Below are 72,089 nucleotides of genomic sequence, written 5' to 3'. Positions count from 1 at the left end.
TTCCATCTGCATCATCTTGACCCACAGCCCAACCTATGCCAATTGGACTAGTGTCAACTGTTAATACAATAGGCCTTCCGCAATTATAATCCACTTTCCTAAGAGTAGGAGCAATCTGCAATAACTTCTTCAATTTTCGCATGGCTGTAGTGTGGCTCTCATCCCAATAAAATTTCTACCCCTTTCAAAGCAGTTGATATAAACAATCTGCTATGTGTGCAAAATGGGGTATCCAAATCATATAAAACACAAAAGCTCCAATGAATCTCCGTACCTCTGAAGTGGTAGAACAATACTCCATAATCTTGCCTATAGCATCCACCTTCTCAGGTGAGGGTTTCCTGCCATAATACCCACACATATGTCCAACAATGACAACCTCATTTACTCCAAAAATAGATTTTTGCACTGATAGTGTCAAGTTCACTTCTTCTAACTTGGCCAAAATCTTCTCACAAGCTGAAATATGATCAGCCACAAAGTATCTGCATCCCTACTCATTTAGACTCTCATTCTTCTCTTCTTCTGCACACCCCTTAATGGACACATCATCCAAGAAAGGCATGGTAAGCTGAGGTATGTAATCACAAAGGACCTTATGCATGGCATTTATCATATGCGCAACAGAATTAGTGGCACCTTGAGGCAAGGTACACATCCTGACAAGCCCAATAGGAGTTCTCATAGTGGTTATGTCCCTGCTTTCCAAAGCCAGCTAAAACTGATCATATCCCAAATACAAATCACCTAAAGAATAGATGGCACGTCCAGCAAATGCTTCTGCAAACTCATCCACAACTGGGCCTATACCAACATTTCTGATAGTAACTCTGTTTACTGGCTGCATATCCTATATAAATCGGAGAGTACCATTCTTCTTTGGAACCGTAAACCACCTATTTGAGTATGGTGCTGATGATGGCTCTAGGATTCCCATCTTGATTTTCTCATTCAACAAGTCAATTAGCTTTGGCAGGTGTGACTTAGGCACTGGAATAGGTCGGAGGTTCCATGGAATATGAGGAATAGTAAAGATCACCATAGGAGCAACAATATCTGGATTCACACATCCAATCTCATGCGGGAAAAAAGCAAACCCCCTTCCATGTCACTCAAGCGTCTCCTGAAAGCATTGCTTCTCTGTGGGTAGCAAGAAATCACCATTTCCAATTTTTAATTCAGCAAGAGTCTCTGCTGAAACTTTATGGCCTATATACTCTGGATTCCTCAAAATTGGCTATTTGTTGGCAGCCCTCTCTATTTGCTGATCACTCTCAGGTGGAAGCGGCACAGCTACCAGCTTCACCTTCTTATCCACAGTTTTGTATTTCGTGTCAACCCTGGCTTTATTATGATCCTCTGCATTACTCAAATCTTGCTGTAAATCAGCAATTCTGCACTCTAGCGGCTGAATATCCTCACCCCTCTGCTCTATGGATTGCATAGGAACAGCCCTAAACTCTGGATGCTGAAATATTTCAGCAGTAAACTCTGTTGGCTAAAAGTTTTCAGCCCTCTGTGTCTCTGTAAGCTGATCATAATCAGCCAAAAACTCTGTTTGCTGAATTTCTTTAGCACTCAATACTTTTTGCTGAGTCACCTCAGCCTCTGACTCTATTTGTGACACAAAATCTGCAATTTCATGAAACATGTCCAGGGATTGCACTAATACATTACTGTGACAACTCTGCATATCAGTTTTAGCATATTTTTCATCTCTGTCATCGTATCTGCACAAATCATACTATCATACATCCCATCTATATGCTCATCATCCTCTAAAATACCTGTATTTTTCAAATTTTTCTCCTTCCTGCATATGTACTGCCTGGCAACTCTAGGCAACTTATAAGTCTTCTGATAACTCATCGAACTGTTTGGTGAAATTCCAACAAAACTGGAGGAGAAAACACTGTTGCCAAGAGGCGAGAACTCCAATCTCCTCTGCTCTGTACCACCATCGTCTCGCGAAATAGCAGTACCTAATGAAAACCCGAATCCCTCATAGTGGGCAAAGGTGCATCTCTAAGAGTATCCCTGTTTCTAACATGGTTCACACACACAGTCATAAACTGAACTGCTCTCATACCATCTTTACTGCGAATCCGTGCATAAGCAGATCCATCATCCATTACTTTTGTTTCCATGCGCATCTCTGTGATGAATGGCTATCCAAGAATTATAGGATAAGAGCATGAATCCTGCACAAAGAAATGGAAATCCTCCTCTACATCTCCAATAGAGACCTTGACACTAGGACAGGCAGCATACAAATCACCTGTAGTGTTGTTGGCGGCTCTCAAATGCCACCCATGCTCTACATCCATAGGCCATATGTTACTTTCATAAACTCCACGAACTATGAGATTAATCTCTGAACCAAGATCCACCAAAGCAACATAAGGCACCTGTTTCTCTCCAATTTTTACCATCGTTTCTGTAGTTGCCCTAGCCCAATGACTCCGCGAAAAGTGACTACGCGGTATTAACATAGGCTCATCAATTTCAGCATAATGCATAGGCTGAACCCTCTTCTCTATCTGTGGAAAAATAGAAGTATTCTCAACCATAACCTCATCCTCATCCAACTCCCCAATCAAAACTCCCTGTGTATCAGTAGTAGGCAATGCATGTCTTTTCCTCTTCAAGACTTCTTGGAACTGATCTTGAAACTCTCTTTTCGAGATGTCCAAAACCTCAGAAATAGTAAAAGTCACCTCACTGCCAAATATCTTGTCATTAAATATTTTCTTCATGTCCGTAGATGTCTCAATATCGGACATCAATCTAAACCCTAGCTGCTTTCTCTCTTTAGGCTCTTGCCTCTTTTCTTTCTTTTGAGCATCTTCCATCTGTCGTTCTGGCCCTGGTCTCAAAGACGGTCCTGCAGTAGGTGGAGTAACAAACTCACCCCCTCTAGTCTTTTTAGCTGCATTTGGATTTTCTTCATATGCTTCTCCTCAACAAGTACATCTGCTCCCTGAGACTTAACCAAGTAGGCATAAATAGTGTACCTGTCAACAGGCGAATCCCAACCTGTCTCAGATCTTATGCTAGAGCCTATACTAGTCAAAACAGTTTGTTGAATTTTTCCCTTGTTTGCCGTCTCCATAGCATAAGTCCATAATGCTGACTGATTCTCTGATCCTTTCTCAATCTGGACTCCATATGCAGAAGCATCTTCTCTAGTTGCCACATAAGAAGTACGCGCAGCCATGTCATCCACTAATTTCTTCATTCCGCCTTTCCCAAAGTTGGTAGCAAAGTGGAGCTCCTGTTTCAGTCAACCAGATCTTACCATCTTGTCCCCAAAATACCAAATTCTTCCTCCTTGCATCCTGAAAAGATTCACAATCCCTGCAATGTTGATGGTCCGTACTATCACACCAAATACATCTTCGATCTCTCCTAGGTGCACTAGGAGCACTCCTAGGTGCAGTAGGAGCACTAGAAGGAATAGTAGGCACGGTCGAAGCAAAGTGCTCTTTCAATTTTCCCACCAATTCTACTTTAACTGACTCTAGTGTCAAATCCGTTATGCCTTTGATTATATCATCAAGAGAGGAAGGAACCGACGGAGCGGATGGTTTTGGAGCAGAAGGAGCCGGCATCGGTCTTGGAATAGGAGGAACAGGAGGAGTAGAAACAGTAGGCACTGGCATAGGCCAAGAAACTGGCTGAGGAAGAGAAGAAATAACAGGGATAGAAGCAGGCATAGGAGCAGAAGACAACGTCGGTGTCATAGATCCATTCTGTAGGCGGGTTTTCCATATCCTCCTCTTGGTCAAAGTTGAGACTGCATCCTGGGCATCTTGTCAATCCGTTTTAAGACCCATAGGCTTCGTGCAATCCTCAAGAAGCTCTCCTAATTCTTCCTGAAGAGCAGGATCTGCAGCTTGCAAGAAAAGCTCAACTTTCTCAACATCGAATGCTCTTTGTTCAATGGCATCAAGCTGTCTATACCTCTCTTCAAATTCTCGTATCAACTCTAAAGCAGCTAGACCTTTGTTTGGCATGTAGACCCACTCTCGAAATGACCATCGTGTAGCCATCCCAAAGTCCTCAAGGAAATACTCTTCTTTTAGGGCCTTCTTAAAATCTTGCCAATGCAAATTTTGAATAAAAAGATCAATCACTTTTGCCCTCAAGGCGGGTGTGACAAGACAAAGGAAATACTTACTCATAAGTCCAGCTGGTACTCCAAAAAATCCCATCTTGATCTCATACGTCTTCAAGTAAGCTGAAACATTACGGCCATCAAATAGCTTCTTCTCATTCTCAACTGCTTCAATCGCCTTAGTCGCGCTGATTGCATTCTCTTGCTCCGAATATAGTTGCCTTTGCTGAGACAATTGTCATTGATGCAATTGCTACTGCTGCTGCATATACAATTGTGTCTGCTGATTTTGAAGCTACATATACATAGACATATTCTGTAAAATCTGCTTTAAATCATCTGTTGAAGTACTTGAAGCAGCAGTCAATGATGCAGCTGAAGTAGAGGACAAAGCAGGAATCGTAGAAGAGGCTCAAACTGATTCTGAAGTATCTCCCATCCTGAAATTTATACGATGCTTTCACGTCGGGTTCACCAAAGATGTCGAAGGGTTTTCGAAAGCAAAGTCGCGACCACAGAGGTCCTTGATTAATTTCAAGATAGAAGATCAAACATGTGAATAAGTGAAAGCGAGAAAATGATGCCAAATAACAATTATATTACTGCCAAGATGTTTACAAAATACAAGATGAATTCCAATCTGATCAGTCCACTGGTTCTAGACCACCCAATTTAATTCTGTAGCATTTGTAGATCCTTCAGCTATAATGATCATATGAATCTTTGAAACTCCTTCTTACATAATAGGCTTCTTGTGCAGGGAAGTGCATTTTACCAGGCTCGGTTTGACATGTTTTACATATTAAAAAATGCTGTTTAGGAAGACCTGAGTATGCTCCAGCATTGCATTCCTCTCCCATAGTTTGTCCACCTGAGCTAAAGCAGTTGCACAAAGCTCTAAGGTTCTGTGTATAGCATTGGCCACAGAAGAATCCACAGACTGTGTGCTTTTTGTTAACCTATGGCACTCCTCTCTTAGCATACTCTGCTCCTGCAAAGACTTTTCTCTTGCTAATCTTTCACAATCAGGCAATGTGATGCTCCTGTTCCTGGATCCTATTGTTCCACTGCTAACGCTTCTTTGCTGGCCCCCCCAGTCTGTGGCCACATTTCCAGCAAAGCGTTCCCTCAAACCAACCTTCTTTTCCCAAAGTTCTATTCTTTTATGGACACCCCAAAATCATAGAACTACTGAGAACAAACTTGCAGTCAATCTGTGATCTCTTAAATCATGCCATTCTTCTGACCGTTGTTGGACTATAGAACTGTTTTCATAGATGCCAGTAGGAGGAGGAGGGAGGGAACCATGTGCTAGCATAAGAGTCGACAAGCGTGCTTTTCCAGCAGGGTAAATATTGATGCGGAGTGTGAAGGCACAGCAGCGGGTGCTACACTGGAGCATAATGGAATTACCTGGGCTTAAGCCCCCTCTGATATCTATGTCTCTTCTTCTGCCACAAGATTGCTTTAATGGATGAGACTCGTCGTACATGAGATGTGTCAGAAGTGCTCCTCCGGTTCACAAAAAAAAATGTGCGAATGAACTGTGTCATCAAAGAAAATCCCCAATTGGTTACAGAAGTTGCAAAATGCTCTGTCTAAGACAATCGACAACCATTGTCAGAAGCTTCTTTGTAAGGAAGTTGTTGATCATTTTGAGATTCATTATGGTTATCTTTTAGTGAGATAACAGACTAGAGCAGGATCAAAGAATCTAGTCTTGGTCGGTTGCTTCGGATAGGCTCCACCAACGATAACATCATCTAATCATCCATCTAATCTTGGCTACTTCTCTCTGGTAACAGGGCAAAGAATTCCATGTATGAAGCATCGTTGTCCGCAAGTTTCGTCGGTGCTGCAGGGCTTTGGTGGTGATGGCCAGTAGGCGGGGGGGAACTGGTTTGTTGCAGTCACCTTCAGCTCTGCGTTTGAACACTGTTGAGCATTGTTTTGGCTCCTGAGATTCCCTTTCTAAATGTTCCTTCTTTTCTGTTCCATCTTTGACTTCTTCAGCACCCTCATCGACTTCGGCTTTTTTATCAAAACTGGATTGTTCTTAGTCCTCCTAGAAAGGATTTGAATGCAACGCCTAATCTCATCATCTCTGACAATTACAGGATCTAGCTTCCCTTGTCTGGCCATCTCTTTTAAGTCCTTCCCATATGCTTGTGGTACATCTCCTTGAACTATTCCTTGAGCTAGCCCTTCAGAGATTGTTGTCTTTCCTACTCCAGGCTCCCCTCTTCGATCCTCATCTTTTTCCCCATCCTTATTCATCTTCTTCTCCGCCTTCTGTAGCCGCTTTTTCTTTCCCCCCAAAAAGCCTCTTTTTGAAAATAGCCATCCGTGGCTTTTTTTTTCCTTTCCCCAGGCTAAATTTGCCATAGTCATAGCGCAACCCAAGTCCAAGGTCTTGAGTTGAATCATCAAGAGTAAACGTGTGATTGTCATGATTGTAAGTCCCAATCACATAGAAATCCAACTTGGTATTATCCATGCTGTCCTTAAGGACATGTTTCACAGTGTCCCCATAAATGGAGGTATCAACACCTGTAGAATCACCCGAAACTAGGATAGGATAAAAATCCAAGCATTCCCACATGCCAATGCCTTCTACTTGATGCAGATAATGGTCTTGTAATGACCAATTTATGAAATCAGAGCTGTGATAGATGATGGCAATGCCAGTTTGGTCAACTTTAGATCCAATACCCAGCCTCCATAACCCATCAGCTCCGACCCAAGTAGTTGTAGGGTCACGGAAATCTGTTGGAAGGATACATGTGGGAGGCACAAGAACAGGATTCCCAGCATATTTGGTCCAATTTCGGAGAAGGAAATCTGAAGAATCCTCAGGAAGTGCTACAGCCTGCACTTGTATGGATTCATTAGTAGATCTTGTATAGATGATCACAGGAGTACCATTTTCTAGGAAAGTTGCAGAGCCTGTCCAAACACCCCAAATGTCGTACCACTGGTCAGGATCCATGGCATAATCAAGGTATAGCCAGTGGATGAGATCAACCAAGATTCCATGCCCCAAAATACTGTCATATCCCCCATGTCAACATACTCAAGGATAAGGGAACTCCAAGAATACTCATTGCGTTGTGGCAAGCAGTCAAACGTGTGTTGAACATCAAGAAAGCTCCCACATTTGGCATACATATCCACCAGTGTACTTTGATCTGCATCTCTTTGAAACAGTTTAGTACTTCCTCACAAAGCCCATAATTGGCATATCCTAAAATAAGTGTAGCTCATGAGACTGCATCTCGAGTTACCAATCTATCAAAAACTCTATGTTCTTCTAGAAGCATGTCACATTTAGCGTACATGTCAACCAGCACATTACAGATAAGTTCCTCTTGCACCAAACCCCTCTTCACTATATTACCCACGTAGAATAAAAGAGCAAACATAACAACTAAGTATGCACAAAGTATCAAATCCCACACACACAACTTTTTGGTGGATTCCACACCTTGGATGCGCAGCAGTACGACAACATACTCATGTCTTGGTATTCAAATTCAATGCTATCGAGAAGAGTGTTTTATTATTGTGTTAAATAAATTTTATTGAAGATATTATTTAGAAGTTTGGTTTTGGTTCTACACATCCTACTAGTACGACTTGTCTTGTGAGCTCTACCAAAAACTTTCACTTTCTGCAGAATGATGGACAATTAGCATTACATCAACCTTACGCTAATCTTGTTGAATGTCTTCAATTTTTTTGCTTAAAGTCTTGCCCTAATATTCTTTTTGCTATAATTTTTCTTGGACAACATCTTAATTCTCCATGCCTTAAACGTTGGACTATGGCTAAACAAATTTTTAAAGTATTTGAAAGGAAGTAAAGAATTGGGTTGACTTATTGGTACTAACAACATTAGGAGAAATATGGACTCTCTTTTTTGCCCCTCAAGGGATTTCCCTCACCTCTCTCTCTCTAAAAAGAGATTTCAAAATAATAGTATAACAAGAGATCTTATACAATCAAGCAAATCTTGTATTTGTATTTTCAATAGATTTCACCTATTATTTTATTCCCAAACTATAGGATAAGGTTACTTTTTCTCAAAACCCTTATAACTAAAAAATTACAATTCTATTTTCTCTAAAAATAGAGCCAATCCTTCATATACGACTCTTTATTGCCCTCGTGACTTTTCAACATGAAAATATATTAGAATCATTCTCATTCTTGCTTCTTAAAAGGATGGAATTTAAAAAATAATATAAAATTATATACACATCATATTTTAAGATTATTTTTTACCCAGAGACACCTTTTTAGCTCAAGAGTTTCCTTGTAAATTTTTATCTTTTTGGGACAAGTATATGCCTATTTTTGGGCATTTTTTCATTCTCTTTCAAAGCTCTAGTTTTCTCTGAAATTTTGTGTACTCTTCTCCTTCCCTCTAGAATATGATTTCTTGCATACGAATTTTTCGAAAGCAACACTCGGTACTATCTATAACACTCTCTATCCTACTACAAGAAATCTCCCTCTTCAGTACTATGCTATAAGATATCTTCGTCTTCAACACTCTATACTACAAGCAATCAAGTGATAATGGAGGTATCTTTATTTTTTTAATCTATGTGATATTATTATTCTTCATAGTTGTTGTTTAATCCTTAAGTGTCAACTCATATATATATATACATATATATATACATATACATATATATATATATATATATATATATATATATATATATATATATATATATATGTGTGTGTGTGTGTATAGAGAGAGAGAGAGAGGAAAGAGAGAGGACTGTATGAGATTAACAAAGAAAATAAGTGATAGAGTGATAGAGAGTAAATTAGGGTAGAAGGTAAGATGATGTTATTGTTCTCCACTAGTCAAGCTTTTGTATAAATGTGTTTTAATATCTTTGGTCAATTCTTATTGAGAGAGAGAGAGAGAGAGAGAGAGAGAGAGAGAGAGAGAGAGAGATTATTTTGGATAGAATAGAAGATAAGATTGGGTGCTAATTAGAGGTAGATTAAAAGCTAAAATTATAGGTAGATTAGGGATTGATTAGGGTCTATCATGACTGAAATCAAGAGAAAGAGACAAGATCCAACTAGGTAAAAAAGAACACATATATAGTGAATCAAGGATGTGTAATTCTGTGATTTAAATGTTAATCCAAGTTAAAATTGGCATATATTTTTCTTTACAGGATATAGGTGCAAGACGTATCAAGATAAAGAAAGATATTCACTTTAAATTGGAGGATGAATATTCATCAATGTTTAAAAGAACTATGGAAAGGGATGATTCAATAAGATACATGATGCAACAAGAAAGAAATGCATGGAAAAAAAATGTGGACCTTTGGGTTGATGGGTGCATTTATCCACCCAATCTAGTCACTCAAAGGCCACCACAATTTGAAGGGCTCACATCATTTGTAAAGTTTTTTGGCGAAGGCAATGAAGGATCGTATAGATACACATACAGACTTGTCACACAAGGATTACCAGGGGTTAATCAAGCCTTGACAAATATACAGACAAGATTATAAGGGAATATACATTCTTTGATGGAAAATGATAGATTATAGGCTGAGAAGGATAGGGAGAACCAAAGCCTACAACAAGCAATGTCTAACATTGAAGATGCTATGTATGCTACACGCGTGAAGAATATGGAGTTAGAGTCTCAAGTCATGGACTTCGAGAAAGAGAGTCAAAACATAAAGAGGAAGCTCACAAAAACTTTGGAGATTGGGCCCACTTTAAAAACCAAAGAATCACATTGGCGCATTCGATTAGTTAAACCAATTTAACAATTAACCAAAGGAAGTGGACAACATAGACAGATATCAATCTACTACAATGAGAAATATGTTCCCTCATGCAACGAATGATACTATTGCCAAAGTCCTAAGTAATGATATGGTAAAAAATGCATTGGAAAATTGTAAATTCAGGGACATTGTAGATGGTGTTGCAAGTGAACATCTTAGGGATGTGAGCAACTTGTTTACTACTACAGATGCTCAAGGATTATGTGACAACGTGGGAATGAGTTTTGAGTCATATAGTATGCTCTATCAACAATTGGATATAGGTTTTAAGAAAGTCTTCAAAACTAAGCAAGTAATGCCTCTGCCAAAACCATTTCACATGAAGAAGGCTTGAAAACAACTAAACGAGAAGGTTTTAGAACTAATTGGTGAGCCAACACATTTAGAAAGTACACACATATATGAAGCATGGTTCCAAAGAAGTTGCATTTGTATTGAATGCATCCAATAACTTTGTATTGGATGTATGTAGGGTTCAAATTGCTATGGTCAAGTTCTACAATATGTCTATGGAAGACTGTAAAGACAAGCTCAAGTTTGTCCTCAAACTTGATGAGAGTGAGATTATTAAGGGGCAAAAACTTGAACATTTGAGTATAACACTTATGAATCGAGCATTGGATCCCAACATTAATGAAAACCATCCTTTATACTTTGGTGTACAATCAGAGAATGAAATATGGTGGCTTGTAGCATTTGAAGTACCAAAGGAGGACCATGAAGTATTTAAAGTTTTTTTAAACCTCACTAACATACCCAATGTTATTCAACAGCAAAATAACAGAGCAATTTTACACATCGAGGGGTTTGGGGACTATCGAGCTGAATGGCATCTTGCAGGTGATTTAAAAACATTTAAGTATATGTTTGGTTTATCAAATGCAACGAATGCAAAATTTTCGTGCATATACTGTATACAAACTAGGAAGAAAGGGAAAGATGGAAAGAAAGAATGGCTTGCCAAGGCATGACAACAAGGTGCTCCAACACGTGATCAAAAAGACATGAGAAGTGAAATGCAAGTTCCATTGGATCCAAACTAGCACCCTATTTTGGAAATACCACTAACAAGGATGCATTTTTGCACATTGCATTGTTTGGTTAGAATAATTGAGAAGCTAGTATATGAATATATATAATTTTCATACAAGATGCAGCCTATGTCAGTAGTTGATGCTACATGCAAGAAGGTAGAACAAGTCCTCTCTAAAGTTGGATTGCACGGGGGACCAAGTAGAAATAAAAAAGGACGAGAAAAAATCGAGAAAAAGTGGAAATATTCCTTGTAAACCATGCTTTGGCGGCTAGGAAGTTTATATCTCCACCTCTAGATGAGGAAGGCAATACACTTGTAAAACAACCAACATTGTTAAGAGAGGATTAGAAGGAAGCTTCAATACTAAAGAAGCGTGCCTTCAAAACCACCAAAGCATGAGAACAACTGCATTTTGGAGTGAGTAAATTTATTTGGTTTATTCTCAATAAATATTCTCATTCAATACATCATTTACATTCGGAGCAACTAAGTGTCGCACTAAGATATTCCCTCAATGTGAAGATTTCAGTAGACTGGCTTGAGCTGACCTACGTTCATATTTTAAACACAGTAGTAGCAAGATTTCAGTACACTGCTATCAAAGCCTTGACAAAAGGCCCATAACCATTTCCTGTACTGCCATGTTGCATCACAAGAATGGTAGTGGAAAAACAATGAGGTTGAAGCATGATGTACATCATCAATCTATTTACATTTACAAACACTCGAATTTGTCACTGCAAGAGTGCCAATAATGGGAAACATACATAGTAGATGCTCTCAAGATCCTGTTGGTAGCAGATGCCTTGACACTCCAGAGAATTTGATTTAGGCTCATCCTCTTGAATCAGTCACAACAAATAATAAAAGCCAAACCGTATAGCTTCACACTACCACACCCACTTAAGTCTTCATTAAAATGAAATGCCATCAATATTGAAGGAAGAGGCCTATAAAACTTGAAACAGTACTATAGGCTAAACAGGGATGCGAGAATCCGCCTGTACTTCACATTGTATACATTATGAGAAACAATTGGTTTTTGTTCTCATTCTCTTTTTCTTTTTTAATATGTTTGAGAAATGATTTATTCTCTTATAACTCAATAAAATTAATATCAACTGAAACATCTTAGTTTACAACACATAATAACTTTACATACTTGGAAATTAGACACATTAATAATATGGTTAACCATAGATTCCTTCAAAATAAACATTAAACAACTTTTGGATTTTCTATCCACTATATCTACTTAATGTTAGTTCTAATATAGGAAAGATGATTGGCATTGATAAAGCATATATGCCATTCGATATCCTGTCAAGAGTCATGTGGTGGGGGGACTTGCTTAAGCTACTGGGCCAAACACACACTATATACACAAGAGGAAGCTCACTCAAGAACACAAGAAGAGAGATGGAGGCTAAAATGTTTTCTTGTTGATTTCTTCTTCTTCTTACACACACTATACAATGTACACAAAGTATAGATAAGATACAACATAAAGAAAAGTGGCCTACTAAGTCAAACACTGCATGCCAGACTACAGTAATCGACTGGCGCTATATTTTTGCCAGTTGTAGGTAGGTGTAACAAACTAAATATAATAAGTGACAAGTTATTGGCCATGTGAGTATCATAATGACCGCCAATATACTAAGTGTAGACGTGCAGACCCATCTAGCCAGGCAGTCCATCATCAATGTCTGCACATGTTGAGCTTGCCATCTCAACACTCCCCCTCAAGCTGAACTCTATCTCTACAACTCCAAGTAAGCTTCGGAACTTTCAAAGCTTCTCTGCACCCAATGCCTTTGTGAAAATATAAGTTATTTGATCATGTGTATTGACATATACCAAGTCAATCTCTCGTGCAAGTACCTTCTCTCTCACATAGTGGTAGTGCACCTCAATGTGTTTTGTCCTAGCATGGAACACTGGATTCCTAGCTAGCTGTATGTTGCTCACTTGTCACAATGAATGACAACTAGACCATCTCCTTGCACATCCAAATCACCTAATAACGTTTGTAGCCATACCACCTCACATGTTACCATAGCAACACCTCTATACTCAGCCTTCGTACTCGATAAAGCAATTGTAGGTTGCTTTTTGCTGCTCCATGTAACTACTGCACTACCAAGGGAAAACATGAGCCCACTAATAGATCTTCTATCTAACATGCTACTAGCCCAACCTACATCTATGTATCCAAAGACCTATATATCCTTACCTGCCTCATAAAAAAGTCCATAATGTAATGTGGACTTTGCTCCAATGGTACTGAAAGAGGCTTACATGGGGTCATACCATACTTGGATAACATATCCGCTATATTACCTTTGGGATAGCCATATACCATCATCACATCTAATGACCTCAATACCAAGAAAGTATCTCAGCTCACCCAAATCCTTCATCTCAAACTTCTTCTTCAAAAAGTCCTTAACTTCAACAATCCCATTGTCACTGTCACCTATAATAATCAAGTCATCCACATAAATGACTATGATGACCAAACCTGCATTGCTCCTTCTCACATAAAGTGAGTGATCAGCATCGGAAATACAAAATCCAATATTGACATTATATTCTCCAATCTTGTCAGACCATGCTCTAGGTGCTTGCTTCAGCCCATAGAGCACCTTCTTTAACCTGCACACATATGTGGGATGCTCTAAATCCTCATAACTTGTTGGCTGCACCATATACACTTCTTCTTACAATTCACCATGCAAGAAGGCATTCTTAACATCCATTTACTGCAAACTCCAACCTTTGGCTGCTACCAAGGCAATCACACATCTAACAGTTATCATCCTAGCAACTGGATTGAATATCTCATCATAATCTATGCCATATATTTGAGCATAGCCTTTTGCAACCTGCCTAACCTTATACTTGCTAAGTGAACCATCTGCATTATGCTTGACTTTATAAACCCACTTATAGCCAATATCTTTCTTACCCTTAGGCAAGGGTACCAAATCCCAAGTCTTATTGGCTTCTAATGCAGGCATCTCCACATCCATTGCTGCATCCCAATGAGCATGACCAACAACATCCTCAAAACAAGGGGGCTCAATATCCTCAACTAGTTTCACCATATAAGCATAATGGTGAGCTGCATAACCTTCAAAGCCAAATATTTTAACAGGGTATCTGACCCTGCTAGACATGCATACCACTGGATCACTCAATGGAGCCTTTACATTACTATGAGCTCTCTGTACACCTGGTGTCCTGACTGAAGGAATACCAAGCTCATCATACAAACTCTCTGAACCACTAGAATCTCCATTAAATCCCAAATGACTAGTAGATGCATCATTATCATATGTATAGATACACCTGAAGATGTGAGGCTGCTCCTTAGTCTCGCAGACCAAGGGCTCACTATAGGTGTAGTACCACATGATGTTTCTGGTCCACTAAGACTCCAAGATTCTTGCTTTTCTTTTTGCACATAGCTATCATGATCATTATCATCATCTAATACATCACCAACAGGTGCATACTAGCCGCTCATCTCATAAAAAATAATGTCCGTGCTCACTCTGAACTCACATGTGACAAGGTTATAACAATGATACCCTCTCTACTCTAAAGAGTATCCAACAAAAATACATTTTTCAGCCTTTAGATCAAGCTTCTTCTCTAGAATCATCCCATGAATTGCAGTTGTGGGGGTTCTGTTCATAATATAGATAGTAGTATGGACAGCTTCAAACCAAAAATGCTTTGGCATATTCTTTTCAGCCATTAATGCCCGTGCAACTTCAGCAATATGCCTACTTTTTCTTTCTGCAACCCCATTTTGTTGTGGGGTGGTATACCTGCAACTAAATTGCCTCTTTATCCCATGAGTCCTTAAGAAGCCAAGAAACTCATTAGAGAGGTATTTTCTCCCTCCATCTGATCTCAAGCACTTCACTTTCAAGCCTATTTCTGTTTCAACAACTGCCTTGAAAGATTTGAAGTGCTCAAATACATCACTCTTTTCCTTCATGAAATATACCCATAGTTTCCTTGAACAGTCACCAATAAATGTGACAAAGTATTTGCTGCCACCAAGAGATATATTCTATGTAGGCCCCCAAACATCTGTATGTACTACATCAAGTATATTTCTTCTCACTTCTCTGTCATGCGAGAAGGGTTGTCTCGCCTGCTTACCAAACTAGCATGCATCATAGACTTTATGAAATTCTGCAACTCTAAAAGAAGGCAACCCTGTAACCAATCCTCTAGAGTGCATTAATTTCAACCTTTGCATATTTTCATATCCAATATGTTTATGTCATATTTCAATGTATGCAACCACTCTTTTTCCTTTAGCATACATAACAACATCCATTGTAGGAATTCGAGCATCTAAAGTGAACATGCAGCCAACTCTACTTTCTTTTGCGATCAACATGTACTTATCATTAAAGTCTTCTACAAAACAACCTTTTGCATTGAATCGATCCTGCAATCCTTGCTCTACCATTTGGCTAACAGACACTAGATTTTTTATGATTTAATGGCACATGTAATACATCTATTAGAATCTTTGTCTGGCCAATCATACAAGGACAAGGGAACCTTTCCAATGTGTGAAATTGGGTGGCATGAATCATCACCCGTGTACACATAACCTAGATTTTGTAAGTCCTCCATCTCTCCAAACCATTCAACATGACTAGTCATATGATTAGATGCACCTGAATCGACATACCATACATTAGCATGTGTCCCCTTTCTTGTAAGTGCATTCATCATATGCTGCATAACAAACAGACACTCATTTTGTCTTCACTCTGTCGTGAAGACAATACATACTTTCCTTACTACAATTTATTAATGCGAATATCATCCTTCTTAGCATAATAATGGGCTGCAATATGACCTGTCTTACCACAATAATAGCAAACAATAGCAGAATTTCCAGAATCTCTATTCTTCTATCCACCTCTTCCTCTAGAGCTTCCCTTGCCTCTAAAGTTTTCTTAGCCTCCTGAAACCTACATTTCACCAAATTGCTGATTGAACCTGTTTTGCTGGTTATCGCTAGCACGTCCCTTACCACGGCCTTTCAAAGAGGATCTACCATGTCCCCTTCCTCAACTTGAGAAAAATGCTTGGACTTGTTCACCATTTTTTTCAGATGAGTCACCTTACATATTGATCTCTTCGGTAAGCATGAGAGATCAGCTTATCAAAATCTGGAAATGACTTCCGTATGTATACTGAAGTAACAAATGATTTTCATGTCTTCTCATTATTAAGGCCACTCAAAGTGGATGAAACCAAATCATCATCATCAAGCATTGCATCAATTGCTGCTAAAGCATCTACAATGCTTCTCACCTTCAAAACATACTAATTGATAGACATTTTCCCTTTCTTCAAGGTATTCAACTCTTGCTTGAGTTAAATCTTCTGTGTCTTTGTATTTACTAAAAATATGTTCTCAAAAATTGTCCAAGCTACATGTGAAATTTTTGCATTCCTTATATGTCCCAATATCGTATTATCAATGACTGCAGATAGCCACTACATCATCTTTTTATATTTTGCATTCCATTATTTCCATGCTTTAAATTCATCTGGAGTCAGAGAGATACCCAGCTCTGGCTTCTTTTCTTCACCTGAAACAAACTCATAAAGGCCCTTTCCAATGAGGAAGGTCCTCACACGGAACTTCCATGAAGGGTAGTTGTTCTTGGCGAGCTTCTCAATAATGGGATTTCCACTTTTCTTTGCCATTATCACAAAAAAAGATACAACACAGCAAGCTAGTCTTCTACAGCCTTTCACAACAAGTGCAAAACAATACACTAAGCAACCTTTTTCACTGATTGCTCAATAGTACATGTAATCCACAACTTGTTTGCAGATGAACCTTATGTTTTCTTCCTGGAAAACACCTCAAAAATTACAGATTCAAAATCTGTAACATGTATACCCACTTTCGATCAATACAGTCGAAATCACAGTGTATCCTAAAATTTTTATTCGCAACTTTGCGACTCTAAAACGGGGCCTAAAATGGCCTTAGATGCCAAAAAGAACTGTGGCACGCCCCAAAGGGTTTATCTCTAGAATATACAATGCTCTTCTCACATACCAAATCTCATAGCAATTTGAGATTTTCACTTTACCCTGCTTCCGGTGCCTCCACATGCACTATCCAAGAGAGAGAGTGGAAGAATGGGAGAGCTTCTTATCCGTTACTTGCTTGCTCCAACCTTGCTTCTTCTCCTTCACTTCAGCCTTTAAAATCAGCCTCTTTCAGTGGCGTGGCTCTGATACCATGTCAAGAATTGTGTAGTGGAGGGACTTGCTTGAGCTGCTGCACCAAACACACACTATATACACTAGAGAAAGCTCACTCAAGAACACAAGAAGAGAGATGGAGGCCAAAACGTTTTCTTGCTGATTTCTTCTTCTTATTCTACACATTATACAATGTACACAAAGTATAGATAAGATATAATATAAAGGAAAATTATCTACTAAGTCAAACATTGCATAACAGACTACACTAATCGACTGGTGCTATATCTTTGCCAGAGCTGTAGGTAGGTGTAACAAACTAAATATAATAAGTGATAAGTGAGTGCCCATGTGAGTATCATAATGACCACCAATGTGCTAAGTGTAGACGTGTAGACCCATCTAGCCATGCGGTTCATCATCAATGTCCACACATATTGAGCTTGCCATCTCAACATATCCAATACCTTTCATAATGCAAAGAGATCATAAAGTCAATATAAGGTGTACACAAATTGATCCATTTTCATCCAAATTAAGTTTAACTCATATGGAAAGTTGTACCTTAACCTCACAAGGATCAATCTAAAGCGAGTCTATATTTGTGACTATAGTCTTCTACCATGGTTATCTAATATTAGCTTAAGATAACTACTTTGCTATCATCTCTCAAACTTAAGTAGAAAATTGCATTAGTTTAAAGAGAGTGAGAAATGAGGGAGTGATATGCATCAACCACCTTAATAATAAGGTGCAGTCTCAACTCAAGCCGCCTAAAATAATATTGATTTGAATCTAGGATGACATACTAGGATAGGTGACATTCGATCATTCCTAACTTGTCATAATCTAGCATTTTTAAATTTTAATGGAATTCTCTTGGCTAACCAAGATCACTTTGCTATATAAAAAATCCATCAGCAATTTAGCCACCCCCTTCATCCCTTTCTCTTGAAGAGTAGCTTTAGTTTTCTAACTAACCTTCCCTAATTTATCCACCTTTCTTTGTGCTTCTCGTTTTATGTTCTCTCCCTCTTCTCTCTCTCTCTCTCTCTCTCTCTCTCTCTCTCTCTCTCTCTCTCTCTCTCTCTCTCTCTCTCTCTCTCTCTCTCTCTTTGTTGCCCCTCTCTTTGTTTCACTCCATCCCCTCCTATTTTCTCACTCATTCTCCTCTCTCCCTTCCTCTTTCTCTTTTTCTCTTTCTCTCTTCATTTTCCATTCTTCTTCTCCCTCTCTCATTTCCTCTCTTTCTCCATCAATGCACCTCATTCTCAAGAAAATCAAACAAAAAAATTTAGAAAGAACAAGAACAAACCAACAAGAGGATGAATTCTTCGTCTCCTCTTCACGAAGATAAACCCTCTCTTTGTTTCTCTCCACCCCCTCGTGTTTTCTCACTCATTATCCTCTCTCCCTCCCTCTCTCTCTCTCTTTCTCTTTCTTTGTTATATTTCATGTTTATTCTCTCTCTCTCTCTCTCTCTCTCTCTCTCTCTCTCTCTCTCTCTCTCTCTCTCTCTCTCTCCCTTTTCCTTTCTTCTTCTCCCTCTCTCATTTCCTCTCTTTCTCCCTCAATGCAGCTCATTCTCAAGAAAACCAAAAAAAAAGAAAAGAAGAAAGAACAAGAACAAACCAAGAGGGTGCAATGTACTCAACGCCAAGGCCCGAGGATGGATTCTTCATCTTCTCTTCGCGAGGGCCCCTCTTCTTCCTTCGTGCACTTCCTCCTCTTTTTCGCGAACGGTGATGATGGCAGCGGCGACGATGAGACTCTCTCCTTCTCTCTCTTTCTCTCTTTCTCTCGTCTCCCTCCCAAAGCCGCGATCTCTTTTGCTCCCTCTTTTACTCTCTCCCAAATCCTCTCGCACAAAATGCCACGCTCGGGTTTCACTAGTTTTTTTTCTCTGAGTATCATTGCTATTTGCATCGCTATTAATAAGACGTAAATAGCGATGCCCCTAATTTGCATCGCTAACACACATCGCTATGTCCCTATATCCTTGTAGTGTCTCTGTTTTTTTCACTCTCCTTTCTCTCTTTACCTCACCCTTTTATCCACCTCTCCCTTCACTCTCTGTTTTATTTTCTCTACCCCCTCTCTTTCTTTCTCTCTTTCTCTTTCTTTTTGCCTCTCTCTTTGTTTCTTTCCGCCCCCTTGTTGTTTCCCTTACTCATTCTCCTTTCTCCCTCTCCCTTTCTCTCTCTCTTTATTTGTTATCTTTCCTATTTTTTCTCTCTAAATGCATCTCATTACGAAGAAGAAAATACAAGACCAAAGTAAGAAGAGGCAATGTACCTACCGCAAAGGCCAGATGATGGATTCTTCGTTTTCTCTTCATGACGTCCCTTCTTTCTCCCTTGAGCATTTCTCCCTCTTCTTCGCGTATGGTGGCGGCAGTGGCAGTGACAATGAGATAAGCTCTCCTTCTCTCTCTTTCTCTCTTCCTCTCCCTCTCCCTCTCAAATCCACAATCTCTCTCACTCTCTCTTGAAAGTGTTTGTGACAAATGCTGCGCTCGGGTTTTCAGTGCTTTTTGTTCTCAGAATGGCATCGCTATTAGCATCACATTTGTGATGCTTTTACCAACACTAATAGCAACACTACTATTTTCCATCACAAATGGCCATCACTATTTTCCCATTATCTTGTAGTGTGCATACAATTTTTCATCTTGTAATTCAATCCTAAAATTCTTCCTTTCTAGTGAAAGCTTATATTTTTAAAAAATTTGTTGATTTTGTGAGGACATTTATAAGAAGAAAGTATTGTTATTGAGTTATGGACCTTGTAGATGAATAAATATCACATATTTTCCTCAATCTCTTCTACTATAATATGTCCAATCTTGTGCAAAGTTGGATGATCACTTAGAAGAGGCCATCTAAAAAGTTTGAAGTATTGATAATAAATGAGGTTGTAATGGAGTAGAGGTGAGGTGTAAAAACAAGTTTAGAGGGGTTTAGGTGCCCAAAGAATGAGATCTACAAGAGAAGTTCACAAGAAAAGATGGAACTATAAAAACTTTTGAAATATATCATATATCAAAATAAAATATTTTGGATTTTTTATTTTGAGGTGACTTAAAGGAACACACTTTAAAAAAAGTCACATCGTGACACTGAAAGCAAAAACAAAAGATCAAAAAATATTGTAATTGTAATGGGCCATAGGAACCCTCCCAAGAATTTCAAAAGGAACATTTTTATTATTTTAGTTTTTTTTTTTTAAATTTCCCCTTTCTCCCCGCCGACAGCACTCGAGGGAGGAGAGAGGGAGTGGTAGTGGTGGATTTGGCAGGGAAGGCATGCACCCTCCAGGTGGAGGGTGGCCATGCAAACTATCCCCTCCCCTCCCCTAGAAAAGAAAAAGGAGGTTACGCCCATCGTCATCACGTTGGTCCACCATCCTGCTACACAACCCCCCCTACGTTTGATTGCGCCAACCCCCCCTAGGGCCTCGTCCGTGGCCACCCCCATCGTCCGGTCTACAGGCGTTCGGCACCTCCCTGGCCCTTTCAAACGGGGTCTTTCCCCCCCTATGTCTGACTACAACAACAGCTCTGCGGGCGGGCAGCCGCTCCGCCACCCAGTTTCCCCCCACGTGACATTTTCCCCCTATCAACTTCGTCAGGCCATTTGGGCCTTGATCCTTTTCAACCCCCTAGTTACATAATGTCATGGACCCTCCCTGGGCCCCAAACAAACCACCGTCCTAGGCCCAGACAAACCGTTTTTCCCCCCTGGATGCTTCTTGCTGTGGGGTGAAAAGGAAAAAGTAGTAAGAGAAGGGAGGGGAGAGAGAGAAGAGAAAGAAGGATTGGGAGAGAGAAGGGAAGAGGGAGAGAGAAGGAGGAGGTGAAAAGAAAAAGGAGTAAGAGAAGGGAGGGGAGAGAGGGAAGAGAAAGAAGGATTGGGAGAGAGAAGGAAAGAGGGAGAGAGAAGGAGGAGGTGAAAAGGAGTAAGAGAAGGGAGGAGAGAGAGACAAGAGAAAGAAGGTGAGAGAGAGAGAAGAGGAGGAAGAGGGAGAGAGAAGGAGAAGGTGAGAAGAAGGAGTGGGAGAAAGAAGAGAGGAAAGAAGGAGGAGGTGGAAGAGCAAGAAGGAGGGAGAGATAGAAGAGAAGGAGGAGTAAAGAAGTAGGAGTGAAAAAGAAGGAGTGAAGAGAGAGAGAAGAGAAGGAGAGGATAAGAAGGAGTGAGGAGAGGGAGAGGAGTGAGTAGAAAGAAAAAAAAGTGAAAAGAAGAGGGAGAGTAGTTGAAGAAGAGAAGGAGTAGGAGAGAGGTGGAGGAAGAGGAAGTAGAGGGAGAGAAGGAAGAGGAAGAGAGGTAGAGGAAAAAGAAGAAGAGGTAAGGGAGAGGGGAGAGAAGTAGTAGAAGAGGGAAAAGAGGGAGGAGCAGAAGGTGAGAGAAAGTGGGAGAAGGAGAAGAAGAGAGGGAAAGGGAGAGGGAGAGAGAGTAGGGGAGTAAGAAAAACAAGGAAGAAGAAAAGAGGGAGAGAGAAAGAAGAAGAAGAGAGAGAAAGAGGGGCCGCTATAAGTCACCCGAACCACTCTCTCGACAACGAACCCCATTCAGTGGGTTTTTCCCAACCAAACACATCTACCTGAAACCCGTCAAGACTGCCTAATCTCCGTGAGGCGAATGGCTCCCAAGAAGAAAGTCGCAGGAAGCATAGGCGCTCAAGCCACCGGTAATGCTAGAGGGACGAGCGGAATGGCCAATGCAGCACGCACGAATCAAGCCCAGGTTCCAAGCATTAAAAAAGTTAATTTAAGACTTAGTTCTCATTTAATGTCGTGCATAAGATTTTGTTTATACTAAAAACTAAGTTGCATGCAACGGTAGAGTTAAATTCGCATAAGTTTTTACTCACCTAAAATGATAAGGTTATCACCTTACCTCACATGAAATGATAATTTCTACACACATAAAATGATGGGGTTATCATCTTATTTCACATAAAATGATAGCTTTTTAACGAGTTCAGTGCATGAATAGTCATTTAGAATTCGCGTTGCACAATTATGGTTAAAAGAAACACATGAAATGTTAATTTCTGTTCATAAGATGCATTTGCTTCGTTAGGAACAAAACCCTAGGACTTTCATAGACGCAAGTCACATGTGATCCGATGTGTTAGAAATAAGTACTCATTGCCAGGAATAAAGAGAGATAAAAGCTATTTAGGGGACAACTATACTAAACGCACAACGTGCATGATGATTGGGAACTCCTGCATAGAACCGCACTAAGAGAATTGGAAGGATCGCATGTATCTAAACCGCATCTTGAAAATTTAAATGAGGAATCATGTGTGGCCATGTGTGTTAACTGGGCTTGGCTGGAATTGAGATTATAAGACCCTTGGTTGGGTTGCGAATAAGGCATGTCCATTTCCTTAACTGACTAGCTACTACTTGAGTTAGGGACTAAGATACCCTAAGAAAGTATAAGTCAACTTACCAAGACCATTTTCTCTTGTTGAAATTATTGGGTTTTCACCAAGTTGTGGGAAGACCCAAGATCGGGTGCTGGGCATCCGGAAAAAAGGAGTCACACCTTAGCAATTGGTCGCACAAACGACCTCCGAAATGTTCGTGCTTGTACTTAGATACATTATTTGATTTCTTTGCTCAAGGAACTAATTCAAGGAAAACACTCCCCTGTCTCTATGAATGTTTCTTTCTCTCCGCCATCTTTCCTCCCCACTCTCACTTCTTTTCACTTTTTTTTTTCCTCCCTTCTTCTCTCTATTTCTTTCTTTCTTGTCCTCTCCACTATCACTCAATGCATCTCTTATAATCAAAATCAAAAATAGAAAATGAAAAACCTATAAAACAAGGACATTGAAAGACCCTCTCTCCCCATCTCTCTTTGTGTCTCTCTTCCCCGTCTCTCTTTATTTTTCTATCATTCCATTCTCTTTATATCTCTCATTGTTTCTATTTTTTTCTCTCTCTCTCTTCTTTTCACTCTCCTTCCTCTCTTTACCTCACCCTTATTTTCCACCTCTTCCTTCACTCTCCATTTCTCTTTCTCTCCCCCCTCTATTTCTTTCTCTTACTCTCTCTTTCTTTTTTGCTTGTATTTGTTTCTCTTCCCCCCTCATTGTTTCGCTCACTCATTCTCCTCTCTTGGGGGGTCCACTAGGGTTTACCATATGGTACCACGTGAGTGTAAGGGAGGGGGGTTATTTAAGGGAAGAAATGTACATTTTATAAGTAAGGTCTCATAAATAGGGGGTAGATAAGGGGTATTTTCATAGATTTCTTGCACGCAGGTGACGTCTCCTTATTACTACTAGTGAATCCCCGTGTCTCCTCTCTTTCTCCCTTCATATCTCATTTATCTCTTCCTCTCTCTCTTTGTTACCCTTCCCCCCTTTCTCTCTCTCTTTCTCTCTCTTCCTTCATATCTCGTTTCTCTCTTCCTCTCTTTCTTTATTACCTTTCCTCTTTTTCTCTCTCTCGTTCTCTCCTCCTCTTCCTTCTTTCTTCTCCGTCTCTCTTTTCCTCTCTTTCTCTCTCTCTTTCAATGCATCTCATTACAAAGGGAAAAAAAAGAATAAAGTACAAAAACAAAGCGGAAGAGACAGTATACCTACCACAAATACCTCAAGGATGAATTCTTTGCCTCCACTTTGCGATATCCCTTCTTTCTCCCTTGTGCACTTCTCCCTCGTCTTCACGTGTACAATGATGATGGCAACTACGGTGGGCATTAGAAGCTCTCCTTCTTTTTCTTTTAGTTTTCCTCTCCCTCTCTCTCAAGGTGATTCTCTTTTGCTCTCTCTAAAAAATGTTTGTGGCAAATGTTGTGCATGGATTTTCAGTCCTTTTTTTTCTCAGACCGGCATTGCTATTTGTGTCACAATTAGCATAATTATTTGCATTGTTGAATTAAATTAGTGATGCTAATAGTGACACTACTATTTTGCATCGTAAACTATAGCCGCTATCTCCCCTTTCCCTTGTAGTGAGTTAGATGGAAAGGGCAAGGATGTAGAGGAAAATGTTAAAGTTTGGATGGAATCCATGGAGGATTATTTGCAAGCTTTTCAAAGATTAAGTTGAGGCTTGGATACTATCAAATAAGAATAAAAGAAAAGGCATCCCCAATCATACCTTTAATACAAGCTATGTCCACCTATGAGCTCATTTTTATATCTTTTGCACGAACCAATACTCCTACAACCCTCAATAGATTAATGAAAAATATTTTTGTGCCTTATCTTCATGATTTTGTTCTCATCTTCTTTGATGATATTTTGGCCTAATCCGAGAAAGATGAGGAACATGAGCTATAACTCCATATTATTTTAAACAATGAGGACATACAAGCCCTATGCTAAGAAGAAGAAATGCACGCTTTAGGAGAAGAAATTATTGTAGCTCCTATTAAGGTTAAGGATGTACAAGAATGGTCACCTACAATATTAGTAAGGGAAGTGTGTAGTTTCTTAGGATTGACTAGTTCATGTTGAGTTTTTATCAAGGACTATGCCTCGATCACCACACCTCTTACTAACTTGTTGAGGAAGCTAACCTACATAGTATGGACTCAAATCAAGCAATCTACCTTTGATCCACTTAATAAGAGCTTAGTGACTGCTCCCATTTCGAAGCTTCTTATGATAGATCCAAGCTTACTTTGGGTTATCTACTTATGCAAGGGAAACACCCAATTGCTTATTCCTTAAGGAAGTTAATGTAACGTGCCCACTCCTCAAATCGTGGGACACGTCTTAGCAGTCCATCGAGAGATATATCTAGAAGACGCCGCCCGACACTCCCAAGGAATGACACAGGGTTTGCCAACTAGGGTCTCTCGAGTCTGCCCCGCAACAAAACTTATCCGGCCATTCCCATTAGGATCGACCTAAAGTCTAGGTTCCTTGTAATCGGGTCTTCCTAACAACCTTTTAGCGTTGGTCTGCAACTGCTCCCCTTTGCACAGATACAACTGGACCAAAGCAGACTCATACCACACTTGGTTCAAAGAGAATGGAAAATGAGAGGGATGCATCGCTCAACCTCTCTTCCCATAGGGCATAGTCCCATTCCGGCCCCCTAAAACAGTATGAATCAGGGTTCTAACCAACATTGTCTAAGGTCATCGTCTGACTGTTCCTAACATTCCTCGTTAACACTGTTAGATATGATCAATGCCCCACCTTGATCCATGGTGCTCAAAGTTGTAAGGCCCCCATTATGAGGAGAAGCCAAATGTGAGCCCGGACATTGGTTGAGTCCTGACTTGTATATCAGATGAGGTCTATGTGACCGGATGGCAAAAAGGTGACTGTTGTGGGTCTAATCTTTGGGTTAGACGGAGTGGTTAAGCTGGTAGCAACTCGAGGCACATTGCATTGAGTTGCGTGGTAAGGGAGTTAAAAGGGGCCCCTATTGTGGGGTCCGGGGGCCGCGGAAGCGGCCCCTGGCTGGGGGGTCCCAGGGGGGCCAGCGGCCCCCCTGGCGGGGGTCCGGGGGGCAGCGCCCCCGGCCCGATGGTAAAGGGAATATTCCCTGGAATATTCCCTGGCCGACTAGTGGAGGCTCATATGGTAGGTCGGTCAGCAGGCCGACCTAACGACCTTCGCGGGCTATAAAAGCTAAACCCCTTCGCAGCCATCTTACACTCATCTTTCACCCAGTCAGAGTTGTTGTTCCAGCTAGCCTTAAGCTCTTCACCTATCTTCTGTCCAGATCGCCATCTAAGCTTCATTTAGTGGAAGCGCACGGGTGGACAGAGCCATCTTTGTATCAGTTGTTTGGAGTTAAAGAATTTTACTGATTCTCCTCTTATCTGTTGTGTACTCTCTATCTCTTTCTCAGATTCTGTTCGCTGCGCCGTGTAATATTTTACATGGTATCAGAGCCCAGGGGGCTCTAGAGATCGGAGAGCGTGCAAGAGGCAAAGGCTTCAACAGCAAAGAGAAACAATGTCGACTCCGGGAAGCAGTTCTGGCACATCAGGAAGCGGTGCAGGAGGTGGTGCTGCTGTACCGGCTATTCAAACACTGAGGATTCGTCCACCAACCTTCAGCGAAGGCAAGTTAGATGGTACAAACTACACCTTGTGGAAGTTCAAAATTACAACTATCCTTGATTCTTATGAGCTTCTGGAGACTGTGCTGGGGACTGACGCAGAACCACAGCCTACCCCCGACCCATCAAATCCTAGTGTGATGATTCCTCCGAATGCAGATCTTCTACGAGCTTGGAAACGAAGGAATGCAGATGCATTGTGTGCCTTAGTTACAAGCTGTTCTGACAGTGTTTTGACTCTGATTCAGCATACAACCAAAGCGTCAGAGGCTTGGAATGTACTAAGGAGTCAGTATGAAACACGAAACCAAACAAGGATTCAAAACTTGGAGAATCAACTAGCAGCGGAGAAGTTTGCTGAAGGAGAGACGGTTGAAGCATTCATCACTCGGATTAAGAATCTGCGCGACCAGATGGCTGGCGCTGGGATACAAAAGACTAGCGAAGAGCTAGCTCGGAGGTGTCTTCGGATTTGTCCACAAAAGTTTGATGGACTAGTAACTGCCCTTAATACTCAGGTGAGACCTCAAGCTTTGACTTTTGAGGAGTTTTGTGCATTATTAATGGAGGAGGAGTTGAGGCTGAAAGCCCGAGAAGGAAGCAACAATGGAGATGCTGCATTCTCTGCCAATGCAAAAGGCAAAGGTGTTTCCTCCACCAAAAATGATGGTGACAAAAAGAAAAAGGGCGGCAAGAAGAAGTTTCAAGGAGAGTGCTTCTACTGTAAGAAGAAAGGACATGCAATTGCAGATTGTCGTGTCAAGAAGGCAGATGAAAAGAATGGTACCCTTAAAACTAAAGGGAAAGAGACAGCCAATACGGCTGAAGCAGAGTTGGAATTATTCATGGCGACCATTGAGGAAGTGTGCTCCTCGGCGCAAGAAGAATCTACCACTGACTCTTGGGTGTTGGATAGTGGGGCCTCCCGTCACATGACCAACAAGAAAGGTCTATACAGTTCTATGCAGCCTCTACAAGAATCCATCACTGTGACGGTTGGAAATGATGCTAAATGCCCTGCTGCGGGCACAGGTACTATTTCTTTTGTTGCTGCAAATGGTGAAGTCAAAAAGCTTTCAAATGTGTTGTATGTTCCCGAAATCAGGAGAAATCTCTTATCAGTTGCTGCCATAACTGATCTTGGTCATGAAGTGAGGTTCAAGAAGACAGGTGCAGAAATTATTGAAAGTGTTGGCACAATTGTTGGCAAAGGAGAAAGAAGGAACAACCTGTATGAGCTAAGTGCTCTTACAGCCACCGCTGGAGTGGGCACAAGTAAGCTTTGGCATGAAAGGTTTGGACACATCGGATTTGCAGTATTGAAGGAGATGCAAAAGCAAGGTATGGTTGCTCACCTACCTACAATAACTGAATTGAAGGAACCATGTGAAGCTTGTATGATGGGCAAGCAACAGAGAAAGGCATTTCCACAAGAAAGCAAGAATAGAGCACATGCTCCTCTAGAGTTGGTGCATGCTGACTTGTGTGGTAAGATGCCTACACAGGCCTTGGGGGGATCTTCTTATTTTATGTTGATTGTCGATGACTACAGTAGGAAGATGTGGGTGTACTTCCTTCGTGATAAGGCTCAAGCTTTTGGTAAGTTTAAAGAATGGCTAATACTTGTTGAGAATGAAACAGGGAAAAGTGTGAAGAAATTTAGAACAGATGGTGGTGGTGAGTTCAACTCAAAGGAGTTTGAAGGCTTTTGCAAGAGCAAAGGTATCAAGCGTCAATTGACAACGCCTCACACACCTCAGCAGAACGGTGTTGTGGAACGCAGGAATCGCACCATTGTGGAGATGGCAAGATGCATGCTAAAGGGCAAGGGATTACCTAACCATTTTTGGGCTGAAGCTGTTAATACTGCAGTCTACATTCTAAATCGGAGCTATACAAAGGCTCTCAAGGGAAAAACACCTCATGAGGCTTACACTGGTAAGAAACCATCTGTCTCACATTTCAGAATTTTTGGATGTGAATGTTATGCACATGTTCCAGATGAGAAGAGAAACAAGTTACAACCAAAAAGCAGAAAATGTATCTTCTTGGGTTATAGTGATGAGCAGAAGGCTTACAAGTTATATGACCAAGAGGCAAAGAAGATCATCGCGAGCCGTGATGTGGTGTTCAAGGAGGAGCCGCATACAGTGGAGGAGGAGAAGGCAAGGTCTTCCACTTTATCATCAAGCGAAGAAGTAGTCCACTATGAACCTGTCCCGAGAGCTATCCCTATCCTTAAGGAGGAGGAAGCATCATCTTCAGATGATGAGGAAAAAGTTCACCAACCTGACATCACCCCACCGGAAAAGCCATTGCCGCGCTGGGTGAAGCAGCTCTATGACCACAATAATCCTATGCCTGCATCTGTTGAGGAGAAGGCAGACGGACCAAGGAGGTCTCAGAGAATAGAGGAGCAAAGGAGGGCTTCTGCTCACATAGTCAACATGGCCTTGATGGTTGACATTATGAGAGAAGTAAAGGAGCCAACTGACTTAGAAGAAGCACTTGCAGATCCATCATGGAAGGCTGCTATGCAGGCGGAGTATGACAGCATAATGAAGAATGACACTTGGGAGCTAGTGGATCGGCCAGCAAAGCGGAAGATTATTGGCACCAAGTGGATCTGGAAGGTAAAGTACAAGGCTGATGGTACCTTAGAAAAGTACAAAGCTAGACTGGTTGCCCAAGGATTTTCACAAGTTGAAGGGTTTGATTTTCAAGAGTCATTTGCCCCAACTGCCAGAATGACCACTATTCGCACGGTACTTGCAGTGGCTGCCCACAAGAAGTGGCCAGTGTACCAAATGGATGTTAAGTCAGCGTTCTTAAATGGTGACCTCAAGGAGGAGGTGTATGTGGCTCAGCCACCAGGGTTTGAGGCCCCCCATTCTGAGAACAAAGTGTGTAAACTGAAGAAGGCATTGTATGGGCTGAAACAAGCCCCCAGAGCATGGTACCAACGGATAGATAGGTTCTTTTTAAACCTAAACTTCAAAAGATGTGCCTCAGATGCTAACTTGTATGTTTACAGGGATGGTAAAAAAGTCTGTAGTGATTGTCCTATATGTGGACGACCTTCTTATTACAGGTGACTATGAAGATATGATCAACCAAACTCGAAAGGCTTTGAGTTTTGAGTTTGAAATGACAGACTTGGGCTTGCTGCACTATTGTTTGGGGATTGAAGTCTGGCAAGAGCCAGGAAAGATCTTCATCTCTCAGAAGAAGTATGCATGGGAGATCTTGAAGGCATTTGGCATGACCGAGTGCAAGGAGATAGCTACACCTATGGAGGTGAATGTAAAGTTATCCGTTGAGGATACATCAGCACTAGCAGACATTGGGAGGTATAGGAGGTTGGTCGGCAGTCTAATCTACTTGTGTAACACCAGACCAGATATCAGTTTTGCTGTTGGTGTTTTGAGCAGGTTCTCAAACAAACCTCATGAGAGTCATTGGAAGGCTGGGATGCGGGTGCTCAGATACTTGAAGAAAACTCTTGACTATGGTATCACATACAGTTTCGGAACTTCTCTTGTGGGGAACTGTGACTCAGATTGGGCAGGAGACATTGATTCCAGGAAGTCAGTTTCTGGTTATTGTTTCTCTTTGGGTTCAGGAATTTTCTCTTGGATTAGTAAGAAGCAACCAACAGTGGCATTGTCTTCTACCGAAGCAGAGTACAAGGCAGCTTGTTTTGCTGCATGTGAGGCCGTATGGTTGAGAAGGATTCTATGGCATTTGGGAGTGCAGGATGAAGAACCAACTGTGCTGAGATGTGACAATCAGAGTTGCATCGCCATTGCCAAAAATCCAGTGTTTCATGCACGCACCAAACATATAGAGATCCAGTATCACTATGTGCGTGATTTGATGGAGGATGGGATAGTGGAATTGGTCTACTATCCAACAGAGGAGAATGGAGCAGATATCTTCACCAAAGCACTTACGAAGGATCTGCTTCAAGTTCATCTTCAGAGACTCGGCATTGGGCCGAGGAGATAGTTCACCTATGGGTGGACATTGAGGGGGGGTGTTAGATATGATCAATGCCCCACCTTGATCCATGGTGCTCAAAGTTGTAAGGCCCCCATTATGAGGAGAAGCCAAATGTGAGCCCGGACATTGGTTGAGTCCTGACTTGTATATCAGATGAGGTCTATGTGACCGGATGGCAAAAAGGTGACTGTTGTGGGTCTAATCTTTGGGTTAGACGGAGTGGTTAAGCTGGTAGCAACTCGAGGCACATTGCATTGAGTTGCGTGGTAAGGGAGTTAAAAGGGGCCCCTATTGTGGGGTCCGGGGGCCGCGGAAGCGGCCCCTGGCTGGGGGGTCCCAGGGGGGCCAGCGGCCCCCCTGGCGGGGGTCCGGGGGGCAGCGCCCCCGGCCCGATGGTAAAGGGAATATTCCCTGGAATATTCCCTGGCCGACTAGTGGAGGCTCATATGGTAGGTCGGTCAGCAGGCCGACCTAACGACCTTCGCGGGCTATAAAAGCTAAACCCCTTCGCAGCCATCTTACACTCATCTTTCACCCAGTCAGAGTTGTTGTTCCAGCTAGCCTTAAGCTCTTCACCTATCTTCTGTCCAGATCGCCATCTAAGCTTCATTTAGTGGAAGCGCACGGGTGGACAGAGCCATCTTTGTATCAGTTGTTTGGAGTTAAAGAATTTTACTGATTCTCCTCTTATCTGTTGTGTACTCTCTATCTCTTTCTCAGATTCTGTTCGCTGCGCCGTGTAATATTTTACAAACACTTCCTTTGAGGAAAGCTCTCGACTAACCGAGACCACCCTTCCGTAGGATAGACCCATTAGTCAAATCCACCATGCTTCCCTCGAGGGTTTTTTAGTTATCTAATTACCTACCACATTATGTTTGACACATAAAAGCAAATTCCTTAACTAACACGTTAATCAGAGTTCCTTTGCGTAATTTAGGACACAGACACAAAGACAAGATAAAACAAGATCAAACACTTCCTTAACTTATCTTCAGGTCTCCCGCCCATACAGGAGAATTAAGTGTCCATTTCTGCCTCTGCAGAAATAATCCTTCCGTATCCCGGAATACCTCAAGTATCATGCCCGAAGGCTATCCCAGCAATCTACAGGATTGCTGCTCCAAGTTTCGCCCGTAGACTACCACACGGGCCTCGAGATCCCATCTCGAGTCATGTCGGCCTCTTGTGCGAGATCCGGAGGCAAGGGATTTACAGCTAGAGACTCCCCTAGCACCCAAGCATCCTCCTGCTCCAAGAAGCACCCACAGAGAGACCTCTCACAGCGGGTTAGATCCATATACCTAGCGCGGCTAACATCCCACTTAGATAGGGCCAGGCAGACAGTTGGAGGTAACTATTCCTGCCTCTCACTCCAGGCTTTTAACCTGACGCATTAAGTGTTTTCCCTTGAATTAGTTCATTGAGCAAAGGAGACCAAATAATGTACCTAAGTGTACAATCACAAACATTTCAGAGGCCGTTTATACGACCAACTGCTAAGGTGTGATTCCTTTTTCTGGGATGCTCCCAGCATCCGACCCTGGATCTTTTTTCCTGGATGCTCCCAATATTCGATCTTGGACCTTTTTTCTCGGATGCTCCTAGCATCCGATCCTGGATCGTTCGCGACTTGGCAAGATCCCAATAATCTCAAACAAGATCATGCAAGTAAATGTTCTTGGTAAGTTAACTTATTTTGACTTGCTCTTTCCCTTGGGTTTTACCTTATGGTATCTTAACCCTAGCCCAAAGCATTAACTGGTCAACCAAGGCAACGGACATGCCTTTATTCGCAACCCAACCAAAGGTCTTTTATTCTTCCAATTCTAACCAAGTTCAGTTAATACACTTGGCAATGCAAGATTCCTCATCTAGGCCTTCAGGATACAGTCTAGATGCGTGCGTCCCTTCCATTTCTCTTAGTGTGGTATTATGCAGAGTTTTCTAGTCATCCTTGCCCATCATGCACATGGTGTATTTAGTATATTTGTACATCCTAGACGACCTTTAACTTTGGCAACGAATACTTATTCCTAATGCACCGGGTCACATGTGACTTGCACATATGGAAGTCTAGGTTTCTATCCATCGGTGCAAATGCATCTTACGAACGGAAACTAACATTTCATGTGTTTCTTTTAATCATGATTGCGAAGCATGAATTATAAATGACTATTCGTGCACTGATCTGGTTTGAAAGCTATTATTCTATGTGAAATAATGCAAAAACCTTATCATTCTATGTGTGTAAAAGCTATCATTTCATGCATATAAACCTATGCGAACTCCATACTCTACCATTTCATGCATATAAACTTATGTGAACTCCATACTCTACCATTTCACGCATGCAACCTAGCGTTTAGAGTAAACAAAAATCTTAAGATAGTTTCTTGTCCCATGCATGTAGCTACAGAATATGCTTAATCAATATTGATGATAAACCTAGGATATTCAAAGAGAACCTGGGTTTGATTCATGATCCTAGGGGCTTTTGTTGCGTTGGTCGCTCCGCTCGCCTCTCCCGCATTTCCGGTGTCAATGGTGGCTTTGGCACTTACACTTCCCGCAACTCTCTTTTTGGGAGCCATTTCTACGTGAAGTTTGGATAATCCAGTCCTTAACAGCCTTCAAGATGACTGGCTCAAGAAGGAAAGGTCGTGGGAAGGGGTCCTTCGCCGATGAGGGGTTGGCTTGAGTGTGGCTCCTCAAACCTTCACCAGTCACCATCTCTCTCTCTCTCTCTCTCTCTCTCTCTCTCTCTCTCTCTCTCTCTCTCTCTCTCTCTCTCTCTCTCTCTCTCTCTCTCTCTCTCTCTCTCTCTCTCTCTCTCTCCTTCTTCTATTCTCCTTCTCTCTCTCTCCCTCTTCTTCTTCTTTTCTTCTCTCCTCCTCCTACTCTCTCTCTTCCTCTTCTTCTTCTCTTCTCTTCTTCTTCTCCTACTCTCTCTCCCTCTCCTTCCCTTCTTCTCTTTCTCTCTCTCTCCTTCCTCTTTCTCTTCTTTTCTCTTCTCTCTCTCTCTCTTCTTCTCTCCCTCTCCCTCTCCCCTTCCTCTTCAACTCCTTTTTCTCTTCTTCTCCTTCCCTCTCTTCTTCTTCTACTTCTCTCTTCTCTACTTCTACCTCTTGTACTTCTTCTTCACTTCTCCTTCTCCTTCTCTCTCACTCCCTCTTTCTCTCCTTCTCCTTCTCTTCCTCTTCTTCTCTTCTTCTCTTCTCTCTCCCTCTCCTTCTTCTTCTCTTCTTCTCTTCTCTCTCCCTCTCCTTCTTCTTCTCTCCTCCTCTTCTTCTCTTCTCTCTCCCTCTCCTTCTTCTACTTCTCTGATCACGGGGGGGGGGGGGGGGGGGGGGGGGGGGGAGAGTAGTTGCCTAACGAAACGAGGGGGGGGCAAGGTTTCAGTCGGAGGCCCAGGGGGGGCGTGTTGTTGCTGCCACACGGAGGGGGGGAGTTCCTTGTCGAAAGCCCAGGGGTTGTTGCTACCGCAGGGAAGGGGTGACGAGCACTAGGGGGGAACGCAGATGCCTGCCGATGTCTAGGGGGTGCTGTCTGCTCACGTCCGAGGGGGGGAGCTTGCCCTCCCTGCAAACCACCAAGGATTTATAAGGTGAGGAGGGGGAGGCTATATGCCAGGTGGAGGGGCAAGCATCCATGCCGCCCCCCACTTGGCTACCATGGGGAGGAGGCGATGATCATGGCGATGTCGACTGCAGTCAAGGTAAGTTTTTTTTTTTGAAAATTTAAAATTAATGTTTTCCTTTTCACCTATCTCCCTTACCCTATTACTAACCTTTTCTACTAACTTATAACTTGCTAACCTTACTCAATCAACTAACTCCTTCTAACACAACTAACCCGTACTAACACACACACACACACACACACACACACACACACACACACACACACACACACATATATATATATGTTTGAAAAGATCGAATTCGATCGGGATGAACACCAATAGATCTTCTCGAGATGGATTTAATCTTTGGGTTTCAACGTAATGTAGGGGACATTACAGTTAAAGTCATGAAAGAAACTATGCTACTCAGAGCTTAGAGTTTATGGCTTTGATTTGCGCTCTCAAGTTGTAAAGACGTTACCTACTTGAAAAACAAAAACCTTAGTAAATCACAAAATTCTCAAATGAATCTTTATTGAAGTCCTTCCATTTACTATATGGTCGTGCCTAAGGAGTGCATTTCTACTAGTTGGAATAAGGAATTTGGTAGACACACCAAAGATCCAAACTTTTAAGGCATTCTACATTTCCTTTAACAAATGTCTACATGTCCACATTACATACTTTGTGTAGAAAAATAGAGAAATTTGTGCATCTCTACATTGTATTTGCATGAAAAGTGCAATCCCAAAAGGCCAAGAATGATGCTATTAGGGATATTGAGAAGCTATTGTGAAATATTTATCTCTGCAAGGGTAATGTTCTGATCAAGCTAGATCCTCAGAGATCCAAAAAAACGAATTGTGTTTTGTAATGAAGCTAACCTAATTAGCCTAAAGTATTGGCCTAGCTCCATGTCCAACCATGAATAAAGAAACAGGAAATTAACCAGACAAACTGAAAATGGAAAGAGACTAACCTTCATTAACGTGGCAAGCTACCATAGCTAAAACGGAATTAGGGTTTTGTTACACATGTATACCCTAATTCATAAAGGTATTTACAGAGGCAAAATAGGAGGGGGGGGATTTCCTACATGAAAAACCATCCCCTCTTGAAGAAGATTTGTCCTCAAAGCTGAAACTACATTGAATACAAGGATGGAAACATGTAAGAAGGTAGAGTAGAGGCTGCATAATCCATGATAAACTCCAAAAGCAGATCTTCAACAAATGGTTTTCATAGGATAGGAGTAACTGTCATGAAACAAAGAGTAGGGCTGAATAGGGTAACTGAAGTAAAATGCCCATAACTTTTGGCTGAAGTGTCCAAATTCAGTGTTTGAGGTGTAGATATGAATTGTGTAACCCAATGCATCAAGTTATACCCTCAAACCCATATTGTGATTGCATTAGGGAAATTTAATTCATCACAGAATTTCTATACAGCAAGCTGTCCTCTTGTTCCAAGACACATGAAATTATCCCAAAGTCAACTTGAATCATAAGGAATACCCAAAAAAAGGTCGTCATCCATCAAAGCACTGCTAACCACACCCAAATAAAATGAAAAACCATCATCAAAGCTTTCATAAGTGAGGTATTCTATATAAAATTTATTATCACCTCCAAGATCAAAAGGATGTGACAAATCCCGTCCATAATCCATAGATGCATTCATGTAAATCCCTGGATCATATGGGAATAAAAGATCATCATCATTATCATCAACACCTCCATAATGCAAGGTATCATCCCCATAATCATGAAGAAATCCTGCTAAATCATTATCATAATCAATAGGTTGTTGAAAGTCATAATCTACATGAGGTATGAGCTGCTGAAAATCATCATATAATGATTCCATATTCTCAATGCTTGTTTGGTCAATTGAATCTTCTTCAACCCTTTCATCTTTAGCATTAGATTCATTGTAATATGCATCATCTTGGTTGACTTCATAGTCCTCTTGATCCTCACTGGCATATACATGCTCTTGTTCTTCATTTACAACTATATCTATTGGTTCTTCATCTTGGTCACTAAAAACATTTTCTTCTTCTAGTTCTTCTATATATGATTGCTCATCAACTACATGTGTTACATGTATGGCGTTTAGAGAAATTTTCCCTTGCTGCCTAGTCACATCTTCAACCTAATTTTCAGCTTAGACATCATCATCTTACTGCCCATGACTATCATGTCTTTGCCTCACATATACATCTTCCATTGGGTCTTCCAAGACAAGGGATGTAGCAAAATGTTTATTTTGGCAATAACCCTCATGATGAGGTGACCAATGCTCATTACACTTGTAGCATATCAGCTTCCTTTGCATTTCCATCAGTTGTTGATGAGGAATAATCTTTCTTCCAATGCCATGAGGAGTATGGAACTCAAGAACAACTGATACATTAATATGCTTTGCCTTGCATACATTCTCATTCCCAAGAGTGTTTTTCTCATTGCATTTATAACATAGGCCCTTGGAAGTTATGATATCCAAGATACAACTTGACAAGTAGATGCCATGTATACTATTGAAAGAAAATTGATGGACATTTTCCCCATCTATCAAATGATAACCATAACCATGAGCTTTCTGACCATGGTTTTGTAAAATATTACACGGCGCAGCGAACAGAATCTGAGAAAGAGATAGAGAGTACACAACAGATAAGAGGAGAATCAGTAAATTCTTTAACTCCAAACAACTGATACAAAGATGGCTCTGTCCACCCGTGCACTTCCACTGTGTGAAGCTTAGATGGCGATCTAGACAGAAGATAGGTGAAGAGCTTAAGGCTAGCTGGAACAACAACTCTGACTGGGTGAAGGATGAGTGTCTGATGGCTGCGAAGGGGTTTAGCTTTTATAGCCCACGAAGGTCGTTAGGTCGGCCTGCTGACCTTCCATATGAGGCCGACCTTCCATATGAGCCTCCACTAGTCGGCCAGGGAATATTCCCTTTATCTGATATACAAGTCAGGACTCAACTAATGTCCGGGCTCACATTTGGCTTCTCCTCATAATGGGGGCCTTACAACTTTGAGCACCATGGATCATTGGTAGCACCTAATGAGGGTGGGGCATTGATCATATCTAACAGGTTTACTACATAAGGCTACACATAAGCATTTCCAATCCTTTGTGGCTGATGATAAAACACTTGTGGATGAAAAGAAGAAGTATCCATAACATAGGCATGCTCATATACTTCTTGTCTATGCATACGGAGGTGAATTTATGTAGGAGCATTTGATTGCAGTTGTTGCCCACTCATTGGATGAAGGCAAGATTCATTTGAATGGAGGCTTTCCCCAAATGGTTGATCATAAAGATGACTATGATTAACATGTTGTTACTGCCCAAAAGAATTAGGGTCTGAATTGGCATAATCATCATGATCATAACCATAAAAAGAATGTTGCTTATAAGAACTATGCCCATACATTCCATCTTGTGTTGCATATTCATGTCTAATCATGCCACCGTAATCGAATCTATAACCATTCATTGGAGTAGCAACTGATCCCAACATATGTTGTCCATAGACATTACTTCTACTTGCATTAAAGTCTCCACATGCATGAGTTTGATGGTGCCCAACATTGCTACATAAGGTACAAGCACCATGTTGTCCATAGGACTCAAGACATGCATGATTTTCCATGCAACCATCAAAATTTTCATGTATGTCACCCCTGTGGTACATGTTGTCCATAGTGTCCTATTGATACAAAATCAACTCTATTTTGAAAAATATGAGTTCAAATAAGGTGTATGATAGCTTGACCTGGAGCTTAGGATGTCTAACATCAAGTAGAAACCCTGGTTTGAATTTAGGAGTGGCAATACCTCTCTCTGTTTAAGAATTTCTAGAACTATCCACAAAAAACTGCTAGTGAAGTGTTGGAAAAAAATAGGCTCTTACTTGAGAAATATGTATCCAAATGAAGCATTTGTTAGCTCCATCCAAGCTTGTGATGTCTAGTATCAAGCCTAATTGTCCATTTGTTGTTAGAATGATGCTACTAATTTCTATAGAAATTTTTCCAAATTTGTCCCTATTTGGATTGCACCCTGTTTATGCCCTCTTGCAAATGTTTTTGGTACTTCTTATCCAATTTGAGCTAATACCCAATACCAAGTCACTTCAGTGAGTATGAGGGAGTTGTAGAATGTTGAAGTAGGTGGAAACGTCCCCTGCAATATCCAAGATTGAAGCAATTCTTGCTTATGTGAAAACCAAAGAGATAGGCAATATGAAACCAAGTCAAGATTCACTGCTAATGATACCCATTGTCCATAAGAATGCCAATGAACATTTATGTCCTATCAATCCCATTGCATACTCCAAAGTACAACCCTTTCTAAGCATGGGGCTGAAATAGATTGCATTATACATTTATTGTATTTTCACCCCTGCATTACATATGCCCATTCATTCATGTGCCAAGATACATACATTTGCACTAGTATCCACAGTCATATACATGGCTCAGCATTCCATAAGCATACATGTGACCAATATGCTGTAGCCAAGATGATATATTGCCTTCCAACTACATTATCAAGTACCCATGTAACATTTTCTTCAAGAAACATGTGCATTATTAATCCAAGTCATTTGAGTCATAAACCAAGTCAATAGATCATATTTTCATGATCCCCCATCATATTCCAAGTCAAATATGATTCCCATAACCTGCACCTACTTCTATGACAAGTCCCACACAAGATTCTTGCCAATCTAACATGAGATGCAATGGATAGGAATTGGAAAGCTTTACGTGAAGTGCATTACTGAAAAGGATGAATAATATGAAAGAGGAATGGGATAGGGCAATACTCATAGCAGTAACTCACTACTCATTACTCATTCCTTACCATTCTTTCCTTATTTTTTTCATGGGAACATAGCAATGCCAAAATCCAAGGTTAGGCAAGTGAGAATGAAGCATTACAATGGATTTAGGTGATTAGAATTGAAAGGTAATACTCAATTCAAAACAGGGAAAGCTCTAGGTATTAAAGATAGGCTTCAAGATTAGTGAATTAGGATTGAAATACACTCTTCCTTCTCCATTTCATCATGATAGTAATGGCTCAGAAAAAGGTAATCAATAGGAGACCAAGAATGATCAAGAAGTACCTTGAATGGTTGATGAAGAGGAGAAGAGCATTAGTGGATGCTTCAAACCTTTCACATAGACTTGTGGAATGTGTCTTTGGCTTGCAAAGGTCCAAGAATCTTCAAATTTAGCTCTCGAATGATAATGTCCAGCTTCTTGATCAAGATTCTTCATGAAGAGTGCTCCCATGAAATTTTGCATCTTGGAGATCTCATCATAGATTTGTTTTCAACATCACGAAAAATATTTTTACCATACAGTGATTTGATAAGGAGTGGCCATAAATTGAAATTGGACCGCAATGCAAGATATATCATCCTTGCTCTTTCGCATAAGAGAAACTTCTATAAGCTTTTAATCTACTACTTTAGGATCCTTTACCTTTCAAATTAGATTGGCGGCTTCTTGATTTTCCATAACCTTCCACGATCCATCACTTGCTAAAAATAAGGACCTCATCAGTCTCATCAAGTTTCATGTTGTGAACATCTGGATTTGGAATTGTTGTAACAAAATCTCCCTTATTTTCAATGATTCTTTTTTCTGTCTTTGGTTCATGATCCACTGAAAGCTGAATTGCATCTCCAGCTCTAGAATCACCCACATTCAAAACAATGAACCTTCGACCATTAACAAGGATGGAAGTAGCAGATGTAGATCCACCAAACCCCAGATTAGGAGGTTTCTATAGAATGACTTGATCTGTGATTTTGTAGGCTTTGCGGATAGTTGCCATTGGATTCTTTACAAACTCACGCTATGCTATTATATTAACAAAGAGGTGACTCTATAAGTAATGAGATACATCACGTCCAAGATGTCTGATCCTTGCTCTTGAGCCTAACCTTACAACCATCGTTAGACGCATTCAAATGATCACCAATAGACGATGTCTTGTCTCGCCTATCATTTGACTGAGTTGTTGTGCCTTCCCCCAGCATTCGATATCACCAGTTGCCCATTGGTACCAGTGATGCGCAAATCTCCATATCTCAATGCCTTCAACTTTCAAGAGCAATGATGATCATGAGCTACTTCAGGATGGAAATTCAAAAACATATGCCTGCAGAATGGCATGCCCCTGGTCTATGAAAAGATTTCCAAGACGGCTCTTGCAAAGCTACAAAATGGAACTTGTGCACAAGGATTGTGAGTGTCTTGACCTTTGCGGGCATCTTTCCAATGGTTGCTCACTGTCCACAGACTCTCAAAATAGACATTCGATTGTGAGACTCAATAGTTGCATCATCCCATACAACTAATGTCAAGGAATGATGGTCGCGGATAAGATGGGATTGCTGCCTCTGGCCATAATCGAAGAAGAAGAAGAAAATGATGCTTAAAAAAAGGGAAAGAAAAATACAAGAAACGACTGCTATCATCACAGGCCAAAGAAGGCATAGAGACCGTGATCCATCCTATGTTGCCTGTCCTTCTTCATCAACTTCTTCAATAGCCTCAACCTCTCCTACTTCCCCAAACATGGGGCATTTGAACAATAGAGCTCATCCATGATCAAGGATATGGAAGGTTTCATAACAGTTGCAGTTCACACTATTGTCCTAAACGTGATGAAGAGAGTAATAGGTAGGCTAATAGAGCCAAATCACTATTCTACCTGAAGCTTATGAGGCAAGGAGCAAAGATATGGATTCCATTAGCCTTGAGGAGAGCATGGGAAAGAGATTGATCTAGTCCTTGGCCATGGATTCATGAGAGAAGCTTGAAAGGAAAGGGAAGAATCCATGTTCTTGAAAAAGAAACTCAAGTTTGAGCCAAACTAAGTCCTGTAACCCTCATTTTGTCCAACTTACCCCAATTTTTTGCCCAAAACTTAGTCACGAGTTGCCAAATTGGTTGGAGCATGCCATTATCCACTGGTTCATGCCAATAACCTCCATCTTGGTCATGGTTTGTGACAGATATCCATGTCAGACCAGGGTTATGGAAGAACTAACTCCTGTGACTGAATTTTAAGTGCGGTTTTCACTCTATAGTCACTACAACTAAATCTAATGCATGAAAGTGACTTCTGACAAGATCTAAACTACTGCTCTGATACCAATGTAATGAAGCTAACCTAACTAGCCTAAAATGGCCTAGCTCCATGTCCAACCATGGATAAAGAAATTAGAAAATCAACAAGACAAACTGAAAATGGAAAGAGACTAACATTCATTAACATGGCAAGCTACCACAGCAAAAAATGGAATACAAAAAAGAAAGTTTCCTAGAACAAGATGTCTTCCAATGATCAAGTGATAATGCTACATTTGGTTGACTACCATTTTATAGGTAAACCCTAGCTAACCCTAATTAGGGTTTCTTTACACATGTATACCCTAATTCATAAAGGTATTTACAAAGGCAAAATAGGGGGGGAAATTTTCCTACATGACATGTTCCTAGGAAACCCTCAATAGGTGGAGTTATGAAACATCCTCCACCCTTAATTTAAGTTAGGGAGCGTGGCTTTTGGTAGTCATTTAAGGACCAATCCTAGCCACCACCATCCATGCTAGCTTTGAGTATGAGGACTTAGATAACTACGCATTACTTGGGTCTATATTGCATTATGAAGCATCCGACCTCATCCCATGAGGATTGCCTTAAAATTTTTCTAAAGACACAACTATGATATCTAGCATCGAACTCAAAATGAATGCAGTTTGTGAATCATCTAAGATGGAGGAAGACAAGTACTATACTTGGTTAGAGTGAGAAACAAGGGGGAGTTGAGCATCAACCCCTCTACCCATAAGGTATAGTCTCACAATAGCCTCGAAAACGATGCTTGCCAACTTTAGGACTAACTCATAAGAGGGTCTCCTTATTGGTCCTTAATCTAGAATTGGGGAAAACCATGTGGCTAATTAGGTCCACCCAACTCTAGCATGATTCTATTCGAAAATCATCCAACCACTTACCATTGGGGCAAAATAAAGCATTCTTAGCAAGACATGCTACCATGTTGTTATAACATATTAAAAAAAGCTTTCTTGATTAATATTTGCACTTGGTTCCTTGTCACACCCTTAATTTATGAATACTAAGTAATCCATTTGAAAATAACTATTCTTGATTTTTATTCTCATATACATACAATACTTTAAAGCGAACCAACTCAAAAACAATTTATAACCCTTGCTCTATTCATCGCAAGCATTCCAACCCTAAACCATCTTGAGCTCCTATAAGTTTCCAACCCTATCTTAGTTTTGAGATAGAGATTATAAACTCAAATCACAACCTCATTGGTTCTCATCTGCCATAAGGCTAAACCTTTCTTTACAAAAGTTCAAGACGTACCTAGTAGTGGTCAATCTCATTAGGTAGGATACAATATTATGGATAAAGAGTAATCAAGGTGGTCCTAAGAATGTCAATACACCTCATTCCAATCCGATTACTCAAGCCATAAACATAATTGGTATGATGTTATCATATCTAAATGCAAGCATAATCAATTGCTAATTTTCCTACTAAATAATATTTTTAAGACAGTTTCAAGAAATTGAAAACCGAGAGGAATTTTCCATGATTTCACAATCTTGAAGTTCTTTATGCACATTTGTATATATCTTATATTTTATGCATGTGGATGCATCTTAATTCTAGTTTTTTCACTCACAAAAATAGACCAAGTATTTTATTGTGTGTGAATGTACTCTATGAGACATATTTTAGTTTCACTACATGTGAATGCACCCTATGTAACTCTAGAGATTTAAACCAACTTTCCGTTGTGAGGAGAATATAATTTTTAGTAAATTTTTAGTTTCTATCTTAATCTATGCAAATAATATGATAGAAATAACCCTTTCTAAGGAAACTATGTATTACTACGATATTAAAATTTTCAAATTAAAAAAATTAATATCAATAATGGATTATTATTTAAGATATTAAGTAAGACTTTTTATGAATTTGTAAGAACTTTTAAGAATTTAAACTAATTTACTTATTTAAAAACTCATAAAACTAATATATTTAATTCAATCTAAATTTTACTCTACTTTTATTTTTTATTATAATCAATTGTAATTTTCTTATAGTTTTTATATTATTTTAATTATTTTTTGAAAATAAAAATACTACAAAAATAACATAAGGATTATGTTATTAATCTTCAAAATGAGTTCTCTGGATAGATAATGCATATAAAAAACGGTTTATCATTGATTAGAAGGATAAAAAGAAGAAGGTTTTTGGGATAGAGAAATGTCATGCAAATGATCTTTGGTTCTTTTATCTAGAGTATGCTCACCTTGAACTTGTGATTATTACTTTCTCACTCACTCATAAGACTCAACTCATTGTCACTTTGTGTTGGAAATGAGATGAGGGGACCTCTTTTATATAATTTTTAGAGTAGGAAGAAAGAGGGATTTTGTCTTTTTATGAGATTTAGCAAGGAGGATAATATTCTTATTTTATTATAAAAAGAGTTTCCTTTGTTTTATATAAGAAAATGGAAATTTCAATTCATTTATTGCAAAAAATTTAAGTTATTTTTTGTCCCTTGTGAGTTTGGAAATAAAAAATTTATATTTTCTTACAAATAAATTAAAGCGGGAAGGGATGGGAGAACTCATTTATTTTTCTTATAAATAGGGGAAGAAAGACACACTACGAATTGGGTTTTAGAGGAAGTACCATCAAGTAGCCCCCTTTTCTCCCTTATCTCCTTTCTTTTAAGATTAATAAATCTTAACTTTTTAAGAATTTAAATTATTATTATTATTGTCATTATTCACTTTTTCTTTTATATATACATATATATATGTAATATTTTTAAGGAAAATTAGTTCAAAACATTTAAATTTTTAAAATATATTTGGACAATTTATGAAAAATATAGAATCTTATTAAGAATATTTTAGAGAAGTATGGATGGAAAAAAAATCAAAACATGTTTATAAATCGATTAAACTTTCATTAATTACTATAAACTCATCAAAGGTTAAAAATAAATTTAAAAAAGTAACCAAAATTAAGAAATTCCTTTCAATTAATAAAATAAGTCAAAAAATTAGCTTTAACTTTGGAAAAATCTAAACATAGATCCTAAAAAGTCTAAATTAATTTATTTTAATCGAGAGATATCTATAGAATTTCTAGTTAAATTGTTAGAATTCATTGTTGTCTAAAAAAGTACTAATTGACTTAGTTTAATCGCTTTCTAGAAATAATAAATGGTGAAAAGGGTTGGCAATCTAAATTAAGTATATTTCTTTGTGAAATTTTAGGTATATTACATTCCCTTCCACTTAGAGAAATTGAGATGAGGATATCTCGAGAGAAACTTGGGGTGTTATTTTTGGAGGATAGAGTCCTAAATATAGGTTGAATTTTCCGCCAAGAAGTCCTTTCATAGAATTAGATATCCACATAGTGTACAATTTCCAAGGATTTCTCTCTAATTTCTAGAGTCCTATTTGGATTTGAAGGATTTCTTATGTTGGAATTAGAGCTTGTTCTCACCATCAAGGATACTCTCCCATTATGAATATTATAGGATTTGAGTAGACTGATATGAAATACATTCTAGATCTTAAGATAAGATAGTAGAGCGAGTTTGTATGCATAAGTTCCAATAAGGTTTATGATCTTGTAAAGCCCACAATATCTAGGACTTAGCTTTTTGAATTTTCCAGGAGATATAGAGCTTTTCATAGGTCAAAACCTTCGAAAAACCATGCCACTTTTCTTAAAGGTTTATTCAGTTCTTTTTGGATTAGTGTAGGCTTTTTATCAATCTTGTGTTGCTTTGATGTCTTGTTGGATTGCTTGGACTTTCTCTTGCATGTCATCTAACATCCTTTTGGAGGCTTTCACTTCTATGGTTGGATGAAAGAATCTAAGAGGAGATAAAAATATTGATTGCATAATGCAAGGAAGAGGGTCATTCCAATGTTTTGTTGAAAGGAAGTATTATAGGTATATTCTACCAATGGCAAGTAATCAATCCACTTCTTTGGCTCTTGATTGCAATAAGATCTCAAAGTATCCTCCAACAATTAATTTACTCTTTCAAATTTTCCATCGGTTTGAGAATGATATGTTGTATAGAAACATAACTAAGTTCTAATGGCTTGAAAGAGACTAGTCCAAATTTTGAAGGTAAAGAAAGTATCACAATCACTGATGATCCTCTTTGGGAGCCCATGTAGATGAAATATATATTTGATGAAGATTTTTGGGATGTCGGAAGCTTTATGGATTAACTTTACTAAAATAGCATCAGCTAGCAAGGTAATTTACTAGGATAGTATCATGACCTCCTCAAATAGTAGGTAAGCCAACTATGAAATCCATACTAATGTATTTCCATTTTATTTGGGGAATATCAAGAGGATATAGTTCACCAAGAATTTTTATTCTCTTGATCTTTATCCTTTGATAACTTAGACATTGTGTCACATATCTGAGGACGTCTGCTTTTATTTGAGGCAAATAGTAGCTTTTCCTTTGATTACATTTAGGGATTTGCAATACCCTAGATGTCCAGAGCTAGGTTTGTCATGAGGTTCCCATATAAATTTTATCTTCAATTCCTAGATTTTTAGTATATAATGTCTCCATTGATAATAGAGTAGTCCATGTTGTAGGACGTAATCCTTAAATTTTGTTTTTTCTTTTGGGGTTTTCTTTTCTAAGCATATAATCATCTTCACATCTATAAAACCAAGATCTTTAGGATCTTTCCTAGTCTAGTGCCTCCAAAATAGGGTTAATGGGCATTGCAATTAGGCAGAAGACTTCCTTGCCTTGTAGGGTCTTTTACAATTAGCAAATAGGAAGGATTTGTGACTGAAAGCATCCATTACTGAATTCTGATGCCAGGAGGCATATTCCACGGTGGATTCCGTAAAATTTTATTATTATTACCGGGGCTCATACACAAAGTGGATTCTTTGTGCGAGAAGTCGATGGGGACGCCTATCCTTTTCGGGCGTTTTGTTAATTTTATGTGTATATGGGTGATTCCATAGCGCGTGATCCCGCAAAATACATATTTAAATTAATAAATGTTTATGAGTTTAGAGTGCGCACTCGTAATAAATTAAGGTTAGGATTGATTTCTAACCAATTTATTTATGTAGCTGAAGACTGCTAGGTATTCACTTTTGTCGGTTTAATTGTATTATTTTTCTAACAATTGTGAATGCTTCAGTTGATGTGTAGAGCGAGTAGCAGTGGCATTGGGAAGCATTGGAGGATAGCGTATATTCAAATTATCATCAAGTTTTGATGGGCGCGTACTTAGGCATGGAGCCTATATTTTGGCGTGCTTATTTATTAAAGCATTTGATATTTATTTATTATTTTTATATGCGCATGGACGCACGATTTAAATATTTGTATTGGACATTGTATTTGGGTACAACCTGACTTCTTGGGCGCCCATTAGCTTTAATTCTTTATTGGCACAAAAGCAAACTCAAAAGCTATAGCATGCTATTTTGTAATTTGGGCTATTATTTGAGCTTGAAGATGAATAATATATAAAATACATCCTTTGTGGAGTGCTCACACAAGGCATGGGGGGAGATTGCACCCAATTGGTCTCTTGTTCATGTCGTGCAAGCTTTCTTCATTGGTTTTTGTACAAAAAGTAGAGTTCTTTTGTTCTTAGGGACCTTCGGACACTCACTATGCGCGACGATCGATCTGTGCACCAATGGTATCAAAGCGAAGCTGAGATCGAGAGCTTCCAATCGCTTACCATCTTCCGCGAAGGCGGAGCTCTTGGAATGATCGAGCTCTACAGTTAGTTTCGTCGCAAACGGTCGATACCAGCGTGTTCCTGGCAGTCAAGAACCCCCTTCTGCACCCTCTGATCGCGAGAGACCAGCCTCTTAGGCGGAGGACCACGCGGATACTTCCTTCATCAAGACGTGAATACACAGATAACCAAACTTTTCTCCATAGCCAAAAGCTTTCAAATCTTTAACACAAAGATTATTAAGCTTAATAATAAGCTTATTTAAAAGCTTCTTCAATCGAAATTTTTCGCCTGCGGCGTCAGTATAAACTGACGGCCGCCAATTCCGCCGCGAACATACTCACGTCCATGAAAATCAAATTGAGTTCCTTAAGCTTTAAATTCTAAGCTTTTCAAGTTCTGCAAGTCACCAAAGTTACAAAGGTCATCTCCAACCATTACCATAGCGGTAGTTCACACGCAGAAGCACACAAATCAGTCTATTGCTCTCTGGAAGTCCCTGTTCACACTTGCAGACTTGCTGAACCAGTTTCAGCAAGTATAGAAGTTCATACACATACTTTATGCAGACTACACGCAGTTTCTATGCAACACTATTCTTTTGGAAGACAGTTGTGACAATGAATACCGCAATCATAAAGGAGAAAGACTACAAAAGCCAAGAAAAATATTTAAGCCTTGTAAACCCGCCTTTGAGCTACGCTCATCCCGCTAATAAGATTTTGAGAGTGTGAGGTCTTTTGGAATTTTGCAGGATGATTGAACAAAACATGGACGATCGTATGGCTGAAGGTGATTTACCCAAACCAACGATGGAGCAAAAGTTGGATTTGATTATGATGCAGCTTGAAGAAGAACGAAGAGCTCGACAAGCTTTGCAAGTTCAATTGGCCAATCTGCAACGATCTACCATCGACCAAGATGGATCGCAACCCGAAGAACTTATACGACGTACCATCGATGCGACACTTGAAGCCCAATCCATTCGCAAAGAAACAAAGATAAGTAAAAGAAACTTCAAATTTCGTACTTTCAATGGATCACACGATGGAAAGACTGTACTTGCTTTTATCAGTCAATTTGATGATTACTTCCATGAAGAGACATATACTGAGAAAGACAAAATTAAATGTGTCACTAACCATTTAGTTGATCGAGCATCTTTATGGTGGACTTTGGTCCGCAAGAGCGTTGATTGCCCAACTACATGGGAGACTTTCCAAAAGAAATTTTTGCAGAATTTCCTTCCTCCTCAATTCCATGAAAAAGCTATCAAGCAATGGGATCTTCTACAACAAAGGGATCGTGAACCTATTTTCCAATACACTAAACATTTCTGGAATGCTCTACTGCAACTACGCATGCTCGAAGATGTACCTGAAGCAACTCATAAACGCAAGTTTATGTCTGGCCTACTTGGACATTTCTATGCGGAAGTCAATATGTTCAAGCCAACAACCCTTGAAGATGTAATTTCCTTGGCCCATGGCACTGAAGACAAGATTCGCGGAAGAGACAAGCGACCACAACAATTTCCAACTAATGGTAACTATGGTTCCAAACAATTCAATTCAAATTTTCGAAGATTCAATCAAAGTCGTTTTCTTCCATCTTCATTCCGTAAATCTTGGACACGACCACCTGCCTTGCCATCAAACACAAATCCAAACCCTAAGCCATCCCCATAATCAAATCCCAACATTCCTAAACTTCCTGCCATTACCAATAATGTATCTAAAGCAAAACCCATAGTTTGTTACAAATGCCAACAACCTGGACACCGAGCAGCCAATTGTCAAACCAAAAAGCCACCTGTCCATATCAATTATCTGGGAGCAATAGAAGAAGAAGAATGTGAGGAAATACCAGACTTTACGGAAGATGATGACGACATTGGTACTACTTCGGATACTTTGCCAGGTATGCCAACTCCCCATTCTTTATTAACAATGAAAGGTTTTGTGCATGGTAAAGAAAATACTATTTTACATGATGATGGGAGCACACATGACTTTATTTCTGCAAAGTTAGTCAAAGAATTGAATTTACAAACTGTTTCTACACATTATCGCATCAAGGCTGCATTCTTAGGTACGAGATATAATGGAACACAAGAGGTGCATAATTTAGAAATTAAAATTGGTGAATATACTGAACGAAGAAAGTTCCTAGTTATATCTTTGCAGTCTAGTGACATTATCTTAGGAATGCCTTGGCGTCATCAATACAATCCTCACATAGATTATTCTACGTATTCAATTAAAATTTATTTTCAAGGAAAACAAATCACATTGCATGGTATGCATGCTTCCAATAATTTTCCATTGCTTACTCATACTCAGGCTAAACGTGCATTACGTAAAAGTAGTAAATCATATTTAATATGGGTGAATGAACTTCAAGCTAAAGAAAAACAAATGCATCCTAGGCATACACAATTTCTTGCCCAATTTCAAGATTCTTTTGCTACTGATTTACCACCTGGATTACCACCTTCACGTCCTGAAGATCACAAAATAGATTTAATTCTTGGAACACAACCACCATGTAAAGCACTATATAGACATAACCAAATTGAACAGAAAGAAATTCAAAGTCAAATAGAGGAATTGCTTAACAGAGGATTAATTAGACCTAGTAGTTCTCCATTTGGTGCACCTGTCTTATTAGTGAAAAAGAAAAATAATACTTATCGCATGTGCATTGATTATCGTGCCCTAAATAAAATTACAGTTAAGAATAGATATCTGATTCCTAGGGTAGATGATCTTATGGATAAGCTACAAGAATCTGCCATATTCAGTAAGATAGATCTTAAATCTGGATATCATCAAGTAAGATTGGACAAATCTGATATATTCAAAACTACATTTAGAACACAATTTGGACGCTATGAATTTCTAGTTATGCCTTTCGGTTTAACTAATGCACCAGCCACATTTAGTCGTATGATGAATCGCATATTTTTGAAATATCAGCATTGTATCATAGTTTTCTTTGATGACATATTAGTATTCAGTAAAAATGAGAATGAGCATTATGAACATTTGTCTTTAGTTTTTAAGTTGTTAAAAGAAAATCAATTATATGCTAATCCAAAAAAGAGTGAATTTTTCCAAACAGAAATTGAATATCTAGGACATATTATTTCATCAGAAGGTATTAAAGTCGACCCTAAAAAGATAGAAACAATTTTAAATTGGCCCATACCCAAAAATGTGCATGAATTACGTTCTCTTCTAGGTCTTGCTAGCTTTTACAAAAAGTTTGTGAGGAATTTCTCATTACTTACATTACCTTTGACAAAACTTTTAAAAAAAGGTATTATGTATAATTGGTTTGACAATCAACAAAAATCCTTTGATTTATTGAAACATGCTTTAACTCATGCTCTTGTATTACAACTACCCGACTTCAATAGACCATTCTTTTTAGTAGTTACTGATGTTAGTGGATCTGGAATAGGAGCAGTTCTTATGCAAGATAATCATCCCATAGCCTACTCTAGTTGTAAACTCAAACCATCTGAACTTAAATATTCTACCTATGATAAGGAATTGCTAGCTGTAGTACAAGCCTTACGTCAATGGAAACATTATTTAATGGGATCTGAATTTATGATCAAAACTGACCAACAAAGCATTAGACATCTCCTTAGTCAACCACAAATATCTGACCGACACATTAAATGGGCCGCTTTTATTCAAAGTTTTCATCCCCTTATACAATATCAACCAGGAAAAGAGAATGTTGTAGCTGATGCTTTGAGTAGAAGACCGACAATTCACAATATTTCTGTGATATCATTTGATTTCCTTATCCCTATGAAAGATACTTATCATCAGGACCCTAGTTTTCAAGTTGATTGGAATGAACTAGTTGCAAATAATTGGATTCATATTGATTCACTGTCTTATAATAATGGATTCATGTTTTATGAAATAATATTATGTGTGACTGTTCCATTTTGATCATTTGTTTTGCATGAAATTCATTGTCCTCCATATCAAGATCATAGAGGAATTATATCTACTTTGCGTACATTAACTGAAGATTTTTATTGGCCACGTATGGACACTGATGTATCTAACTTTGTATCTGAATGTTTAGTTTGTCAACGAGTTAAAAGACACCATGGTAAACAATATGGTTTACTAATGCCATTATCTATTCCATCACGACCATGGGAACAGATTTCAATGGATTTAATCACTGGTTTACCTAACACTAAAGCTAACCATGATATGATTTGGACTATTGTAGACAGGTTTAGCAAACAAGCATATTTTATTCTATGCAAGAAAACTTTAACTACATCTCAAGCTGCTCAATTGTTTTTGAAAACTGTTTTCACTAATCATGGTTTACCAAAAGTCATTATTTCTGATCATGATTCTAGATTTTGTAATAATTTTTGGATTACTTTGTTTGCTAATTTAGGAACAAAGATTAATTTTTCATCTGCATTTCATCCTGAAAAAAACGGTCAAATAGAAGCTACTAATAGTACTATTTAGATCTTTTGCGTGCTTACACCATTTCAAAACCATACACATGGGATACATATCTACATTTACTTCAGTTTGCATATAATAATACACCACATACAGCTACAAAGAAAGCACCATTTGAAGAAATTTATGGATATCGATTGCCTACACCTATTGTATCATTATCAAACAAAATTCAAATAGCTGATGATATTGCTAACATGCATGCCACTATTTTTTATGAAGTTAAAGATATGATTGCCAAAGCCCAGCAATCATATACAAAACAAGCAAATAAGAAAAGACAGGCTATGAGTTTTAAAGTTGATGATTATGTTTGGTTACGAATTGAAAAACGAAAGTGTAGATAAACACCCCGTTGTCAAATTAGCACCTAGATTTTATGGACCGTTCAAGATCATACACAAAATCAATGACAATGCATTTAAACTGGAACTACCACGACATTGGAAAATCCACAACACCTTCCATATCAGTTTATTACGACCTTTTAGAGGCCAATTACCTGTACACCCTATCTATGAAAACCCTCCTTTACTAGATGATGAAACTGAAATCTTTGAGCCTGAAACTATTATAGATACTGACTTTATGACCACTAGAACTGGCCGTAGATATTCTAGATATTTGGTCAAGTTTGAAAATCGTCCTGTTGAAGAGGCCCAATGGATACACGCTAGAGACTTAAATGCTTTACCGACTCTGTTAGCTCCACATTGACCTAATAGCAATTGAGGACAATTGCTATCCCACCCCGGGGGTATGATGCCAGGAGGCATATTCCACTGTGGATTCCGTGAGGTTTTGTGGTGGATTCCATAAAATTTTATTATTATTATCGGAGCTCATATACAAAGTGGATTCTTTGTGGGAGAAGTCGATGGGGACGCCTATCCTTTTCGGGCGTTTTGTTAATTTTATGTGTACATGGGTGATTCCATAGCGGGTGATTCTGCAAAATACATATTTAAATTAATAAACATTTATGAGTTTAGAGTACACACTCGTAATAAATTAAGGTTAGGATTGATTTCTAACCAATTTATTTATGTAGCTGAAGACTGCTAGGTATTCACTTTTGTCGGTTTAATTGTATTATTTTTCTAACAATTGTGAATGCTTCAGTTGATGTGTAGAGCGAGCAGCGGTGGCATTGGGAAGCATTGGAGGATAGCGTGTATTCAAATTATCATCAAGTTTTGATGGGCGAGTATCTTAGGCATGGCGCCTATATTTTGAGACGCTTATTTATTAAAGCATTTGATATTTATTTATTATTTTTGTATGCGCATGGATGCATGATTTAAATATTTGTATTGGACATTGTATTTGGGTACAGCCTGACTTCTTGGGTGCCCATTAGCTTTAATTCTTTATTGGCACAAAAGCAAACTCAAAAGCTAAAGCGTGCTATTTTGTAATTTGGGCTATTATTTAATCTTGAAGATGAATAATATATGAAATACATCCTTTGTGGAGCGCTCACACAAGGCATGGGGGGAGATTGCACCCAATTGGTCTCTTGTTCATGTCGTGCAAGCTTTCTTCATTGTTTTTTGTGCAAAAAGTAGAGTTCTTTTGTTCTTGGGGACCTTCGGACGCTCACTACGCGCGCATACGGCGACCAATCTGTGCACCAAATTCTCCTTGCTAGAATGATATGTGATATCAAAGTCAATACTTCTATGCATATTATTTAGTTTTGTTTGGGTAAAAGATCCATTTAGGCTTCTGCGCCCAGTAATGAGGGTAAATCTTCGACCAAGTAGGTAATGTTGCCATAGTTTAAGGGCATGAATGACTGTCAAAATCTCTAGATCATGTATATCATAACTCTTCTCATAAGGTTTGAGCCTCGGGTAAGTTATTTATGAATATATGTGTGCATCACATGGGTTCAAAATAAGGTATTTAAAATACCATTTAGCACTTCTAGTAGTGTGATGCCCATTCCCATAATGATGGGTACGCGTGGGACTCTACCATTAGTCTCACCTCAAGCAATTGATATTCTAGCTTTAACAAAATCCCTATTGGCTATGGGATAACTATTCTCCATTCTTGATCAAGGGTCTAATGATGATATGAAGTCACATATCGTGGAGTTTTTAAATCCTATGATTAGGTTCCTAACCAATGAGAATGCACATTATATGGTATTTTTTATGTATGAATCCTATGCTAGTTTCTATATGGGGATTTTTCCAAAAATATGGATAGTATTGGTATCTAGGTCTAAATGAAACATGACAAGGGTTTAGAGAGAATGCAACTAAAGTGTAAGAGCATAGTCGAAGAAGTTATAAATGAATTTTTTATTGTGGATGACTCAATCCCTTTGCCTCCAGCTTGGAGGATTCAAACTTATTATCCAAATTCATCTCAATAATGTAAATATTTCACATTCAAACATGGCTATCACAATTATAGAAGGTTTTGAGATAGGAATCCAAGTTTCTTATGTAGAAAGAGACATTAAGAGAAAATTCAAATTAAAATGGGCCTTTTAATTAGTGTTCACTAATGATGAGATTGATTAATAGGCCTATATGATACTATCATATGAGATCCAATATAACATTTGAAAACTTACATTGCCATAAATATTCGGGTAGTGTTTGGATTATATAGTGCAACTAGGAGTGCAAGAGAAAATGTAGAAACCATCAAGATTCCAAATGCTATTAGAGACCCAAAGATAGCAGATACATATATGTAATCCCAAGCAAAAGAGTAGCATGTACATAAGACACGTATGCATAGTAGATCTCCAAAAGCAATAATGATCCACTAATTTGCAACTTACTCACTGCTAAATAATGAAGCTCAAGTACATAACCAAGAAGCATCCAAAGTTGACAAACTTGTCTGCTGTGACAAGAGGAAGTACCGAGTGTATAAACCAAAGCTAACACATCCCAAAAACATCAATGTCTACAAGGACTTTGTATACCAAAACCAACTGAGTATATATACATAGGCGAGAGACTCCCACTATCTTTAATAAACCAAGCTTTACAATGAAAAATATCAAAGTGATCTAATTTAGCCAAACCTCATCTATCTTTAGCAAAAAGTTGAAAAAGAACCTCCAAACTTATTCTCTTGAAGCAATTGTAGTGAAAAGGCTATCATTGATATTGCTATTTACTAGACATGTGATGGATGGGGCAAATTGGCAACTAAAAGTAGCAGTTAATGCCAATGACAGCAATAGAGTAATGAAAGATAGTGGTTTACTTGAGATAGTAGTAGAAGGACTTCAAGATACCATGAGCAAGAGAGGCTATAAAATGAGCAAAGATAAAGTAATGCAAGTTGCGAGCACAACTATACAATCACACCTAGTTTTTGTTGGCACGAGTATAGAGCCAACTCACCCCTTCATATCCTCCCATTTATCCTTATTGTGTTATTCTAATGGTAGCCATGGTTGTGTAGTTTGTGCCTTCCGTTTCTTTGAGGGATTATCCCTTGGGGATGTATGCCATTGCCTGAGTTTGTATCTACTTAGAAACCTTTCATGCAAGACCATGATGCTTTATATACATTACATTAACTTTGTCATTTGAATATATGAGGATTACTTCCTTTTGTTAAGTATTATCTATGGTTATTTATATGAACATTATTTTTTTAAATATGTTGCGATGACCAATTGACCCTATGATGCTAGCATATCACTCTGTGAGGTTGAACATGTTAAGACTTTGCCATCCCATAGAGTTGATGCAATCCACTTGCAACTGATGATCACAATCCACACTTGGAATGGATTACTATAACGTGCCCGTTTGTCCGCTTGCGGGACACGTCTTAGCAGCCCATCGGGAGGAGGGTCTAGAAGGCTCCTCCTGGCACTCGCAGGGAATGACATAGGGTTTGCGATCTAGGTCTTCCCGAGTCTGCCCCAAGCAGAAGTGTCCAGTCGTTTCCACTTGGGATCGACCTGAGGTCAGGGTTCCTTTCTTACCAACAAAGTCTCACCCTTTCAGTCGAACAGCATAGACCCATTCCTTTGTCCTAAAATAGAATAAACCAAAGATTCTACATCCACTGATTAGGTCTTTATTATCTCAATATTTGAGAAAAGTTCCCAACTAACCGGGACCACCCTTCCGTACGACGGACCCGAGTCATGTCCACCGCACTTTCCTTAGTTTGCTTTAGTTATCTAATTACCTAAGACATTACGTTTTACATGCAAAATCAGCTCCCTTAATTAAACAAATTAATCACAGGTTCCTTCACGTAACTTAGGCACTGACACAAAAACAATGTCAAGCAAGTTTCTTTTTCTCAAGCATCTATTCTTTATTTATCATAATTCTGGATTACATCCAACATGAAGCCCGAAGGCCATTCCAGCAATCTACAAAATCGTTGTTCAAAGTTCCGCCCGTAGACTAGTACCCGGGCCTCGAGATCCCATCTTGAGTCACGTCGGCCTCTTGCACGGTATCCGAAGGCAATGGATTTATAGCCAAAGCCTCCCCTGGCACCCAAGCGTCCTCCCGCTCCAAGCACTACCCACGGAGACCTCCCGCAGCGGGTTAGGTCCATATACCCGGCACGGCTAACAACCCCCTTGGATAAGGCCAGGCAGACAGTCAGAGGTAACTGTTCCTACCTCTTCCTCCAGGCTTTCAACCTGAAACATTAAGTGTTTTCCTTGAGCTAGTTCCTTGAGCAAAGAAATCAAATAATGTATCTAAGTACAAGCACGAACATTTCACAGGTCGTTTGTGTGACCGACTGCTAAGGTGTGACTCCTTTTTTCCGGATGCCCAGCACTCGATCTTGGGTCTTTCCGTGACTTGGCGAAATCCCAATAATTTCAAGAAGAGAAAATGGTCTTGGTAAGTTGACTTATACTTTCTTAGGGTATCTTAGTCCCTAACTCAAGCACTAGCTAGTCAGTCAAGGCAATGGACATGCCTTATTTGCAACCCAACCAAGGGTCTTATAATCTCAAATTCCAGCCAAGCTCAGTTAACACACATCGCAACACATGATTCCTCATTTAAATTTTCAAGATGCGATTTAGATACATGCGATCCTTCCAATTCTCTTAGTGTGGTTCTATGCAGGAGTTCCCAACCATCATGCACGTTGTGCGTTTAGTATAGTTGTCCCCTAAACAGCTTTTATCTCTCTTTATTCCTGGCAATGAGTACTTATTTCTAACGCACCGGATCACATGTGACTTGCGTCTATGAAAGTCCTAGGGTTTTGTTCCTAACAAAGCAAATGCATCTTATGAATGGAAATTAATATTTCATGTGTTTCTTTTAGCCATAGTTGCGCAACGTGAATTCTAAATGACTATTCATACACTAAACTGGTTAAAAAGCTATCATTTTATGTAAAATAAGGCGATAACCCCATCATTTTATGTGTGTAGAAATTATCATTTCATGTGAGGTAAGGTGATAACCTTATCATTTTAGGTGAGTAAAAACTTATGCGAATTCAACTCTACTGTTGCATGCAACTTAGTTTTTAGTATAAACAAAACCTTATGCACGACATTAATTCTTCCATGAGAACTAAGTCCTAAATTAACTTTTTTAATGCTTGGAACCTGGGCTTGATTCGTGTGTGTTGCGTTGGTCATTCCGCTCGTCCCTCCAGCATTACCGGTGGCTTGAGCGCCTATGCTTCCCGTGACTTTCTTCTTGGGAGCCATTCGCCTCATGGAGATTGGGCAGTCCGGTCCTTGATGGGTTTCGGGTAGATATGTTTGGTTGGGAAAAACCCACTGAATGGGGTTCATTATCGAGAGAGTGGTTCGGGTGACTTGTAGCGGCTACCCTCTTTCTCTCTATTCTTCTTCTTTCTCTCTCCCTCTTTTCTTCTTCCTTGTTTTTCTTACTCCCCTACTCTCTCTCCCTCTCCCTCTCCCTCTCTTCTTCTCCTTCTCCCACTTTCTCTCACCTTCTACTCCTCCCTCTTTTCCCTCTTCTACTACTTCTCTTCTCTCTCCCTTACCTCTTCTTCTTTTTCCTCTACCTCTCTTCCTCTTCCTTCTCTCCCTCTACTTCCTCTTCCTCCACCTCTCTCCTACTCCTTCTCTTCTTCAACTACTCCCCCTCTTCTTTTCACTTTTTTTTTGTTTCTACTCACTCCTTCTCTCCCTCTCCTCACTCCTTCTTATCCTCTCCTTCTCCTTCTCTCTCTCTCCCTCCTTCTTGCTCTTCCACCTCCTCCTTCTTTCCTCTCTTCTTTCTCCCACTCCTTCTCACCTTCTCCTTCTCTCTCCCTTTTCCTCCTCTTCTCTCTCTCTCACCTTCTTTCTCTTCTCTCTCTCTCCTCCCTTCTCTTACTCTTTCTTCTTTTCACCTCCTCCTTCTCTCTCCCTCTTCCCTTCTCTCTCCCAATCCTTCTTTCTCTTCTTCTCTCCCCTCCCTTCTCTTATTCCTTTTTCTTTTCACCTCCTCCTTCTCTCTCCCTCTTCCCTTCTCTCTCCCAATCCTTCTTTCTCTTCTCTCTCTCCCCTCCCTTCTCTTACTCCTTTTTTCTTTTCACCCCATGGCAAGAAGCATCAAGGGGGGGGGGGGGGGGGGGGGGGGGGGGGAGGGAACGGTTTGTTTGGGCCCAGGACGGTGGTTTGTTTGGGGCCCAGGACGGTGGTTTGTTTGGGGCCCAGGGAGGGTCCACAGCGTTACGTAACTAGGGGGTTGAAAAGGATCAAGGCCCAGATGGCTTGCGCGAAGTTGACGGGGGGAATATGTCACATGGGGGGAAACTGGGTGGCGGAGTGGCCACCGCACAGCTGCTGTTGCAGTCCAACACAGGGGGAAAGACACCGTTTGAAATGGCATAGGGAGGTGGCGAACGCCTGCAGTCCAAGCGATGGGGGTGGCCACGCACGGGGCCCTAGAGGGGGGATTGGCGCAATCAAACACAAGGGGGTTGTGCAGCAAGATGGTGGGCCGGCGTGATGATGACGAGCGTAACCTCCTTTTTTTTTTTCAAGGGAGGGGAGAAGCCTCCCCTTATATAGGGTAGGGGAGGGGATAGTTAGCATGGCCACCCTCCACCTGGAGGGTGCATGGCTCTCCTAGCAAATCCACCACTACCACTCCCTCTCTCCTCCCCCGACTGCTGTCGGCAAGGAGAGAGGGGAAATTAAAAAAATTGAACTAAAATAATAAAATTTTCCTTTCAAAATTCTTGGGAGGTTTCTATGGCCCATTACATCCTCTCCCCCTTAGAGGAATCAAGATTTCCTCATCTCAAGAGGACATGGATGTAAAAGATGCAGGATCTAGAGCATGGCAAAGGCGGAAGCTATGGAGGATGGAAGATAAAGACACAACTCATGTTGACATGACAATGTAGACAACTGTTACACAAGTGAATTAGGTTTCAAGATTGAGACTTGAACTCATAAATACAATCTTGTGTATGGACAACAATGACACAGACACTTGATAGAAGAGACAAGTACTATTGCATTATCATCATATGAAAGTGATAGTTCAAGTACATCATTATATAAAGTTCTTTGGTAGCACTTAACATCCAAGCGGCCAAGGATAGACAAAAGGCATACGCAGATTTGAAACGTCAAGAAAGAGTCTTTGAAGAAGGCGACATGGTCTTCATTCGTGTACGCCCTAAAAAGAGTTCCCTATCCTTAGGAGATTACAAGAAGCTAAGTCCAAGGTATTGCGGACCGTACAAGATCCTCAAATGCCTAGGACCTAATGCTTACAGATTGCAACTCCCTGAGAACCTAAAGGTTCACAATGTATTCCATATCAGCCTATTGAAGAAATATGTACCTAATCCTAACCATGTACTTGACGATCAACAAGTTGTAATGCCTAGTCAAGGAGTCCTTGAACTAAGGCCTGATAGGATCTTAGATGTTAGGGAGAGACAATTAAGATCCAGAACCCTGAGAGAATGCCTCGTCCAGTGGAAAGATTATCCCGAAGAGGACGCCACTTGGATAGATGAAGGCACACTCAACCATCAATATCCCCAGTTTATCTCGAGATGAGGACATCTCGATTCCTCTAAGGGGGAGAGAATGTAATATATCAAATATTTTAAAAAATCATGGGAATTTTTTTTTATAATTCTTCTTCTGTCGGCGACGGTTTATGTTGGATGGGGAGAAGGATTTAGAAAGGCCAGCAAGCTCCTCGCTGGAGCTTGCTTAGCCTCAATGGCCATGCCTCGTGACACGAAGGAGAGGGAGGATCCCCCTCCCTCCCCTATTTAACTGAGGGGGCTACTGCCGTGGGAGGGAGGAACGAAAGATGCCATCATGTTGCTGAAAGGAGGGCTGCCATTCTGAACATGAAGGGACGAAAGGGGAGGACTGAGTGCTGCCCATACCCGTGCGCCGCCTCCTCACCGTGCTAGATGAGGTGGGCTATCGTAAAGCCAATGGGAGCTCCCGCCTTCAATTTTCACTACCGAACTGATGGCTCACAGCCCCCTCCCCCCCACATAATCGTCTGGGAGTCAGAAGCTTCCAAGGGGGTGGGGCCTCCTTAACCCCCCTTCCTATACCTTTTTATTAAACCCCCTCCCCCCCAGGTTTAAAATCCCTTAAGCCCCCTTTCACCCCCCCGTGTTAAAACCCTTTTCCCTGGATTTCAAAAACCTTCACCCCCCTTCTTGTGCCTCACCAAATTCTCCCTACCCCCCCCCCCCCCGGTTTTAATCTCTCTTAAGGGCCTTTCACCCCCTTCTTGTGCTATATGAAGCCCCTTTTTTTATTAACCCCCCATGTCAAAAACCCCTTTCCATGGGTATTAGAACCCCCCCCCCCCCTGCCGGGTTTTAAAAATCCCTTAAGTCCCCTTTCACCCTCGTGCTAAAACCCCTTTCCTTTCACTTTGGAGTCACTCCCCCCAAGAGCACAAAGGCCTTAAGGGTCCTATTACTTCTTTCCCTGTGTATAATCCCTAAAAGACCTATTCCCTTGGCTTTGGAATCACCCCCTTCCTGTGGCCTCTTAAAACCACTTCTCCCGTGATTAACCCTTAAGCCTTTTCCTTGGCTTCAAAACCTTTCACCCTCCCCCATGTGTAAACCCCATAAGCCCTTTTTCTCCAAGTTTGACCTAAGGGTCCTTAGACCCTTGCTTATAACCTTTACGGTTATTATTTTCCCTTGGAGCTCTCCCGCGCCTTGTGTTTTTTTCCACACCTTTCTATTCCCGTTCGTGCGAAGTTTACAAAGGCCATTAAGCCTTCCCCATGGCTTCAATGGGTCTTAGTCGTAAAAGATTCTGAAACACCCTTTCAAATTTCCGACTTCAAGGAGGGAGCCTTCCAAAAAAACTACTTTCGACGGAAACGGTGCAAGGGAGCGACGGTGAAATTCCGAAAGAAGTGTAAAGCTGCTTCCACGTTCGATGGACTACAATTGCGATGCCTCCTAAGAAAGTCCAAGGCATAGCCGCGGGTGGGTCATCTCCCGGTATCCATGTGGATATCTCACCCCAAAACCAGGTTTTTCTTCTTGGCTTTAATTCGGTTTTAAGTCGATCATGCAAAGAGAAATTGTTAGGGATAGGATATATTTGTCCGAGTTATTTGTAATGAAGGAGTTTAGTTTGTTTGAATGAATGATAATGTATAGAACTTAGTTTCCTTCGAATTGCATCAAGCATTATAAATTACGAGCAAGATTATCCATTTACTATAGTAGTATATTTTAGTTAAATCCTAAAGGTATAGAAATTATATCTTGCACCATTAGTCTTATTCCTTTCGCAACGAATCATTGTAAATGATTAAATTCATGAAAGGTTTCTTTCGTCTCAAATTACTAGGAAGTTATCATTGCTAATTGCACATCGTAGCAAGGGAAATATTTGTTATTTGGCATGAGTTCATCTGCAAGGAAAAAGGAAGTTTAAATTGAAATGTATTGACTGAAAAGTAAATTGTCACAAGGATAGCAAAACCGTGACAAGACGATTAATATTACCTTCCAAGAGTTAACTAAACCAATCTAAACATAGAAATATTCATACCCTAAGCACTTGACTACTTTCCTTATTGTAGGGTCAATAAATTCGTAAAGATAAAAGAACTAGGGTTTGTCCCTAAGGTTCTTAAAAAAAGAAACCCTAGGCCCAGATTAAAAGATCTAAAACGGATTATTCCATCACAGGACTTGCGCAGCAAGTACGAAATCATTTAGTCTTATGATTGATTCACAAGGAGAAAGGGTAAAAAACCCTCATCAAGGATGGCAGATCCCTACGCAAGTTATCTTGCAAAAGGATGTATTTTTGGATATCCTTCTAATTAAGAAAAGTTGTAAACCGGAAACTAGCATATCTAAGGAACTTTAGGGTTGACCAAGTTGGGTTAATAAGGTACGCCCTACACCAGAATGTAAAGGATCTTGCCAATTTACAAGACACCTTGGGATCGAGTGCTGATACACTCAAAAGGAAAGAACACTTCCTTAGAAGTTTGCCAAACAACTCGGTTGATCAATGGAAATGTTTGTGTTTGCTAGAGATTTTAGGGCTCTGTTTGAATTATGAATTACAAATTAAATGAGTACCTATACTTCAGGTTAAAGGCCTGAAGGAAGAGGCAGTTTCAGTTACCCCCGACTACCTGCCTAACCCTAACCAAGGGGGGTTTTCACCGCGCCGGGAACGTGGACCGAACCCGCCGAGAGAGGTCTCTCCGTTGAGCTCTACTTGGAGTAGGAGGACGCTTGGGTGCCAGGGGGGGCTCTGGCTGTAAATCCCTCGCCTTCCGGGTCCTGCACAAGAGGCTAACGTGACTCGGGATTGGATCTCGAGGCCCGCATACTAGTTTATGGGCGGAAGCTTGGAATAGTGATCCCTGGGGATTACTGGATAGCCTTCGAGCAGATTATGGACAAGCCTACGGGCGGAACTCCTTGTATTTCAAAGATAAAATGATGAAATGTTAAAAAAAGAACTTTCTTGATATTGTTTTTCTATGTCATGTGATAAGATTACGTGAAGGAACCAGTGCTTAACATGATTAATTAAAGAAGCTGATTGTTATATGTCAAATTAATGTGTTAGATAATTACATAACTAAAACAAACTGAGGAAAGTGCGGAGGATGGACCATGGGTCCGTCCTACGGTTGGGTGGTCCCGGTTAGCCGGGAACTTTTCTCAAAAATCTCGAAGAACAGCGGGATGATCATCAAAACGAATAACGAGAGCGATGACCTAGAGTTACGTATTACCTGATTTATGCTGTTTTAGGGGAACGGAATGGGACTATGCCTTATGGCAGAGAGGTTGAGCTTTGCATCCCTCTCGTTTCCCATTCTCCTTGAACCAAGTGCAGCGTGAATCCGCTTCGGACTTGGCAATTCTGCGTAAAGTAGTTCGCTCGGGTCTGACGCTAGTTGCTGTTAGCTAATGACCAATCAGGAAAACCCTAATTCCGATCGATCCTAAGTGGGAACGGCCAGGATACTTCCGCTACGTGGCAGACGCGGGAAGACCTAGATCGAAAAACCCGTAACATTCCATGGGAGTGCCGGGCGGAGTTTTCTAGACATCCTTTCCAATGGACTGCTAAGACGTGTCCTGGATGATACTAACGGACACGTTACAGAGGCTAGAATACCAGATTCTCCCCTTATCGCCTAAGCACAGGCCAAAAGCTTGAGAGCGTTGTGCAAGGTCAATAAGACCATTTGCTTCGCATACTTGCTCGAACTGCTCCATGAAGATGTATGGGTCACTACTAGGCTCATACTTCGCTAGTTGTTTTGCTACGATAGGGATTCTAGCCTGCCCTTTAGCACCTTGCGTGACTTCCAATCCCGAGAGTAGTGCGGTGGCTAGGGCTGTAGCACTCTGCTCAATGAACATATTGTCCATGAGTCGCTTGGCTACAAGTTCGCTCAATGTCATGTCAGTCTCTACTGCCTGTTCCCTCTCTTCATTCGGTCTAGATTTGGCTGTCCCAGCTAGGTCTAGCACCCTTCTAGCCTCGTACATATCTATGTCTTGCTATAGCTTTCTAGCCCTTTGCTCGTGGTTGTAGGCAATTATGCCTTCTAGCGATCTCGTGATTGCTCTTCTCTCTTCTTCGAGGCTTGCTACCACTTCTTCTACATGTGTGCCCTGGATCAACCTCCTAGTAAGTAAATCGTAGTCATGGACTAGTTCCTGTACTGAGACTGGGAATTCTCCTAGGTCTAGTTGGGTCCTCTCCTTGGTCACCTCTTGGTCTTGACATTGTTTCTGCCTCCAATTCCACAAGGCCGTCGATCAATTCGAGTAGTTCTGGCAGCGCCCGATCCTCTATGTTGTCGTCTTTTGAATCCGCGCGTCCACTTAACGTCCTCCTGGGTCCTAACCCTGTTTGTATGTTAAGTCTTGGGGTTCACTCCTATTGGTGGGTTCCTTCAATGATTATGTTCGAGTGTATTCCTTGTTATTACAACCAACCCTCAAATTATGTACACTCAGTGTGGTGTCTGTGCGTTTGGTGCGAAATCAGGCTTTCTACTCTTTCAGTGCACAACCAATGTGGCCTATTTTGTGTGCAGGATTACGGCACTCAAGTGCGATGTCAATGCTACCTTCAGCTCTTGGCCACTGGTTATGAGGTCAGCACACGGCTGCCTGGTTAAAATCTGGGTCTCTGTTGCGTCTCTCAGGTATGTGGGGTCTGATGCCTGGTCTGTTGTTGCGACTAGGTTGTGACAACACACTCTACTAGGTTTCCTAGCCACACGGCCAAGTTTTCTATGATTTTCTCGCACCTACAGGGTTGCACTAGTATCGGCAACACGGATCTGGGCTTAAATTATTAAAATAATGCCAAAAAATGCATTCGGCCAAAATTGGCCCGAATGGCCAGGTCCGAATCCGAGAATCGACGTCCGAACCACCGAAGTCCGAATGTCTCGTTTGGCTGGGCCGAAGGCCGAATGGCCAAGTCCGAGGGCCGAAGCCTGAATGGCCGAGTCCGAGGGCCGAACTCGAGTTGGGCCGAATGGCCGGGTTCGAGCGGGCCGATTCGGCCCTCCGAACACCGAATGGCCGAATCCTGAATTCGGAGAGGCCAAAACCACCGAAGCCCGAATGATAAGGTCCGAATGGCTAGATGGCCCGAAGGCCGAACACCGAAGCCCGAAGGCCTTCGTTTGGGCGGCCGAAGCTCGAAGACCGAACGGCACGTGGCCGAATGCCCGAAGGCCGAACGACAAAGCCCGAAGGCCTTCATTCGGGCGGCCAAAGCCTGAATGGCCAAAGCCCGAAGCCCGAATGGCATGTGGCCAAATGCCGGAAGGCCAAACGCTAAACCCTAGGTTCGAGGCAGCCAACTGCCCAATTCTGGGGTTCGGACGTCCGAACAAGTCGGGGTCGGTGCACTTCCAACAATGAAAATGGTGACGAATCTAGTGTTATGTTAATGATTAGCTATTCTAGGCTGTTAAATACACACAAGGGCATGCCGGGGAAGAGATTTGTATACATGTAGCACCCCGAAAGTGTGATCGAAGGGTGTCCGCTCCTCTCCTGTGCCTGTAGCTCTCTCACTCTCTCTTACTCTCTCTCAACTAAGTCAGAATGCAAATGAGCTCTTCTCCCCTTACCCCAGCCTTACATAGCATTGCCCAACCACTCTCTAACCTTAGAGCCTTTCCCTGTTGCGATTTTCCCCTTAAAAAACACGATTTTTGCTTTCTTTTTCTTATTGCAACCAGATTTATAACAGCAAAAACCCTACCATTTCAGTTTCGAATCTTAATCCTATCCTGCCTAATGCTAACAAAAAATCGCAAAACCAAGCATGGGTTGTATTTTCCTACTCAAGCACTCATCAAAAAACTCAAAATACTTACTTGTTCCAACGATTAAACCTCCTAAATCTCCTATCTATCTCAAGCACTCTTTCGAGCAAAGGCCCTACTCCTATGCTCAATTTGATGCGCACGGCGCTCAAGACTCAATTCTGTCGGTCCCGGCAATAGAACCAAAATGAAGGGGAGCTACAAGCTCTACCCCGAGACCTACGGACCACTTATTGATCAAACATTTCAAGCCGAGCAGCCATGGCTACCTCTCACATAGCCGACGTGCCATGCCTTCCTTACAAGTGTAGTGAGCTTACCTTGATGCTCGATTGAGTACCCTCCTCTCTCTTGCACACTGGTAGCTCCACGATCCTTGTGGCAAGCTCAAGTAACCTCAATCCCTCTCCCATGAGCTCCATCCTCCATAGCCACGCGTGAGACAAGGGAAGAGAAGAGAAGAGAAGAAGATGGAGAGAGGAGATGGAGAGCTTCTTCTCCACGATCCCTCACTCTCACACACTCACTCCCTAACCCTCTCACACTCCCGCACTCCCTCTCTCAAGCACAAGCAAGAAGGCAAGAAACAAGAGAAGAAGAAGAAGAAGCTTTAGCCACACACAAGAATGAGCTTCTCATTCACTTTTGAACTTTATATACATGCCCTCCCTTCTTTGGACGGTCATCCCCTTTTTTACATGGCCGGCCATTGGCCTAAGCCCATTTCTCATTTCCCACCATTCTAATTTATCCTATTCCCAACTAATGCATACAATTTGCACAGGAGCGAGCCTGGCACTCTTTTACAAGGATTCGGGAGCACTTCCACATTTAATGGTGTGTTTTTTACTCTTTTGCTTTCTCGCGGTGACACTGAGACTTTCTGGGGGTCGTGCCCGAACATTTAAATTTTTCAGGGTCTGGTTACCGGTCAAGGTGCCTTTTCCTTCTTTTATCCTGCGCCTTTTTTGCTATTTTCTTTTTTCCATTCCATTTTCATGCTCCTCTGTGCTGCGGTAAACACGGTAAACGGCAGACCACAATTGTAGCCCACTGACGCCAAACTCAACCTATATGGAAACCAATCGTATGCACTTTTGGGAAAGTGCAAGGTTGCAGTCTCTATCGAGTCTAAAACCAACCTTGCACTTTTGGGAAAGTGCAAGGTTGCAATCTAAAGCATACCAATGATCTTTTATGTGTTGCCAAGTATGAAGGATGCGGGTATAGAATTGATGTTGGGACATACATTTAAAAAGCAGACACTATGGATATTGACTACCAATCACATGCATTCATCTAGCCATCAGCAAATACGAATAATCACGGCTTTTAGCAAGGGCAACATAGCTCTGTCAAAGTCTACAAAGCCACTGGTAAAGCTTTCCCACCAGTAAGTTTGAGGAGGGAGGTCGTGACTTGTCACAACCCACCAAACCTCAATGCCAGCAAACCACAGAAGTGCAAGACTATTACAATGGTAATGCCAGGATATGGGTACCTAAAGCCAAGATGTCCAAGGGCACCACTCAAACACCACCCTCAAACTTGACCACACCAAGCCATGTGATAGAAAACACCCCAATGCCACCAACGACTCAGGCTATGAAGCCCATAGAACCTCAATCGTATAAGTTGACAAAGATTAAACAAGTCTATCGACCAAAGCTGTAGCTTGCTACTCATACACTGCCTGAACCCAGTCCAGCTAGTGTCCCTCAAACCTCACCAAGCCCAATGCGCAAGAAGCCCAACCACACTCTTAAGAGTAACTAAAGCCGCAACCATTAACTACCAAATTATCTAGTTCAGTCAAACCCCAACCACCTGCAAGTCTTAGACCCTCTTACGAATGAAGATCAATTCTCACTTTGGCTGTGAACTTTGCTGAAAATACGGGGGATGACTTGGTTTCCTGCCTTTGACGGTTGGACGCCACATTTACCACACTTGTTAAAAGCTATGATCGACTAGACCTAGGTCTTTTGGATGAGCCTTTAGCACAACAGAGGTACGTACACTACCTTGCTCATGGGAGGAATCTGAATTCGTATTTGTCCAAGCTCCCCAGGCAGCTGATGAATTATTTGCCACTGAGATATTCAGAGAACACGCACAGAAAAAATGCCTCGTTACGTCTTATAAGACAAGAGCACAGTCCTTGCCACCAACCAAGAAATTGAGAAGTTGAAGTAGCTTGTTGTCAATGACTCCTTTTTCTTGAGGAAATGGTATTCTCTCCGACTTCAATGGCAGCAAGAGGGCTACCAAATCATGACAATTGCTAAGAAATTTGTACTCTGCAATTACTTTTTTCCATGAACCATTACAATGAAGATTTTTTTCCATGAACCATTACAATGAAGATTTTCCTAAAAATGTGACATACGCTTATTCTTTCCATGTCTAGTCAAAAGTGCACTTAATAAATTCAACTTTATAATGATAGGCAATAGGTGTTCTTGGCTCGTCACTTTGAAATGCACTACAAGGCAATATACTATTAAGGTAGTAAGATGGATAGACAATTTGCATTCATTACATTGAAGATACCAATGACCCAATTGCATGTCATGAATTAATTCTAGTAATTGTTCAATAGTCAATTTTTTCCCAATTGCATTTAACTAGGCTAGGTGAATTTGAACATGCATAGGTGCTTCCTATTCAATGAAGTTATCGTGCTTAATGCATTACTTTTTGCGTGGAATCAAAATCGAAAAACCTGGGCTTGTGGGCTCGGGGAGATGTCCACATGAATGTTAGGAGAAGAACCTCACGCAGGCGCGCCTTGCGACTTCTTGGGGGGCATCGTAGGCGTGATTACGGACTTCCGATTTGCCTTTGCCCTTACACGATCGGTGAATTTCCTCCAGCCTTTGTAAGCAGCCTCAATATCTTGCCCTTCTACCTCGTACACAAGAGATACCTTCACCGAAATGCGGATCTTTGAAAATACCGGGGCTTGTGAGATTTGGGCTTGTGGGAGGGCTTGTGGGAATGGGGCTTTTACAAGGAAGCTTGCAGGAATGGAGTTTTTCAAAAAAGCTTATGGGAATGGGGCTTTTACGAGGAAGCTTGCGAGAATGGAGTTTTTCGAAAAAGCTTATGGGAATGGGGGCTGTACGAGAAGGTTTTTAAACACTTGGGATGGCCATGCGAAAACAAGCCTTAAGGAAGCCCCCTTATGGAAGCTTCCTAGGAAGCTTCAATGCTTCAGAAGCTTACATGGAAGAGGGAGGGAATTTGCAGATTAACGTCACCGGGGGGGGTGAGGGGGGTTGGCAGAGGGGAAAGAAAGCTTATGATTGGTTTTGTCAGGGAAATGGCGGCGGCCTGACGGCCTATGGCGGCCCAAAGTGGCAGTGTTGGCGGACTAGCCTAGGCGACAACCTCCAGCCTCTCCTTCTCTCCTTGTCCATGTCACAACAGCCCCTTCCTCATTTTGTGCAGCACGGCCATGTTTGTCAACTGGCAGGCGATACACGTCTGCTCCTCACGCACATGCAGCGGCTATTCCTTGCATGGCAGCCTATCTTCTCTCTCACCTTCCCTTCCCCCCCAAGGCTAAGGGGGGTTTATATAGGGCTTAAGGGGGGAAGAGGGAAACCACCACGTGGCTATGCATGGCTCCCCCCCCTGGACACCACTTCACCACATCACCACCTTCTCCCATTCCCTTCCCTCCAACCATGCATTGGCTGGGGAAATTAGTAAAAAAATTTGCATTAATTTGATCATTATCCATTTAGCCCCCTCCCAAGAGGGTGTTTCCCTGTGGTTATGCAGTCTTGAACCCCCCGGATCGTTTTCACAATGCGGAGGCCTTGTTTTTGCGCATGCGGGATATAGATTAAACTACCGGAAAATACAATGCAGGAGATAACCTTGCACAGGTTTTACGCGACGTGCGGGGAGTCAAGTTTGGTAATATTTTCGAGCGGGAATATTACATTCTCTCCCCCTTGGAGGAATTGAGATGTCCTCATCTCGAGAAGAACTGGGGGTATTGTTGGTTGATAGTGCTTTCATCCATCCAAGTGGCATCCTCCTCAGGATAATCTTTCCACTGGACGAGGCATTCTCTCAAGGTTCTGGATCTCAATTGTCTCTCCCTAACATCTAATATCCTATCAGGCCGTAACTCAAGGACTCCTTGGCTAGGCATTACAACTTGTTGGTTATCAAGTACATGGCTAGGATTAGGTACATACTTCTTCAGTAGGCTGATGTTGAATACATTATGAACCTTTAGGTTCTGAGGGAGTTGCAATCTATAAGCATTGGGTCCTAGGTACTTGAGGATTTTGTATGGTCCACAATACCTTGGACTTAGCTTCTTGCAATCTCCAAAGGATAGGGAACTCTTCTTTGGGCGTATGCGAATGAAGACCATGTCTCCTTCCTCAAAGGTTCTATCTTGATGTTTCAAATCCACGTATGCCTTCTGTCTATCCTTGGCGGCTTTGATGTCCTGTCTTATTGACTTCATTTGGTCATCCATATCTTCTAGCATTTGCCTTGAAGCTTCAACCCTCAAGGTTGGATCCAAGAAGTTTAAAGGGCTTCAATACCCATGCCCATACAATGCTTGAAAAGGGGTCATTTGAATGCTTAGTTGGTAAGAAGCATTGTAGGCAAACTCAACCAGTGGCAAGTATTGAATCCACCTTTTTGGTTCACGGCAGTAGTGTGCCCTTAGCATATCCTCAATGACTTGGTTGATTCGCTTCGTTTGACCATCGGTTTGGGGATGTTAAGTTGTACTAAAACAAATTTGAGTCCCAACAGCTTCAAAGATAGCTCTCCAAAAGTGTGATGTGAAGAGAGAATCACGATCACTAATGATTCTTCTTGGCAACCCATGTCACTTGAATATCTCCTTGATGAACAACCTTGCAATGTCTGAGGCTTTATAGTTTGTCCTAACAGGAATAAGGTGTGCAACCTCAGTAAGCATATCAACCAAAACCATAATGGAGTTGTATCCTCCCTGAACTTGGGGTAGGCCAACAACAAAGTCCATACTGATGAATTCCCATTTCATTTGGGGAATGTCAAGTGGTTGCAACTTTCCTGGCATTTTGACATGTTCAACCTTAATACATTGACAAGACAAACACTCAGTGACATATTTGAGAACATCACCTTTAAGCCTCTCCCAATAGTAGCTCTTCTTGACTACATTAAGGGTCTTGGCGTAGCCAGGATGTCCTGAGAAAGGGGAATCGTGAGCTTCCCAAAGTATCTTCTGCTTGAGTGATTGGCTTGCCGGTATACATAACCTCTTTCTATAGTAGACAAGTCCACTATTGATAGAGAATTCATGATACTTAGCCTGTAGTTTCGGGTCTTGATCCTTGATAGGGATCTCCCTTAGCATCTTCTGATAGGTTGAATCATGGCAAGCTTCTTCTCTAGCTAGCTCAAGTATTGGGTTGGTTGGCATGGATACCTTTGTGGCTAGAGATCTAGCTGTTGATGGATTTTGCAAGATTAGAGAATTAAGGAATGCCTTGCAATTGAGTGCATCGGCAATTACATTCTCCTTTCCAGGCCGGTATTTGATTTCAAAATCATACTCCTCCAGCACTTCAATCCATCGATGTTGCCTCATGTTGAGTTCGTTCTGGGTAAAGATCCACTTGAGACTTTTATGATCCGTCACTAGGGTAAACTTGTTACCCAGCAGGTAGTGTTTCCAAAGCTTGAGAGCATGGATGAAAACTAACAGCTCTAGGTCATGGGTAGTATAATTATTCTCATGGCTCTTCAGTTTCCTTGAAGAGTATGCTACAGGATGGCCTTCTTGCATAAGCACACATCCTAAGGCAAGCATGCTAGCATCATTTACTACTTCGAACTCCTTACTGAGGTCCGGAAGTTTTAGGATAGGTGCTGACACCAAACTTTGCTTTAATCTATCAAAGCTAGATTGTTCAGCAGGTGACCATGCAATCTATGTTTGCTTCTTCAGTAAATCCGTCAGAGGTGCTGCAATCAAAGCATAGTTTTTGATAAAGACCCTGTACCATCCTGTCAATCCAAGAAAACTGCGTATTTCTTTGACAGTTGTTGGTACTGGCCATTCTAGAATATCTCTGACTTTGGCCAGATCCACTGAGCTTCCTTCCCCTAACATTCAATCTGACGTTTGAAGAATGCACACTTCTTCATATTGGCATAAAGCTTGTGTGCCCTCATTATCTCAAGGACAATGCAAAGCTGGCGTTCATGATCTTCTTCCTATAGACTAAGGTATCATCAAAGAACACGAGTACAAAGTAGTCAAGGTATGGCCTAAAGATATCCTGCATTAACCTATTGAAGGTGGAAGGTGCATTCGTAAGCCCGAATGACATGACTAGGAACTCAAAGTGTCCATATCTTGTGTTGAAGGCCGTCTTTGGGATATCTTCTTCCTTGATCCTTATCGGATAGTATCCAGACCTGAGATCAATATTGGAGAAGATCTTCACACCTTAAAGACGGTCAAGAAGTTCATCTATTCAACCCTCTATAATCAATACACAGCCGAAGCATTCCATCCTTCTTCTTCTGGAACAGCACTAGAGCTCCCCATGGTGAACTACTAGGACGGATGTAGCCCTGATCTCTGTTTCTTGAGTTGCTCCTTCAGCTCAATAGCTTCCGGGATGGACATTCTATAAGGTCTCTTTGCAATTGGTGCAGCTCCCGGCTCTAGCTTGATCTCATGATCAACTTCCCTTTGAGGCGGAAGTTCTGTCAGCTCTTCAGGAAATACGTTTGCGTACTCCTTTAGCCATGAAGGTTCTTCACTAGACTCCTAACTCTGATCTAGCTTATTGAGCTTAATCAAGTAGACAGGTAGTCCTTTTCTGACTCTCCTTATAATCCGAGATGCTTTGGCCAATTGAATTTTTGGCTTTCCATCCTCTCCTTGAGTTGTGACTAATTTCCCTTCAGAGTTTCGAAAGGAAACTTGGCCCTTTTCACAATGAATGTGGGCATCATTGGATTTAAGCCAAGGT

This window comes from Lygodium microphyllum, chromosome 6 (genome assembly GCF_053477565.2).
Source record: "Lygodium microphyllum isolate KBCC chromosome 6, Lygodium_microphyllum_v1.1.10, whole genome shotgun sequence".
Lineage (NCBI taxonomy): Eukaryota > Viridiplantae > Streptophyta > Polypodiopsida > Schizaeales > Lygodiaceae > Lygodium > Lygodium microphyllum.
The sequence above is the reverse complement of the archived record's forward strand: the minus strand, read 5'-3'. Positions refer to the sequence as shown.